General features: G+C 33.9%; 3 protein-coding genes across 3 annotated transcripts; 1 reads left to right on the top strand and 2 right to left on the bottom strand.

Moving 5' to 3' along the window:
• Nucleotides 1–6,903: 6,903 nt before the first annotated feature.
• Nucleotides 6,904–8,288, bottom strand: LOC127085987 (uncharacterized). The gene is made up of 3 exons (XM_051026598.1): nucleotides 8,090–8,288; nucleotides 7,858–7,869; nucleotides 6,904–7,079 (listed from the first exon to the last, which is right to left on the bottom strand). Exons 1-3 carry the CDS (start codon nucleotides 8,239–8,241, stop codon nucleotides 7,016–7,018), a joined length of 228 nt encoding a protein of 75 aa, XP_050882555.1. The 5' UTR covers nucleotides 8,242–8,288; the 3' UTR covers nucleotides 6,904–7,015.
• A 7,862-nt stretch (nucleotides 8,289–16,150) lies between these two features.
• LOC127085986 (inactive protein RESTRICTED TEV MOVEMENT 2) lies at nucleotides 16,151–18,124 on the top strand. The gene is made up of 2 exons (XM_051026597.1): nucleotides 16,151–16,320; nucleotides 16,965–18,124. Exons 1-2 carry the CDS (start codon nucleotides 16,191–16,193, stop codon nucleotides 18,089–18,091), a joined length of 1,257 nt encoding a protein of 418 aa, XP_050882554.1. The 5' UTR covers nucleotides 16,151–16,190; the 3' UTR covers nucleotides 18,092–18,124.
• Nucleotides 18,125–38,364: 20,240 nt separating this feature from the next.
• On the bottom strand, nucleotides 38,365–42,621 carry LOC127085985 (G-type lectin S-receptor-like serine/threonine-protein kinase At4g27290). The gene is made up of 7 exons (XM_051026596.1): nucleotides 41,242–42,621; nucleotides 40,207–40,341; nucleotides 39,815–39,945; nucleotides 39,519–39,732; nucleotides 39,197–39,434; nucleotides 38,969–39,119; nucleotides 38,365–38,895 (listed from the first exon to the last, which is right to left on the bottom strand). The coding sequence occupies exons 1-7, from the start codon at nucleotides 42,617–42,619 to the stop codon at nucleotides 38,590–38,592; spliced, it is 2,553 nt and encodes an 850-aa protein (XP_050882553.1). The 5' UTR covers nucleotides 42,620–42,621; the 3' UTR covers nucleotides 38,365–38,589.
• Between the last annotated feature and the right edge of the window lie 16,947 nt (nucleotides 42,622–59,568).

Genomic DNA, 59,568 nt, shown 5'->3' with positions numbered 1-59,568 from the left:
CATAAGGTTAAGATTGACAAATAGAGAAAGAAATCATGTATACAATCTTGTAAATTTAATAGTCAATTTGATTCTATTTATAAGAAAAAATTGTCTTTCAATTTTAATATTTGTGAAATCATGTTGAGGTTTTTTTACCGAGATAACCCAGTTTTTCGAAAAAATTCCCAAAATACCCCACGTTTTAGAAAAAATCCCAAAATACCCCACTTTTAGGAGGAGGCGCCAATTGAATTGGCGACTCCTCTTAAAACTTAAAGGGAGGCGTCAATTGGATTGTGTGACCAATTGTTCCACAACTCATATAATCATTTGGCTATCATGTTTGGTGTTCGTCGCCGATACGGTAAGGTGATTTATGCGAGAGACAAACCTCAATTGCTGATGCTGTTTTGGAACATCACCACGTTAGATCAACTGAAGAGGGAGCTGGTTCGATGGTTAGACGGGAAAATACCAGAAGGGGAAAAAATCAGAAGTATTGAGAGGCTTGACAATATCTTTGGTTGGGTGCGAATGAAGACTGATAAGGATGCTAGGGAAATGATGTTCGGTCGAGACGACATTAATTTGATTGTTGTAATCAGTTAGAATTATTTATGTTTTCAGATGTTTTGTACTGATGTTTGTTATGAAACTCGTTGTAACAAGAACTTAATGATATATAATGATTGATTGTTACAGAAATACAATGTTACAAAAAGCTTAAGATCTAGATGATGCTCCTTGATTGGGACAGTTGTTTTTGTTGTGTCCTGGTTGACGACAGATACTACATAATCTTATCATTTTATCTGTGGAATCCATCTCTGTTATGATACGTGTGCTGTTTGGCCTTCCTTTCTCCTTTCTACGCATCTCTTTATTGTGCCAAACAATATCTCCTTCATATGGAGGTCAGTAATCCTCCATTGGTAGTACTGAAAAGCTTTGACTATATACATTCATGATGGTGTTGGCCTTGTACACATCAGATAAATGGTTGTAAGCGTCTTGACGAGTATAAGCGCATGCTGCAATGACATGGGAGCAAGGTATGCGGAAGGCCTGAAATTTTTCACAATCGCACCAACTTCTGTGTAGTCTAACAGCGTAGGCTAAATTTGGTCTCCCCTCGTTGTTGCCCATTGTTTCCTGGACGCTGAAATTTTGTCTATGACGGTCAAAGACTGTTATAATGTGTGTGCTAGCTTTGATGCTCTCCTTTTTCATGACCTTCATGCAACACTCACTAAATACTTGCCCAGACATTAACACTGCACTCCATCTTTCACATCTGGTTGCGAACATATAAGCCAACCTATAATAGGTTGATCTTACCAAGGCGGTTATCGGCAGATTTCGAATTCCTTTCGAATTCCTTTGTTGTCATGTGGCCCCATCGACAACCACCGTCAAATGCTCTTGTCCACTGCTCTACTGGTATGTTATTTATCCATTTCCCCGCGTCTTCATTAGACAGTCTAATTTCATCACGAAATATTGAAATGACGGTTGAGTTAAAGCATACCCAACATTCACCACCTTCTTGCGAAGATTCTTATATTTTATAGCACGCATGACGTTTTGTGCAATGTGTCTGATACAGTAGACATGTGTAGAAGGAGGATCATGCCATCCGTTGTCATGGTTGTTGTAGGCACTCTCAATGGCAGTATGTCTATCAGAAATCAAACATAGATTGGCTTGTGGAGCCACATGCGTTCTGAGATGTCGAAGAAAGAAACCCCATCCACCAGCCGTTTCACCTTCAACAAGAGCAAAGGCAATGGGAAAGACATTGTTGTTACCGTCTTGTGCAACCGCCATGAGCAAAGTACCCTTGTATTTTCCGTATAACCAAGTGCCATCAATTTGCAAGATAGGTTTGCAGAAAGCGAAACCTTTGATGCACGGGTCAAATGCCCAAAAGAGACGGTGAAATATTCTATTACCTGTAGCACAAGTTTCGTCTGGCATCATTGCTGGCACTGTCTCCATAATTGCCACAGTTCCTGGGACATATGTTTTTAGTGCCCATAAAACCGTGGCAATTCCTTGAATGAATCCTCCCAGTTGCCGAAAACCTGTTCAACAGCCTTTGTCCTCGCAATCCATGCTTTCTTATAAGATGGAGTATAGTTATATGTTGTTCGGATATGGGATATAATTATACTCACCTTCAGTGATGGGTCTTTATTTACCAATGGCAGAATATCTTGACATATCAAAGCTGTGCTCAGTTTACGGTGATCTTGTTCAACGTTAGTTGCAACGCAACTGTGCGGTGGGTCTATTGAAGCGATCTCCCAAGCGTCATTTTTCTTCTTGTAAGACGCAGTCAAACGAAACTTACAAAGCATGTTACGACATTCGATAACATACCTTCTAGAATCAGTGCGTTTCATAGTAAAGTCAGCAAAGTTGTTCATATGGAATTTTTTGATTGCCAATACACATTCTTCTTTGGTACGAAACATGTCTCCCACCTTTAATTCGCCTACTAGTCTCGGATACAAATTATAGAAGACACTGTCGGATGTTTCATCGTCGTGAAGATCCATATTTGTCATATGTTGAGGCGAATTGTAGGCATGACTAGGAGGTATTGGTGGTGGTTGATCATCATCTTCATCGTCGTTGTTCAGCATGTGATCAACCTGTATCTCGGTCTCCTCTTCTTCTTCATCAACAACGTCGACTTCTACTTCTGCTTCTGGGTTGAGTTCATCTGACTATTGTGCATCATCTGCATCATCTTCACCAGCTTCATCCTGATCGGTTAGTTGAGACTGTTGAGATGGTATACATCATTGTAGAGTAATGTACAACTCGATACAATTGTTGCCTGAATGTTCATGACTAACAAATATGTTTTCAACATCTTCATCGTCTCGGACCTTAAGGGGAAAAAACTTGCATTGACCATTCTAAAAAAATATTGGATTTTGATATGTGATCTTTGACACAATACCTGATCCTATAAAGGATTGTATTCTTTTTTTCAAATGAAAAAAGGTTGCATTTCTCTTGATCGTGATTCTAATGGTATCAGTGTTTCGAAAACAAAAACCATGAAACTCATACTCAAAAGTTTCACCGTTGCAGTGAACGTTGACACTGTATAATGATGAAGATGACATTGTGTAGATGAAAACTATTTTGCAAGTGCAGATGAATGTGAGTGAAGTGTCTTGGATGTTGATAGTAAGACACTTAAATAGATGGTATCAGTTTCTCACATGCTAGCTAGTTCTGAGATGATGTGTCGGGCATTCAAGCTACTCTGTGATGATGTGTCAAGCATGCTAGCTAGTTTTGAGATGATGTGTCAGTCATGCAAGACAGTGTGAGTTGATGTGTCAACCATGCAAGCTATCAAGAAGTGACTCTTCAGCATGCAGGAGACAAGACAGACACGTGTCGGACATGTAAGATAGTCAGAGATGATGTGTCAATCATGCAAGCCATCCACAAGTGTCTTGTTCAGCATGCAGGAGACAAGACTGCCACGTGTCAGACATGCAGATGGTGTCGCCAAATGGTTTGGCGCCTCCACTTAATGCTTGTACATGGTCGCCAATTCAAGTGGCGACCCCATGCAATCAGACCTCGAAACCAAGCATTCAGAACTAGCCTTGCATGCATGGCCCTATGGTGTCGCCAATTTGAATGGCGACCCCTCTTTAGGATTGTACATGGTCGCCAAATGGGGTGGAGACACCATGCAAACATAAATTTTTATGCTCTCTTCCATTTGCCTATAAATACATCCACTCCTTCAACAATTCTTCCACACCAACATTCTCACTACTTCCTCTACAATACTTCTTTTACAATTTCATCTTCAACAACATCTTCCAATTTCATCTACACCAACTCCCCAACAATATGTCTTTACTCACAATGGGCGAAGCACACAGAGGAACAGTTGCAAACATCGCAACATATGTAAGTTTTTTCTTTTGTTAACTTTTTATCTTTCATCTTCACCAACCCCATTTTATTTTGAAATACCAACTTAGTCAAGTGTTATATTGTTTCTATTATAGGATGTATCAAGGTTTCGAACTCGAGTCCACGAATTTGTCCCAATGGACCCGATGATTCAACCTTATGTTGAACTCGCCGGTTTTGGTCATATTAGCAAGATTATGTCTTGGTATATAGATAACAAGTTCATTCTAGCCTTATGCGAAAGATGGAGGCCAGAGACACACACATTTTGGTTTCCAACCGGTGAGTGTACCGTGACGTTAGAAGACGTCTACATGCTTTTAGGACTACGAATTGAAGGCAAAGCTGTTAATGGTAAGACCAACTATGCAAATTCAATTTGCATGAAGCTTTTAGAAACTGATTTGTTAGATGATAATGCTAGAGGTCAAGGTATACTACTCTCACGCCTAAAGTCATATTATAATAGTTTATATTTAGATGAGCATTCTACCGAAGATGCTCGAATAATAAAAATTAGGTGTTACATTATGCTGTTAATAGGATCCTTTTTATTTCCCGAAGGTAGTGGTTCTAGCATGCATATTATGTACTTACCTCTACTTAGACATGTAGATAGAATAGGTAGTTACAGTTGGGGATCCGCTTGTCTAGCCTATCTCTATAGTTCGTTGTGCAAAAATTCCCACAAAGACACATCTACATTTTCTGGATGTGCTGTGTTGCTACAAGCATGGGGTTGGTCAAGACTACCGTCTCTAGCACCGGTCAATAACAACCCTTTCACTTTTCCATATGCAAAAAAGTAAGTTGTTTAAATTGCTATATCTTTACTTACTTCCTTAAAGTTTATTACCTCAAACTAATTTTGTTTAACTTTTTGGTGTAGATGGTCGGCACGTGGTATGAGTTACAACAAATGTCCGAGACACTGTATTACTCAGTATCGCAACCTGTTGGATCACCTTCGACCGACATACGTAAGCAAAATAACTTCATTATTTCGTCATATTATGTTAACTTTTTCTACATTCATTATAATCCTATCTTCTTTAACATTTCAGTTCATTTGGCGTCCATACCTTAATCTGGATCATGAGCATGAGGTCAACGCAGAAGACGCAGCCGTATGGACAACATGCACACCGATAATACGGTTCACAACTGTGGAGATGCACAACACCGATCGTGTGAAGCTGCAGTTCGGTATGGTCCAGAATATCCCAGATCCCCCAGCTAGTCTAGGAGAATGGCATATGCGTAAAGTGAACGACCAATGGAACTTCAACCCTTGGCAAACCTTCGCAAGATCGGAGTGTCGCAAGTGGAAGCACCGTCATGACCATGTCTTAACTGACGCAGTCATGCCAAATGAGGTAAAACCAAGTCGTACTTATATGGTTTGGTACATATCGGTTGGTTTTCAATTCATCGCCGATGATATGTACCTCTACGACCCACGCCAAACAAGTTACACACAAGAAGGATCAACATCTAACCCCCAACAACATTCTCAACTCGGTTTCTCACAACCACCTATCCGTCAAACTTTCCATTCCACAAACACACAAACATACAACCAAAACATGCCATTCACCCAACCCCAATACCAAGAACATACCCCATACCACCACCAACAAATTGACCATTAACCTCAGACCGAACATCGCTTCGCACCCACACCATCACCCTACCAAAGTCGCCTTAGCCAAAACACTAACCGCCCCTCCTCCTACCGTAGCCAAGAAGCCCAAACATCACAAAACCAAAACATCCCACAACCCCATCTCTTCCAAACACCCCAACAACCTTTCCAACCTTTCCTAGACGCATCTTTCACACCCATGTCTCCCTTCAACCGTCCCGGTCGCCCATCCATGAGTCAACCACATCCCAACTTCTCTGGCATGGATCATGAGCTCAGCTACGCCGGTACACCATCATTGAATACTGAAGATTATGCTGACTTGGCTGAATACCTCAACAAATCTTCTCCTGTAGGAGGTAATGACGCTCCTGGCCCCTCAGATGAACAAACACCGGTGCAGAATCGTCAACGTGGGTTAGGGCCTAAGGTTAGGGTAGCTAGGGGATGTGGGACCAGAGGTCGGTTAGGTGATCCCGGTCATCACCATTAGGTTTCTTTGTGTAAACTCCAAATTTTATTAATATCAAGTCGTATTATATCAAATTTATCTTTATGTAAACTCCAAACATTATGTTTCTTTGTCTAAACTCCATTTTGGCAAAATTCACATACACATGTTTTGACTCAAACCCTAATTTTGGGTCAACTACCCAAGAACCTAACTCACTCATTTTTTATGATTTTGAGGTGGGACAAAGTGCATTGCAAAGTTTGAGATGTCTACTTAAATTGTTATGTTGGACAAAATTTCATAATTCAAAAATAAACACATGTCATAATACAAAACATTATAGGCCACATAACAATTGAAATGTCAAAGAGTCCAAGTTCAGGTGCCCATACCTTTCTAAAAAAAAATGCAAATGATGCAAAATTTTAGTCCAAATTCATTGTCTTGAGAAGATCTACCACTTTTATGTTGAAGGTGTTTTGACAGAAACTCTAATTTTGGGTCAAGTTCGCAAGGACCTAACTCACTCATTTTTAATTATTTTGAGGTGGGACCAAGTGCATTGCAAAATTTGAGATGTATACTTCAAATGTTATGTTGGACAAAATTTCATAATTCTAAAAGAAACACATGCGATAATGCAAAACATTATAGGTCAAATAATAGTTGAAAAACTCAGTCGTCCAACTTCAACTGGGAATTTTGGGGTATTTTGGGAATTTTTTCGAAAAATTGGGTTATCTCGGTAAAAAAACCGCAAATATGCTATAAACTAAGAATGTGTAATAAGTATAATTTCTTTTTTATTCATAGATATGAATCAGAATATGAGGTTAGAAGAAAACTACTACTTTATATGAACATAATAGAAAGATGAAAAGTTTATTTTAGATAAAAAAAAAAGTGTTCAAATACAGAGCAAGAGAAGCCCATAAAAAAACAAAATTACAATGCTAAACATCCTATTACCAGCATAGACACTAGTGCTTATCTTCCTTAGGTATGTCTTTTGGAGGAACCTTTGATTGTAGTTCTTTTGTTACCCTGAAAAGATAGCAAAACATATCATTCAAATCATAATCTAATGATCCATTCAAGTAATTCATACCACCAGTCTGCAGCTCATACCAGCAAAAGGAAAATATGAATTTCAACGCCAAATTATCAGCAAAAACCAAGTGTTGTCAACGCACAAAATAGCGGTTTGTTCAAATTCTTTTACGTTACAATGCTACAATGCTTCTATAGCCGATATTCAACAACACTTTATACTAAATAGTGTATCATAGAACATTCAAATTCTGATGCTACATGCTTCTATAGCCGATATTTAACAAACACTTAATAGTTTATACTACTAAATAGTGTATAATAATGATTGTTCAAATTCTGATATGCTTCATAGCAGTTATAGCCGCTTCTTGACAACACTGCCAAAAACAACTTTAGCCGCTTATCAACAAGACGAGACTATTAATCCACAAAAAAACCTCATAATCTCATCATCCTTTTAAGTAAACTTGAGAGGGGCAGAAGGAAAAGACCAAACCTTTTCAACAATACAACATTTCTAGTGGCTACAATCTACATATAACTATTTCACATCACCTAAACCATTTTCGACAAAAACAAGCAATATATGGTATGAGGCACGGACACGACATCAACAATAATTTGAAAAAATGAATAAATTGAAGCAATCAATCACAAATGCCGGTGTCTGTGTTAAGCATGAAGAAAAAACTAAATATAAAACTCTGTTTCTACATTATGATTATAAAAAACAATGTACTCTCTTCATTCAAAATTGATTTTTTTTTACACTTCCATTTGTCTTCATTCGAAATCTATGATCAAATGCATCCTTCATGTTCAAATGAATGGGTTATAAGCAATCACAAAGTTACAACTTTACATACAAAGTTCAAAATAAGAAGACCCAATTGTGAAAACATGAACAAAAACGAAATATAAAGTAACCCTAATAATCAAAATCGAAATTTTACACGCAAGAAGAAGATAGATAAAAAGGTGGTGATGTTGGGGAAACTCACTTTGAAGGATTAGGGGTTTCTTCTTCGAGCCAGTGACGAATTTGTTTAACGTTTTGTTTGAAAATTGAAGCTGATTTTTTGACGTCGCTTCGGAGGAGAAGCACGACGGCGCTAACACCGGCAACCGTGAGCACGAAATTGGTTATCCCCATTGAAGTTCGATTCACCTCTTGATGTGTACTGATGTAGCTTTAATGTGAGAAGAAGATGGGTCACTTAGAAAGCCCAAGCCCATTGGGCCAATATAAAAGGCCCAACTTTATATTGCAGAAAAAGAAAGTCTAATGAAAATTAATTTGACAAAAAATTATCTAATGTTTTATTTTTGTTAGAAAAAGATTTAGGAAAATTAGATTTTGGAGATTCACAAGAAATAAAAAAAATTCAAAAGCTTAAAAGGTTTAGAGAAGTTACCTATTATTTATTAACAATTTTTTTATATTGAAAACCAATTAAACTAATTTAGATTGACAATTATATATCATTTACGATGTAAACGTAATTGAATTTTGTTATTAGAGGTTCGAAGTGTCTATGTAGTTAAAATTGTTTAAAAAGTTGAGTTATGAAACAACATGTTGTATCACAATAGTAAGAAATATAAACAACTGAGATTTATGGTCTAAAAAGAGTAATCTACATTTAAAAAAATGTGATCATTGTTTTTTTTAGAAATATAATAAAAAAGAAGTTGTGCGTGAAATAAAAAAGAAGTTGAAATGCATACACATTATATTTGTAAGTGTGAAACACGGTAAGGGGAGAGTGGTGGACTCAGGAGTTTGTTAGCAAAAGATAATATATGTTAGGGTTTAATGAAATTAGTGAATGATTTTTTACACTATGATGTTGAAGTATATTTATTGAGGATTATTTGGGACGAACAAGAAGGAGAGAAATCGTTTTCTCTAGCTTCTCGACGGATACATGAGAGTAAGGAAATTCCAATTCTTCCTCAAATCTTAGAGGAATAATTTTTCCCTTGAGTGACGTGACCTAAACCTTTATTTCCTGGAATACCTCATATGCCAATTGTGACAAAAATGTGTGAAGTATGGATACTAGTTCAGGCTGGGCAACCTAGGCCTAATCGGGCAACCTAGAGCATGCTCACTCGATAGTCCATCATTTCAAGTGGTTTGCTTTTCCATGGGTTGTTTCTTTAAGGGCTCAATAAAATTATTCTAGTCCATAGTCCCTCAAGCACGAGACCTAGGAAGAACAAAATGGTTAACATAAATTGGACAACAATCTTAGTGATAAAAAAATCCTTTGAGAATGACTCTGGACGAATGCCTCATGCGTCAATGGGAGCGAGTCGATGAAGCGTTTCTTGGGGAAAGTCTCTGAAGCGCTTCTTGGGGTGAGTCCCTCAATCGCTTCTTGGGGCAAGTCCCTCAAGCTCTGCTCGGGATACGTGCAACATTTAATGCTTATGCACATTGAATTTTGTCATGGAAGGCGTAATCGTTGTGAACCATTGATCATATACATGCACACATATTTAATCGTTAATGTTTTTACTTTCCAAGTGTAGGCGCATGATCCGCTGTCGCACACGGATCAAAAACAAGTTTAAAAGTGTAGTAAAACGGAAGCGACACTCGAATATCGTATCACAAGGACTCTTGAATGTTATAACCAAACAAATGAAAAGAAGGGGTTTTTTTAAGGTTTAAAACCTAAATCGAAGATGATTAAAGGTAAAAGCAAAATTGATAAATAAGCTAATCTATTGTATCGATTTCCGACTTATCATCGATTCTTATAATTTCAATTCCCTAGCGGGTTCAATCCCATTCGATTACAACACCCACTGACAAGCGCAAATTGGTATTATATGATGTATGTTCCTAATTTCCGAATTAAGTAAACGGATTTAAGCAGACGCGAAATAGAACGCATCAATCTAATTCTCGTAGCTCAAGTTATGATCTGCATAGTGACGAGGTATCAAATAACTATTTATGCTGAAAATAAAGTACGAAAATAAAATAAAGGAAAAAATAAACTTAAATATTAAAGCACACTAAAATAGTAAAAATAATATAATAAACTATAGATTTGCCTAAGTACAATAGTAGAAGAAGGTGCATCAAAATGCACTGATCATCACACGCCTATGTTAGAGCAATGATGGCATACATGACCTAGGGAATTTTCTTCATATTAGCATGTTTTGCTTCATTCTTCCTCATGCTACTTCTAAAACTCTCATGCTTCTTCTCAAGTAGGAACTTTCCTCTGAAATTTCTCCCAATCAAGACCAACCTGTCTTCCATCATTCTCACACCCAAACTTAAGTATTACATCTTCCCAATTTCCATTTATCTTTTCCTTTTTCGGTAATGGCGGTTATTAGGGATTTAGATTAGAGTTACAACATGATTGAACCCTCAACTTATAGAGAGCTTACGAAGATATAGGGATACTATATGAAAATGCTAGGAGAGCTCATGGAACTGTCGATTACAAGCTTTTTGAAATAAGATGTTTGGAAGTTATGAAAATACCTCCGACTCTAGTAGTGATAATGATTCTTTCTCTTTTTTCCCAAGAAAATCAGGTAGGTTGTTGGCTTCCAGATCTTCCAAAATATTGGGGTCAAAGATTATGATGCAATGTATACCAAGCAAGGAAAATTGGACTCTTTATGTAAGGGCTTGAATTTGTCTAGCTTAAGGGATAATAAGGATTTCATCTTGGAGTCTTTCTCTAAAGACGTAAGGGCTACATGATGCCCTTTAATGATTCAGAAAGCGACTTATTCTACATGTACCTTTTTGTAATCCATGATTTAAGGGTGTTAATACCCTTCACCATGTTTGAATTTGAGGTGCTCAAAACCACCAACACGTCCTTTCTCAAATAAAGCCCAATGGATGAGCCTTTATCAGGGTGTTTGAGATTTTGTATAGGAATTTGGAGGTATCTCCCACTGTGTGTCTATTCTTCTTTTTCTACGACACCAAAACTTCTAACGAGGGTGGTTGGATCACCTTGGGTACCCTATCCGATACGTTTCTCTTATCCCTAATTCAAACAATTATAAAAACTATAAAAATAGGTTGGTGAGAGTGAAAGGGAGAGATGACCAGTTGATGGTAGTGTTAGACGAGAACGACAAGAATCATTTTTGTTTTATTGGACGGAGAACCCTGTGGAAATAAATGGGTTCAATTATGTCCTGAAACCATTTTGGAAGGCCTCACATGCATCTTCTAGTTTGGGCGAGTTACCTTGATGGTTGCCTCATTAAGACGCACAAGACTCCCTCTAAATGACTAGAAGTGTCCCTGGTGGACATTGAATAAGCTAGTAATAGACACCTTACGACGCTTGCTCGCTGAGAGTTGGTAGACCAATTTCCTTGAGAGATCCTGTTAATTGGTTATTGAGGCACATGGGTTTGTAAACCACTTCAACGTGTCGCCTACTTGAAAAGGGTGGACATGAGCTGGCACTTTAAAGAATCAGATGCACCAATGATCAACATCTGAGTGTTGATGCCGACAATGTGCTATTAAGGGTCACCATTCCCTTGAAACTTCACAAATGATGGTTGTTTTAAGTTCTATGATGCTAGTGTGCCTAAAATTTCATGTGAGGGAGGTTGGGGGTTTAGGACCTCGTATTCTATTTGGATATCTTCATGGTGTCACTCCTAGAGGGTTAGGACATTCTCTTCCAAAGTCTGATTGGAGTGGCGTAGCTCCTCCATAGTAGCACACATCTCTGCTAAGGTTTCTTGGACGTCGTGGCTAGCACTGATAGCTACATAGACGCTCCATCGCGTGACCATGCTAAAGAAGGTGGTTGGAGCAGTTGAAAGTTGGACTTACGTGTTGTCTAGGTTAGTTTTACCAAGACCCCATGATGAGTGCCAATTGTACTTGTGAAAACAATAAGGATAGAGTCTGCTCACATGTTTGTTAGCAATAAACTCTGTATGTTTGGGTTTGATAAAATTAGTGAATGACTCTTCAAGCTTTGTGGTTGGAGTATTTATTGAGGGCTCTTTAGACTGCGCAAGAAGGAGAAAAACGAAGTTCCCTAACTTTTTGGCAGATACGTGGGAGTAGGGAAGACACATTTTCCCTTAAATCTTGGAGGAATGATTTTTTCCCTTGATTGATGTGACCTAAAATATTATTTCCTAGACACCTCATAGGCCACATGTGATAAAAACGAATGAAGTATGAATATGATTTTTTACTGGGCGAACCAAGTCCAATAAGGAAAGTCAGAACACACCCACCCGATAATCAGCATTTCAAGTGGTTTGCTTTGTCACAGACTATCTCTAGAGCTGTCAAAATGGGTTACCCGACCTTAAACGAGTCCGCTCTGATGGGCATAGGGCTCTTTTAGGGTCGGGTCAAAATATCCCTGATGTAATATGGGCTAAAAAATTAGTACTCGAGCTTGGCCTCTACGGAATTCGGGCTACCCGACCCTAAACATGCTTCTTTTTTAAAACTATTTATCATACAAAAATTAAAATAAGAAACCATAAGATTTATTATAAATACAATAAAAAATTATATTATTTTAACCATAATATATTTTAAAGTACTATGTTATTTTTTTTATAAATACTATACTATATTTTTAAATACAATACATATCTAAATTGTATATAACAATAATAAAATATTTAAAATAAGAGACACTAATAGAATATGAGGAAATTGTGAATTAAACACAAAAAAATTGAATATTAATTCGATTATATTGATGTATAATATTTAAAAGAGAAAGATTGAATAAAATAGAGATAAAATTTATTGAGGTGAGAAAAATCAATATGTTGTTTTGAAGTAAGACAACATATTAATATAATTTTTTTTAAATTTATATTTATGCAGGTCTAACGCATCTCCATTTTTTTTAATGTTTGGATTCCTAGGAACCGGAGATGCATCTCTATATTTTACCAATCTGCATTTTTTCTTTCCTTTCTTTTTTTAGGCTTGCTTGTAGTACCTATGTGACACTTGTCTGATTTACTTACATGCATTATGGCTGATAGAGATGACATATTGAAGCACAACATGATTTCACATCATGCATCTGTCTGGAGGGAAAATAGTCAGGTTTCACCAGCTCTTTTTCCTACTAGCCTGGTTGATACGGAGGCTTCGACTTTTGGGGCTCATATATCTCTACCTTGTTCTTCCCGTAGAAGACGGGTGTCACTTAGTGAAAACACTGCCTTCATCTTCCTGTAGGCTACAAGTTTGATCTACTCATATAGTAGAGATACCCGAGTCACTTGAGGTACCTCAATAACTAGAGACACCAGTGCCACCCCTGGCATTGGAGATACCCCAGTTTGATGAGGCAACAAAGTTATTTGGAGGAGACCCGTTAGAGTTGTCATTGCTGCCTTTTTATCCGAACCATATTGCCAGACATATCTGGGATAGAGAGATAACATTGTTTGGACTTATTCTTTTAAAACTACGTTTATTATATTACAAGTTTCAGACGATGATTAATTTTTCTGCATGACCATAATCCGCAGAAATTCATTAACCATGGGTGGAAGATGACTGACTTGCATTAGCCTACTGGCAAGTGGTTTTAGGCTGCTTTACATCTATCTAGGATGAAGGACTTATGCAAGACCGATTATGTTACGGTGAACCACAAGGTGCTTAATGCATTTGTAGAGAGATGGAATACTACGACCTCACAATTTTATCTACCACTTGGTGAGATGTCTATCACACTCGACGATGTGTTGTGTCTGCTGCATCTTCTTATTAGAGGAAGCTTTTAGATCATGGGATGATTAGCAGAGATGAGACACTTGAGTTTATGGTAGACTACTTGGGAGTTGACCCAGACGCTGCCTTGAGGGAGTTTGAAGCCACCATAGAGGCTCATGATAGGTTTGATTCATGGAGAAGGTATATACAATGAGTTGGTTAGAGCTAAGCAGACTGCTAGTGATGAGGAGCAGGTGTGGCAGCATAGAGCGTATGCTATGAGAGCATACATGTAATATTTGATTGGCACCACCATTTTTATGAACAAGAGCGCTACTTATGGTGGATGTCCTATACTTAAGATATTCAAGGACTTTGAGCGGATATATGAGTACAACTAGGAGACCACTTGTTTTGTCTATTTCTACTCTAAGTTATCTGAGGGCTGTAGGTGGAAGACAAAGTAGGTGATATACAATATCACACTTTTGATGATAATATTTATTGGAATTTTAGTGTTTGTGTATTATTTTCATTACATTTTTGCAACCCCCTTACTAATGAATCGTGTTTTCCGACCTATACTGAGAATATGTCACATGCTTCTGCATTTGCCCCTCTTAGAGGGAACCAAACGACAGATCCTTTTCGAGTGTGTCTTGATTGCTTGGTAGCAGAGGATATATACGTTAATACCTATGTCGATCAACGTGAGACACAATCATTTGACGACATAGTCTTATACTCAAGATGGTTGGTTTTTGGTTTACGTCTGACATTTCCTCATCTGCCTGAGCATCTCATGCGGAAGTTTGGCCACACCCAAACTATTCCCAGACATCTGGTACCACTCTAATCCTCCCGCTATGACACATAGAGATATGAATGCCATGTTTGATGATTATCTTAGTCATCTGGTACTGGAGGAGGTACGGAGTACCATAGCTGAGAGCGATTGGAGCTATGTAGGCGGGTGCATCAGGTGGTTCTTCAGGGTGTCACTTCCATATATGGTGCAGGTTGATCCAGGAGATCCACCGATGCCAGCTCATCAAAAGATATTAGAGGAGGAGCAAACTAGGTTAGATCATGCTCATGATGTGTTGCCTAGATGTCGCCGTATTGTGGAGCAGGAAGATATTGACAAAGGTATCTTTACTGATGGTTCTGAGATGAGGGAGGTCCTAAATGTCATTATGACGGAGACACGAGAGACATTGATGTACCAAAGATAGCGTCGGAGCACAGAGGTAGAGGAGGCCGAGGAGGTGAAGGAGCTCGAGCTGGCATACGCAATAGTTTATAGTATTTATAGTTTGAATTTATGTTCGATTGTATTTTATTTTTATTTATTTCGACTTCATCGTATATTTCGACTTTATTGTGTATGTCATGATCACTTATTTTGACTTTGAATTTACATATGTCATTATTTGCATATCAGTTGTATGGTTTAATGCTCATCACATAACATAGGCCTTAACATTTATAAATCGTCATTTTCATCTGAGTAACCATAAAACTAACTTAACTTGCCCTGTTTTAACTGGTTACAGAGATGCATATTCGTTAATCCTAAACGGAGATGCATCTTCGAATTAATAAATGTTTAAAATGAGCCTTTTAGAGAGGGATGTATGAGACGTATTTTGAAATATTTCGGAGATGCATCTCATGATTCGTGTTTACAAAATATGTTGGTGTGGCCCAGAGGGATGCATAAGGTGTGTTTTGAAATATCTCAGGATTGCATCTCCAAATCAATTGTAATGTTTTGGCTTAAAACAATGATACGTTCGGAGATGCATCTCTGAAATTTAAGAGATATTTTTTATTTTCTATATAGTATAAAAAATCCGCTAAAATTATCTCACTCCAGACACCTAATAAATGCAAACATTTAACATCCATTGACACTTATTCTAAAGGGAAATGGATTAAACATCAAAAGTCCTAACAATTGAATGACTTTTCTTAGAGAACGAATCTAAATTGAAATAGTTAGATGTATGTTGCCATGGGATGATTCTCACTTGGTCATGGAGGGAAGAACCCCCATAGACTTGAGTTTTTTCCTTAAGCCGCAAACTTGACTTAATTACCAAAGTTGGTTAGCAATAAACTCTTTAACAATAAGCAACCCCTTGGTAGGGCTAGCTTTACAAGTGTACGAGAAAAACAAAGAACAATGGTTTCTCTTTATTTTTGTAAAACAAGTTATACCTCAACTCACCAAGCTAGGAAATACAAAAATCCAAACCAAACTACACAAAAAGGAATAGTCTCTTGAACAAGAAAACTCTATTACAAAGTAAAAATCACATATATATGATCTTATATCCAAAAATTCTTCATTCAAAACTTATAGAACAATTCAAGAAAGGGCTATGGCTATGAGATCAAGAACACCTATTCCTAGAACAAAACCTTCCATTGATCCTGTCTATGAAACTTTCCAACCCATGTCAGATTTAAAGGAAAATGAACAAGCATACTTTCTTCACATTAACCTTCCTGGTGCGTACATATTACCTTATTTATTTTTTATTTTTAAATTTGTTCATTTACTTATTTATTTATTTATTTGTTGAGATAACTACAAGGTCCACTCAAAAATAAAATAAAACCATACTATATAATATAATATTAATTTTTATGAGTACATTATTTTTAAAAATTGACAATTATAAAAAGATAAGGAGAAAGTCATTTAATATTTTAATCCTAGAAAGTAATTAAATATAAAAAAATTGATACCATTCTTTCCTGAATCAAAAAATTAGTCCGATTTCAACATAAATATTTACGGTTTGCACAAATATTATTCTTAAATTATACACATGTAAATTTATGTTAGATTCTCATTCCGATCTAATTTATAAAAGATAATTTTATATATATATATATATATATATATATATATATATATATATATATATATATATATATATATATATATATTATTCAATGTATTTAAAAAACAAATGATATCTTATAAAAAGAATCCAAGATAGTATTCATCGAGATATTGCCATGCACTAACCGATAAAATAGATTTGATTTAGTTTTTTTTTATATTTATATATATTTCAAAATATTAGAGATATTTTGAAATATATAATAATTGATGAATCATATTACTCTCTTTTATGTTCTACAAGGTTTTATAAAGGAGAGAATAAGTATCAAATTTGTGGCACTTTCTCGAACCCTAAGGATTATAGGACAAAGACAAATAATTGGTAGCAACAGATGGAGCCAATTTGATCAATCATATCCTGTACCAGAAAATTGTGAGGTAGAGAAACTTGAAGGTAAATTTGAAAATGGAACTCTCATTGTTGCAATGCCAAAGAAATTCCCATCACTTAAATCATCACAAGTTGAAACTTCCAAAGAAAAATTTGTAGCAAGTCCTAGAACACCTAAGGGAACCAATATTCCTTCAAAAAATGCAACAAATAGAGTAATAGAAGAATCTACTAGAGACAAGAAAGTTCCTTCATCACCAAGTAATCTTGTGAAAGGGTTAAATGATTTGAGTAAGTTAAAGGAACAAAAGGGTACTCAACAAGAAAATTTCACAACTCAAAGTCCTAAGGGGAAATTGAAAGCTTTGGAACCCCATAATGTGGAGTCTTCTAGACCTAAAGTTTTTGATGAGGAAAATAATGTGTTACTAAAAGTAAAAACCAAAGCTATAGGTGCAAAGGGTCAAAAGGGTCAAGAGGAAATTGATCAAAAATCAAAATTTAAAATGGATCCTATAAACCAAATAGATGATGAGAAAATTCAAGATGAAATTAGGAAAAGGGCCATATTAGAAAAAATTAAAAAGCAATTGCGCGACGACGACAGAAAGGACGAAAAGAAAAGTGTTCAAAATAAGCAAACTGACAACGATGAAAACAAGACTTATGAGTCAAGCAAGGTGGATCAGAGATATGTTGATCATAACATGTTTTTAGAAGGAAAAGAAATTAGGGCAAGAAAAGAGTTACCAAAAGGAGAAGAATATTTTGATGCAAAAGAAGCAAAGAAGGAAAGTGTTACTAATACTTTTGACAAAGCAAAGAGGGAAAAGAAGGATTATGAAGTTTATGCAAAAGAGAATGGAATCTTCAAAGAAGTGAGAGATTCAGCTTCTCAAGTTGTTAAGAAAATAGGAGAAGGAAAATTGAATGAGCAAGAAAAGCCTTTAGTTGTAAACATGGGAGCTGCAATTTTAGTAATTGTAGCACTTGCAACTTATGTAACCTACAAGTTTGGCTCTTCTAGCAAAAACTAAAACTTGTTCTATCCAAATTATCACATTAAATTCTTTGTTGAAGTATAATTCAAATGTGTTTCTGTAATATGAGAATTGAAGGTTTCATGAGTTTTCATAAATATGTTAAGATTCTTCTTATCTTAAAATTGAAATAAATGGAATATCAATACACTTTTTTTAGGTAGACAGAAAGGTAAAACAAATAGGGGACACAAAATTAAGTTATAGAACTTTTTATAGAAAAATGCTCATCTATTTAAAATTTTAAAAACTGATTTTTTTCCTACAAGAGTCTAATACTTTTTAATTAGTTAACATGTGTCATAAGAAAACATTTAGTAGAATCCAAATTTTTATTGATGATTACATGATTGACTAATATTAATATTTTTAAACTTGAGTTTCTAATATTTTTTTTTTTTTTAGGTTTTAACTCATTGACCAAAATATATCGTTTGCATTGTATTAATTTATTAATCTTTTTTTTTTTAGTTTCTAATACTAATCTTTTTGTAATTTAAAACATCTTTTTTTTAATTGATTTAAAAAAAATTAAGTACTAATCTAGTGGGGAAAATTTGAGGTTACGAGAGTGTTCTCCTCTCAAGGTCTCAAATTCAAATCTCATTAGGTACAAACAATTTCTATCTTGGACCAAGTTCATACAGAGCAAATTGTTTTGCTCTGCTAAGATTTAAAAAAAAATGTTAGTCATCCATATCTTAATATCTTAAGCATATTAAGAAAATCCTAAAAACAAACATAAAATAAACAACTAACATATTAAAATACGACTTAATATCCCTTTTTGTCCGGCCAGTATTTTTAGGTCGGGGTTCATAGTGGTCCCTTAACTTAAAACACGTCCATTTTGGTCATTCAATTATTCAAACAGAGTCACGTTTGTCCTTGACGTCAAAGCCGTTAGTCAAAGTGAATGGAATACGTTAAAGAGTTGCGATGGAATACTTAAAGGAATTAGGGTTTGATTTATTTTATTTCTTGTATTTTATTTGAGTGAAATGAAGGAAGTACGTTAAAGAGTTGCGAATGCGAACGATTTAGAAGGTATGAATGAAGGCTGAGAATGAAGAAACAAATGTTGAAACGAAAAGTGGAAGACACGTCTACTGGTAGGTCTAATGTTTCTCCTCTTTCTAGTTTAGGGTTGACTGGGTTTTTAACTTTCACCCCTTTCTAATATAGGATTTACCGGGTTTCGAATTTACTAAGTTTAATATGTGGGGTTTAATGTATAATATTTGTTTTAGGGTACATTCTTCGTATTAAGGTCTTTGTTGGTTCTTCGTATTAGGGTTAATCTAAATTCTTGTGTTGTATCAGTGTGATTGTATGATTTTCTACTGGTTTTAGGGATTTGTGTTGGTTTAGACTCAAAATGTGAATTCGTGTTGTACGAATGTGATTGTATGATTTTGATTGTATGAATTTCTGTTGGTTTTACAAATTTATGTTGGTGCTGTTTCTAAATGTAAATATTTGTTGGTTCTTATTAAGTAGTTTTAATAATGGATGATTTTATTCATGTTTTTATCCACCATGGAGGTTCATTTGTAGATGATGAGTTTTCTATTTATGAATGATTAGTTTATGAGATGAGATGTAATGTAGATAGGTGAAGCTATTTTGAGATGCCATATGTATAAAAACTTTAGAAAGAGGTTTCCTGGAAAGAAATTGAAAGAGATAATACGGAAAGCTGCTAAGTCAACATATCCACAATCTTGGAAAAATGAGATGAGAGAAATGAAAGATGTCAAAGAAGAATTCTTTAAGCATATGATGAAGACACCTCCTTGGTTCTGGAGCAATTATTAGCTTAAGATAGACACCAAATGTGATAGCTTGTTGAACAACATGTCATAGGCCTTTAATAGTGTTTAATTGAAGCAAGAGTTAAGCCAATTATGACTATGCTTGAAGAAAACAGAATATACATGATGGAAAGGTGGGCATCAAATAAAATTAGATTTGGAAACTATAGTGATGATGTTATCTTTCCTAATATCAGAAAGAGGTAATATGTTCAATAACACATATCTTGACTATACTACTATTTTACATAATTTGTTTTGGTATTATATTCATTAACACCTATATTTACTCTATGATGATTAAGATTGAGAGGGTTAATGGATACACTAACTTATGGGTTATTAGGTATAATATGAATGTTCATCTATATGTTGTTAACTATAATACTATGTGTTCACTTATTCACTAAAATTCATTGCTCATATTGCATGATGTCTACTGAACATAAATTTGAGTTAGGCACCTTGAAAATTATGGAGATAAATTCTCTGTCAACTTGCAAGACTATGTCTGCTCATGCAGGAAATGACAACTTACAAAATTTCCATGTGTTCATGCCATATCTTTTATGAAAGGAAGTAACTTGAGGATATATGAGTATATTTATGGTATTTTAAAAAAACAAATATTATGAGGTATACAAGCATGTGTTCAACCACCTGTTAATGAGTATAATATATGTGAAAAGACAATTTGTCTTGGTGTGCAACCACCTGTTTTTAGAAAAAGGTCAGGCAAGTCAAAAAAGAAAAGGAACCTGGAGCAATTAGAAATTGATGACAATGCTTGCAAAACAAGGAGGACACATTTACATGTTAAATGCAGCATGTGCAAGAAAAATGGTTATACAAGGCAACTTATAAGGTTCAACATCAATCAAGTCAAGACCAGTCTACTCAGACAACTCAGACTCTACCTTATCCAAGTCAATCACAAGCAAGTCAACCTCAGGCAACTTAGGCAAGTCAGATAAGTGGAATAAGACATTCTAAGGAAAATGGGTCAAGACACACATATGCTAGTGAATCAATACATGCTAAGGAAAGTGTACCAAGTCCTCCACATGGTACTGGATCAAGACATGCTAAGGCAAGTGGACCAAGTCCTGCACAGGCTAGTGGATCAAGACCTACTAAGGCAATTGGACCAAGTCCTGCAAAGTCAGTTAGACCAAGACCTACTATCAAGAAGTTAAGAAAAATAAGACCAACCATAAATGTTAGATCACAAGGTCTTACAACTAGGTTAAGTGCAACAAGGAATTTCTCAAGCCCTACCACTAGACTCAATTCATCTCAAACAAGCAAGAAGACAAATTAGATGCCTTTAGGAACTCTATTTTGGTTTAGGATTACTGTTTTGGTTTATGAATGTTGTAGTGATATCTCTTGGAACTCTGTTAAGTTATATGTATTTTGGAACTATGTTATGTTGTATTGGGTTATCTTTTGGTACTATGTATTGATACTCTGTCTTTTATGGGCTTTCTAATTAACTAATAAAGTTTAATATATGTTTACTGATACACGTTTTTTTTACTAATTATCATTTACTGATTCGATAATGATGCATCCAATTCAACTAAATTGATGTCAAATTGATGTTCAAATCAAACGAGAACCATATTTGCTTTGTCACATTAATGTCAATTTGATATCCCAAAAAATAGTATATCACAAACATGTGGGTAAAGATTAAAACTTGAATTCCATTTCATTCATCTAAAATTTCATTACAAAATAAAATTACACATAATGTAAACTTGAATTCCATTTCTTTCACTTCATGGTGTTCTTGAGAGCCACTTCAAGGTCTTATAACCCTTGCTCTTGTGCACTAATTTTGCCTTTTTATCTTTCAATTTTCCTTTCACATTTAACTAATTTCAGAATTTGATCTTCATTTTCTTTTGCTAACATTTCCAATCTCTTTTTTGGTTTCATGATAAATATGTTCCTATCATCTTTCATTTCATCATAATACCAAAAAATATAATCACATCCATTCTTAGTAGATGCCCACGTAATTTTGCGAATATATTACACACAATCAGCTAAGTGTGGACATCATAAAGACTGTGCCAAATTAATTATTGTAGAACTTGAATCTTATGTAACCTATAAGTTTGGCTCTTTTAGCAAAAACTAAAACTTGTTATATCCAAATTATCAAATTAAATTCTTTGTTGAAGTTAATTCAAATGTGTTTCTGTAAGGTTTCATAAGTTTTCATAAGGAAAAACAAAAAGGGGACAAAAAAATTAAGTTATAGAACTTTTTTAGAAAAATGCTCATCTATTTAAAAATTTAAAAATTGTTTTTTTCAACACGAGCTTAATACCTTTTAATTACTTAATAAGTGTAACAAGAAAACAATTAGCAGAATTGATTAAGATTAATGTTTTTAAGCTTGAGTTTCTAATATATATATATATTTTATGGTTTTAACTCCTTGATCAAAATGTGTCATTTGTGTTGCGGCCCAAAAAACACTTGAGCGAGAAAACGCTCGAAAGCAATGAAGTTCCACCAAAATTTAATTTTATAGAAAAAAACATTGATAAAATCTTTAAAGAACAAAAAGATGGCCATCACAACTAAAATTAGATTCAAAAGTCGATTATGCGTATGGAAGATATTAACACCCTACAATATCCATTTAAAAAACGGTTCCCTCTAGTTAATTTTGCAAAAGAAAGTTGTTAATCTTATTACATCGACTTTCTCCTAATCATCAAACACGAATAAAGTGTATTTACAAAAGGGTCAAATCGTATAACTTACGAATTTGAAACTCATTGGCTAGAATAAATGTACATTTGTTTAGCTGTTTTATTCAAAGCTCAATTGTTAATAACTCATTAAAAACTACTCCCGTGTTCCTTTTTAAGTATCATTTTTTTAAAAAAAAATATTCTTTTTTAAGTGTTATTTCAAAGTTCAAAGTAATATTGATTGTTATTTTGTCAAAACTACCCCCTAGTTATTTATTATGAAGAGAGAAAAAGTCAAATAAATTAATAAAAAGTTCAGGATAAAATAGGAAAAATGATAAAAAGGAAACCATCTAACGATTCCTTCGTGATGAAAATTAATTCTTTGTCAGATTGTTGTCAATTAAAGCCTTTAGAATAACCAAAGTATACAACTTGGGTCTTACCACCTCAAGAATTAAAAACAATACTTAACTTTATTACTCAACTAATATAACCCTTAGATTATATATATATATATATATATATATATATATATATATATATATATATATATATATATATATATATATATATATATATATATATATATATATATATATATATATATATATTAGGTTGAAGGTAGCGATTATTGTGAGCCATTTGGACGATGAAAACACATGCAGAAGAATGAAAAATTTGAGAACGGAGAGAAAAGAAAGGGAAAGATAAAGGTAGAGAATATATATAGTAATGGTGAAAGTTGAAATGTTAACACGGTGAGAGAGGGTTAGAGTTACTAGGTTTACAATATATACATAAATTCGCTAAAAATGATCTAAAGTATATTGAAATCGAATATTTAGAATTCTAAACCTATATCCACTACATACAAATCTATAAGCATACAAGGTTTTGCGTTCATTCTCTTCCTCTTCTTTTGTGTTTCTTCTATTTGTTAGTGCATGGGACACTTTTAGTAAGGAGAGAAATTAAGAGAATAAAGAATAAGGATTGCTATTATTGAATCTATTATAACTGAATTACAATATGCATGTATTTATATACAAAATTGCTCGTACTATAAGTAACAAACCCTAACCCTAACTTGGGCCTGAGTTATAACTTGGATTATATCACAACATGCCCTTTATAATCAAAGTTGTTGAAAATAAACTAATCATAGTCGATCTGAACTATTTCTAATTTCTTTCTCAAAGTTAGGAATCTTTCGATCTTCAGTCTTTTGGTGAAAATATCAGCCAACTGTGTTTCACTCGAGCAATGCCTCACTTCAAGTTCACCCTGGTTTACCTTTTCCCTTAGGAAATGAAACCTAAACTCAATGTGCTTACTCCTTTCATGTAGAAATGGATTCTTTTCAAGACCAATGGTCGATTTGTTGTCAATCTGCAACACCTGAGGTTTCTTTACTCCAACCTCCATCTATTCCAACACATATATGATCCAAATTTTCTGACAAGCAACATATGATCCTGCTATATATTCAGCCTCACATGATGATAATGCCATCATATGTTTCTTTTTGAGTATCATGAGACTGGGGCACCAAATACTTGAAAAAAATAACCAGTTGTGCTTCTTCGATCTTCCTTATCTCTACACTAATCAACATCTTAATAACAATTAATCATAACTTATTTTCTTTTAGAATCTCATTGAAACATAATTCCATAGTTTATCGATCCTTTTATGTATCTTAGGATTCTTCTTGCAGCTTTCATGTGTGATAACCTTAGTTCACTCATGTATCTGTTCAATAATCCGACTGAGAAACCTATATTAGGTCGAATGTTGCACACATATCTCAGAGATCTGAAAATTTGTTTGAACAAAGTAACATCGACTTTGTCTTCCTCTCCACGCTTCTCCAGCTTTAAATTTGGTTCGATGGGCGAGGATGAGGAATCTGAGTCTTCCATTTTGGATCTCTTGAGTATCTCTTTGACATACTTTCTTTGATGTAGCACATATGTTGCGTCGACATTTGAAATTCCATGCCTAGGAAGTACGAAAACTTTCCCATATCTGACATTTCAAATTCCTTCTTCATCAACTCTTTGAATTTCGACAAGTTCTCCAAGCTATTTCCAGTTACTAACAAGTCATCAACCTACAAGTATATGATTGTTATATCTTGAGACACAACTTGAACATAGACACCATACTCAGATTTACATTTGATGAATCCTCATTCGACCAAGTATGAGTCGATCTTCCTGTTCCATGCCCTAGGTGCCTGTTTGAGACCATTGAGGGCTACCTGTATAATTTCCTTGTTTCCTCTTGTATCACAAACCCAAGAGGTTGTGTGACATACACGACTTCATCTAGGGGACCATTAAAAAATGTTGATTTCTATCTAAGTGAAATGTCGACCAACCTTGTTTGTAGGCCAAGGCTACCACCAATCAGACAATCTTCAATCTTGCTACTAGTGTATATACTTCAGAGTAGTCGAGTCCTTCTCTCTAAAGAAATCCTCGAGCTACTAATATTTCCTTGTGTCTTGCAATCGACCCATCAGAATTGTGCTTGAGTTTGAACACCCATTTCACTTTGATAGCTTTTGTGTGTGCTGACAATTTGACTAGCTCCCATGTATTGTTTCTTTCAATCTCTTGTAACTCTTCGACCATATCTTCCTTCCATTGTTTATCTTTGAATGCCTCACTATAGTTGATTGATTTAACACCTACAAGTAAAGCAAAATGAACCAAATCTCCATCTGGTGTGACTTCATCATCACCAACCATTTCACAGTCTTGAAGCCTTGTTGGGAGTACTCTGGTTCTTTGAGGTATTTGGCTTGTGCTAGTCATATCCTCTTCTAATTCTACCATGTCTAGAATATCAGCAACTGCTTCGACTTCGACTTCATCAGTTTCTTCGTCGATGCCATAACTCATCAAAGGCTTGTTAATTGCATCACCATAATTCCAATCCCATGCATACTTTTCATCAATCATGATATCTCGACTCATTACGATCTTCTCATTGATTGGATTGAATAGCCTATATGCTTTAGTTTTGTGATATCCTACCATAATCATAGGTTCACTTTTATCATCAAGCTTCCTTCTTCTTGTATCAAGAACATGCCTGTAGCAAATAGAGCCAAACAACTTCAAATGGCTCCCTGATGATCGTTTTCCACTCCATCATTCTTCATGAACCTTGTTTTTTAACTTCTTGATAGGGAACTTGTTCATAATATAAGCAGTAGTGGTGACAGTTTCACCCCATAAGGATTTTGACAAATTCTTCTACTTCAACATGCATCTCGCCATATCCAATATAGTCATGTTTCTTCTTTATGCTATTCCATTATGCTGAGGCGTCTAAGGAGAAGTTACCTCATGATCGATACCATGTTCTGCATAGAACTCTTCAAACATCTTAGACGTGTATTTTCCATCTCCATCTGTTCAAAAAACCTTGATCTTCTTTTCACTCTAGTTTTCGACAAGCATTCTGAATCTCTTAAAGATTTTAAATACTTCGTCCTTTCACTTGATCACATAGATCCAAAGATTTCGACTATACTCATTGACAAATGAGACAAAATACATGTTTCCACCAATGGTATGATCCTCGAATGGGCCACATACATTTGAATGTACTATTTCTAGTATGCAAGATGACCTCATTGGCATAGTCGAAACAAAAGAGTTTCTGGATTGATTCCCTACTAAGAAACCTTCATGAAGTTTGTCATACATCTCAATACTTGGTATACCAATTACCATATCTTGAGTAATCAGTTGATTAAGTGACCTAAAACTCATATGGTTGAATCTTAAATGCCACAACCAACTGTTCTTGTGGTCAACAACTGTTTTTAAGCCTTGTACCTCAGTCAAATTGATCATGATCTTAAATGTCCTATTCTTCGACAAAGGAGTTTTTAAGACCGGATTATTCTGAGTGTCGAATAGTTCCAAGGCTTCATCCTTCATAACCACTGAGAAACCTTTTTTGACTAGTTATCTAACACTTAGCATATTGCACTTCATTCTAGGTACATATAGTACATCTTTGATCATAGCTTTTTCTATATTGCTCTTTTGAATAACTATGTCGCCAGTACCTTCTACTTGCAATGAGCTATTATCAGCAAGTTTGACCTTGCTCTTCTTTGACTTGTCGAAATCTGTTAACCACATTTTTTAACCAGTTATGTGATTCTAGTAGTCTGTGTCGAAAAAACCAGATCTTAGTGTCAATATGCTCATATGAATATGCAACCATAACTACCATGTCTAATGAATCACCTGAATCTTGGTGTGCAATGTTTTCTCCTTCATTCTTTCCTTTCTTCTACCAATAATTCTTGGCCAAGTGACCCCATTTTTACAGTTATGGCAATGCACATCTTTTTTCTCTTCTTTGTTTTTTTGATAGGAGTTTCCTTATCATCTTTTCGAGGATTCAAAAGCCATATCATCAACCTTATACTTTTGAGGGTTCGACCAAGACTTATTGCTATGATTCTTGTCTCCTTTCTCCTTAAACTTTTTGGAACTACCATGTTTCTTCCATGTCTGAGCATGTAGAGCTTGTATCAAATCTTGATCACCTTTCCTTTTGACAATCCTTATCTCATGTGCCTCCAACGAACCAACCAAATCTTCCAATTTCATTGTTTCAAGATTGTTGGGTTCTTGAATAGATCAAATGATAATGTGATTAAATTGAAAGGTCAACGTATGCATTGCCTTCTAAACTATCATCTTATCAATTAAGGTTTCACCACAACCTTTCATGAGATGGACATGCTTATGCACCTTTGAGACATAGGATGCAATGTTTTATTCTTATCCCATTTGCAGTAATTTATACTGCCTTCGCAACGTATGCAGCTTGATGACTTTAACCTTATCACCTCCTTCGTAATACTTGGCAAGGATATCCTATGCCTCCTTCGTCAATTAGTTGATGGTTATAGTGTAGAGTTGATGAAGGTGATAAAGTATTATGGATGATGATGATGATGATATGTTGAAGACGAAGAATGATGATTGTTGTTGATGCTTCAAACAAAACTCAATGGTTGAAAAGTCTTGTTGGTGAGAGAAGCAAAAAAACGTTTTCTCAGAAAGAAGGAAGTTATGGCCTATGTTATTTGTTTGTTGAAGATGAAAGTTGTGTTTTGGTTTCTATATTTTCATATCTTCATTCTATTTTGTTATGGTGCTCTTGTATATTTGAAGATATGAAGAAGGTTGTTATTGTTTTTTGAGATATCATTTTATGCCTCCCTGCTATTCTCTTTATCTGCATTGTTCTTTTATATTGTAAAAACTAGGATTTTTTATGTGCCTCAAAATTCTGTTTTTTGGGGTAGCGGATGAAGTAGTGGAGTAGTGTGAGGTTGAAGGGGAAAATGTGTGTACGTTGATATATTTTAGGGAAATTTCAAATACCATGTTGTACTACTTTTATTCTTTTGTGTGCAATTGGTGAAAAAGTAAAAATATAAATGATATAAATGATAGAAATAATAAAAATAAATTAAATATTTATACTTAAAAGAGTTCCTCAAAAGGAAAATATTAGTGATGCGAATTAAATTTAAAAGACTAAATCAAATCCCACTTTTTTAGATATTTTAATTTCTTATTAAATAATAAAAATGCAATAAAATAAAATAACACAAAATCCACATTTTTTTGAAATATTTTTATCTTTCCCTACTATATTATTTTTAAACTAATATAATAGGGAAAGTTTGAGGTTATGAGAGTATTCTCATCTCAAGGTCTCAAATTAAAATCACGTTAGATACAAACAATTTCTGTCTTATACCAAGTTCATATAGAGCAAAACGTTTTGCCCTGCCAAGATTTCAAAAAAAAAAAATAGATGTTAGTCATCCTTATCTTAATATCTTAAGCATCTTAAGAAAATTATATAAAGAAATAAAATAAAATAAACAACTAATATATTAAAATATAGCTTAATATCTCTTTTCGTCCCATATCTTTTGGTCGGGGTTCATATTGATCCCATAACTGAAAAAACGTCTATTTTGGTCTCTCAAATATTCAAACAGAGTCACGTTTGTCCTTGATGTCAAATGCATTAGTCAAAGTCAATAGAAGAGGCCGAATTTAGGTGGATTAGTATTTGGTGAGGTTGATAAATATTGTTGAGATGGAATATTTAAAGGGGTTTAGGGTTTGATTTATTTTATTTCTTGTATTTTATTTCTTGTATTTTATTTGAGTGAAACGATGGAAGTACGTTGGAGATTTGCGAGTGCGAATGATTTAGAAGGTAGGAACGAAGGCTAATAACAAAGAAACAAAGGCTGAAACGAAAAGGAAGACACATATATTGATATGTTTAATATTTTGCCTCTTTCTAATTTAGGGTTGACTAGGTTTTAAAATTTCATCCCTTTCTAATATAGGGTTTAATGTTTTGATTTTAATGTGTTTAATATGAGGGGTTTAATGTATATTATTCATTTTAGTGTACACTCTTCGTATTACAGTCATTATTGGTTCTTCGTATCAGGGTCCATCTACATTCTTATGTTGTATCAGTGTGATTGTATGACTTTCTGTTGGTTTTAAGGATTTATGTGGGTTTAGATTCTAAATATGAATTTATGTTGTACGAATGTTATTGTATGATTTTAATTATATGAATTTGTGTTGGTTTTACAAATTTGTGTTGGTGTTGTTTCTAAATGTAAATATTTCTTGGTTCTTATTAAGTAGTTTTTCTTTTAGGTAAATAATGGATGACTTTGTTCATGTTTTTATCCACCATGGAGGTTCATTTGTAGATGATGAGTTTTCTAGTTATGAAGGAATATTTTCTAGTCTGAGATGTGATGTAGATAAGTGGAGTTATTTTGAGATGCCATATGTACAACAAATTTAGGAAGAAGTTTCCTGGAAATAAATTGAAAGAGATATTACGGAAATCTAATAAGTTAACATATCCATAAGCTTGGGAAATAGAGATGAAATAAATGAAAGATGTCAATAAAAAAGCCTTTAAGAATATGATGAAGACACCTCCTTTGTTATGGAGCAAGTCTTAGTTTAAGACAGACACCAAGTGTGATGGCTTGTTGAACAACATGTTAGAGGCATTTAATAGTGTTTAATCGAAGTAAGAGTTAAGCCAATTATGACTATGCTTGAAGAAAACAAGATATACATGATGGAAAGGTGGACATCAAATAAAATGAGATTTGGAAACTATAATGATGATGCTATGTTGCATAATATCAGAAAGAGGTAATATATTTAATAACACCTATCTTGTTTATATTGTTGTTTTATATAATTTGTTTTGGTATTATATTCACTGACACCTATATGTATTGCATGATGATTAGGATTGAGAGAGTTTATAGATACACTAACTTATGGATTGTTAGGTACAATACTATATGTTCATCTATCTGTTGTTAGCTATAATACCATGTGTTCACTTATTCATTGATATTCATTGTTCATCTTGCAGGATGTTTGTTGAACATATTTTTGAAGTTAGGCACATTGAAAATTCTAAAGATAAACTCTCTATCAACTTGAAAGACCATGTCTGCTCATGCAGGAAATGACAACTTACAACATGTTCATGCCATATCTTCCACAAAGAGAAAGAACTTGAGGATAGAGAAGTATACTTATTATATTTACAAAATAAACAAATATCAGGAGGTATACAAGCATGTTATTTATCATGTTAATAGGTCTAATATATTGGAAAGGACAAGTTATCCTAATGTGTAGCCACGTGTCTTTAGAAAAATGCCAGGCATGCCAAAAAAGAAAAAGAACCTGGAGCAAGGAGAAATTGATGAATATGATTGCAAATGAGGATCACATGTTTACATGTTAAATCCAGTAGGTACGAGAAAAGTGGTTATATTAAGGAAACTTATAAGGTTCCACCTCAAGAAAGTCAGGACTAGTCTACTCAGGCTCTACCTCATCCAAGTCAATCACAGACAAGTCAACCTCAAGCAAATCAAACAAGTCAAGCAAGTGGAACAAGACCTGCTAAGGAAAATGGACCAAGACATGCACATGCTAGTGGATCAAGACATGCTAAGGCAAGTGGACCAAGTCCTCCACAGGCTAGTGGATCAAGACATGCTAAGGAAAGTGGACCAAGTCCCGCACATGCTAGTGGATCAAGACCTGCTAAGGCAATTAGACCAAGTCCTGCAAAGTCAGTTGGACCAAGACCTACTATCAAGAAGTTAAGCATAGTGAGACCAACCAGAAGTGTTCAATCACCTGATCGTACAATCAGGTTGCAAAAAGGAATTTCTCAGGCCCAACCACTAGACTCAGTTATATCAAACAAGCAAGAAGACAAATTAGATTCCTTTAGGAACTCTGTTTTGGTTTAGGATTGTTGGTTTGGGTTATGAATATTGTAATGATGTCTTTTGGAACTCTATTAAGTTAGATGTCTTTTGGGACTATGTTATGATGTATTGAGCTATCTTTTTTATGTATTGGGGTTATCTTTTTGTATTATGTATTGGTACTCTGTCCTTTATGGGCTTTCTAATTAATGACTAAAGTTTAATGATATATGTTTACTGATTCAATAACTACGCATCCAATAAAATAACAATGCATCCAATTCAACTAAATTAATGTCAAATTGATGTTCAAATCAAACTAGAAGCATATTTGCTTTGTCACATTAATATCAATTTGATCTCCCCAAAAAATAGTATATCACAAACATGTATTAATAGGTAAAGATTAAAACTTGAATTCCATTTCATTCATCTAAAATTTAATTACAAAATAAACTCACACATAACATAAACTTGAATTCCATTTCATTCATCTAAAATTACATTATCAATTTGTACATTAAAACACTTATAACTAAGAAACATAATTTTTTCCATAAAATTTTCCACTTCATTATGTTCTTGAGAGCCACTTCAAGGTCTTCCAAGTCTTTCTTTTGTGCATCAATTTTTCCTTTCTATCTTTTAAATCTTCCTTCAAATTGAACTAATTTAAAAATTTGATATTCATTTTCTTTTTCTAACATTTCCAACCTCTCATTTTTTTCTTCATGATAAATATGTCCTTATCATCTTTCACTTTATCATAATATAAAGAAAAATAATCACATCCATTCTTAGTAGACCTTCGTGTGAACTTACAAATATATTACACAGAATCAACTAAGTGTGGACATCAGAAATCTTGTGCCAAATTAAAATGGAAAGATTAGAAGATAAATCATACCTTATAGTGTGGACATTCAAAAGTTGCTTTCCAAAATTCTTAATTGTTGTTTCCCTTTTAAGCACATCCAAACTTGCACATAAATACCTAGGACTTCATTGCTTTCTAAAAGAAGATGAATAAACCTTGTATTCAAAAATGTTATTGTTTTATCCATCATTACCAAAATCTTTTGGAAACAGGTATGAATTTGAAGACATTTTTCTTTAATTTTGTTATGGAAATAGAGATGCCCTAATTCATACTATAAACCCTAATTCGTAAGGTTGTAGAAGACGTACTTGATGGGGGTTGAAGAAGAAGAAGAACAATGAAACCTAAATCGTATGAATTAAGAAGAAGAACTTCGGTTGCACAAGGTGTATTTGATGGGGTTGAAAAAGAAGAAGGAATGAACCCTAATTCGTAAGTTGAATAAGAAGAACATTTGGGGATTTCAAAATAAGCTTCCAATGTTTATAAGCTGCCACGTCTTGCTAACTAGGAAAAAAAGTTTTAAAAAATTAATATCATTTAAGGAAATTGACTCTGAAGGATAAACTTGAAACAATTAGTAAAGTTGAGGGACCAAACTCGTCATTTTTAAAATTAAGGAACCAATATGAACCCCGATCTAAAGACGTGGGACGAAAAAGATTATTAAACTTCAAAATATTAATTAATATTTTAACTAAAAATATTTTAACTTGGTTAATTATAAACTCTTCGTCAAAAACATTGTTTTTTCGTGTTTGAACATAAGCTTTTGGAATATCTCTTAAAAATGCGAAGTTGGATAAAGTTGGGTCCATTGATTTTTGGTCTCGTTTAATAGTTGGCTTTTGTTAGTCCACTAAGATATTGAATAGGTAAATGGACTTAAAAGCTCAATGGTAACATGTAGGGGAAATTTAAATCTATCTTCAACATGCTTAGAGATCTTTTAATTTTAATTCTTTTTAGAAGGATAATTTTAAAACATTTTTTATATACATTATTCAGAAGATTATATATATTTAATCTATATCATATTTTTGAAACTCATTAAACTTGTTCAAAACTTACTTAAACACATTCAAAAGCATAACTTTTTTTTACAAAATTAAATTTTCAACACACAATCTCATATTTACTCTATTATGATATTTCAACACTAGGCAACGTGAAAAATCTAGATTATATACTACTGAAGAGTCTACTAGTGGCCATAAACAAGGAGTCAGTGATCCTATAGCTCTAGAAGAAACAACTTCGAGGGAAAGAAATCCCACTTATCCACCATATCTGAAGTTCTAAAGTTCTAGAGACAAGTTTACTAGCCATAATTCAGAGTACCCCCCACGAAGGGAGACAAAGAGGCATTCAAAGACGTAGATCTCATCCTCTCATATCCCATACGGATTCTCCTAAATGCCTTGTGGTCGGCCTAGACCAAGAAATGTACAATATTCTTTCTCAAGGGAGACTGAGGAGTAAGAAGAAGAGGTGGCATTCCAAAATGATTTCACGACAAAAATCAACGTGTACCTATTCTGTTGGGAACTCTAGAAATCGTTTGGGATGGGTACCTATGATTAGGGGTGACAATTAGATCCATTAAGACAAAATCCATCAAATTCATTCACTATTTAAAAACTAAATTAATGGACTAAACTAAATCCATCCATTTATATGCATGGATTGATTCAATCCATCAAACGTATTTTAATGATCCAATGTATTTTTTTTTATCTCCAATAGATCTATTTAAAAAAATATATTTTTTTTTGAAAAAAAATGATTTTTTTAAAATATTAAAAAATCATTTTTTTTGGAAAAACAAAAGAATATTTTTTTCTTCGAAAAAAATCAATTTTTTTGAACAATACAAAAAACCGAATTTTCCCAAAAATTAAAAAATTGTTTTTTTTAGAAAATACCAAAAGTCGATTTTATTTTTGAAAAAGTCATTTTTTTTACAAAAATACAAAAATTAATTTTTTCTAGAAAAAAAACTATTTATTTAAAGAAATTTTTATTCTTGAAAATACAAAAAAAAATGTTTTTTTCTCGAAAAATACAAAAAAAAAAAGATTTTTACATAAAATATAAAAAAATTATTTTTTCCCGAAAAAAAAAACTAATTTTTTTATGGAAAAACAATTAAAATACAAAAATTCAATATTTTTCTGAAAAATAAAAATAAAAATCGAAAAAATAAGTGATTTTTTTCCAAAAGTAAAATCAAAATTTTCAAAAATAAAAAAATCGACTGTTTTCAAAAATAAAAAAAATCGATTATTTTCAAAAATAAAAAAATAAATTTTTGTGAATAAAAAACCGATATTTTATTTAAAAAAAAAGAGGATGGATGAATATCCATCCACTAAAAATATGATAATAAATGGATTGGACGAATTTTATTCTTAATATGGACTAATGAATTGTTTTGATCCATCCATTAACAATCCAATCCATATCCCTCAGATTCATCCATTTTGCCACCCCTATGTGAAACACTGCATTCTTCTTTGCACCTTTCAATGTAGCTGGTTAAGTTAAAAAGAACTTGGTTCAAACATTATATTTTTTTCTTTCCCGTATGGCTTAACCATTAAGGAATAAAATATGTATTATACACACAATATTAATACAAATATTTATGTATATGACAAGATATTGAAAGAAAACAACATATATCAAAAAAAAATATTTGAATCAAAAAAACATATTTTTCTAATGTTGATTATTACTTTTACTAAAAACAATCCAAAATAGGGTAATTTCTAGAGCAAAGTGGAAAATAGAAAGTAAATAAAATATTTATATCATTCATGGGTCATGACTAAGGTGTGTGAGTCTTCTTTGTATTTATCAAGTTTCTGTGCTCCGTCATTTGTTTGGTTTAGATCGTTTTCATACGATACTTTTAGGATTTAAGGTTTGGTAAAAAAATTATTCTTTAGTCTATCTTGAAACTCACAAATGTGATGGGGTATAGTTCTTAGTTTTTAATGCATTACTATTCTATTTAATTTCATTCCCTTATATAAAAAAAATGTCTTAAAACAAAACTTAAATCATAATGAATTGAATGATACTTTTACTCATTTCACATGTATTAACAAATAAGGGGTGACAATTGGGTCCATTAAGACAAAATCCATTCAATACATTCACCAAAAAATTTATCCAATCCCTATAGTACATAAAAACTAAGTTAATGAATTGAACTAAATCTATATCTATATTCATGGATTGATCTAATTCATCCAACACATTTTTATGATACAATTGATTTTTTTTATATCCATTAGATCTATTTAAAAAAAAAACGATTTTTTCAAATATTATAAAATCATTTTTTTGGAAAATACAAAAGTAGATTTTTTTCGAAAAATACAAAAAAACTGGTTTTTCCCAAAAACAAAAAAATCATTTTTTTTAAAATAACAAAAGTCGATTTTATTTTCTAAAAAGTCATTTTTTACGAAAATACAAAAATTAAGTTTTTTTGGAAAAAAACAATTTATTTAAAGATTTTTTTTTCTAGAAAATACAAAAAAATGTTTTTTTTTCTTCTAAAAAATACATATAAAAAAAAGATTTTTTTTCATAAAATACAAAACCCGGAAATAAAAAAAAAAAATTCTGGATAAAATTTAAAATACAAAAATTTAATTTTTTTCCTGAAAAATAAAAGTGGGATTTTTTCGATTTTTTTTTTTTTTTTTTGATTTTTTTTTTTTTTTTCTAAACATAAAATCAATTATTTTCAAAAATGAAAAAAACCAGTTTTTTTTGGAAAAATATGGATTTATGAATATCCATCAACTAAAAATATGATAACGGATGGATTACATGAATTTTATTCTTAATGGATTGATTGAATTTTATATTTTAAAGAAATTTTTAGTAGATTGTTAATTGATTAATGAATTGTTTTGATCCATCCATTAACAATCCAATTCATATCCATCAAATCCATCAATTTTATCATCCCTAAGTGAAATATCGTATTCTTCTTTGCACCTTTCAATATAGCTGATTAAGTTAAAAGAGCTTGGTTTAAACATGTTATTTTTTCCTTTCCCGTATGGCTTAACTATTCCACTATATATAAAAGAGATAATATTAAAAGGAATAAAATATATATTATTCACACAAAATTAATACAAACATTTATGTATATGACAAGATAATGAAAGAAAATCATAACATATATGATGTCACACATTTGAATCAAGAAAACACATTTTTCTAATGTTATTATTACTTTTATTGAAAAGAATCCAAAATAGGGTAATTTCTAGGGCAAAGTGGAAAATAGAAAGTAAATAAAATATCCATATCATTGATGGGTCATGGTTAAGGTGTGTGAGTTTTTGTATTTATCAAGTTTTTGTGTCCCATCATGTGTTTGGTTTAAACCGTTTTCATATGATGCTTTTAGGATTTAAGATTTGGTAAAAAAGAATGTTCTTTAGTCTATCTTGGAACTCATAAATGTGATAGGGGTATGATTCTTAGTTTTTAATGCATTACTATTCTATTTAATTTCATTCCTTTATATAGAAAAAATGTTTTAAAACAAAACTCAAATCCTAATAAATTGAATAATACTTTTACTCATAAAACCTAAGTTAATAGATTAAACTAAATCCATCCAACCCATTTTAATGATCCAATGATTTTTTTTTCATTAGATCTTTTTAAAGAATAATTAACAAAAAATAAACTTTTTCTAATTTTTTTATTATTATTTTTGAAAAAAAAAATAGATTTATTTCAAATATTAAAAAATAATCTTTTTCAAAAATATTAATTTTTTTTTTTGGAAAATACTAATGTAGATGTTTTTATTTTCCGAAAAAAATCATTTTTTTTTAAAATACAACAAATCGATTTTTCCCAAAAATTAAAAAAATAGTTTTTTGAAAAATACTAAAAGTTGATTTTATTTTCGAAAAAGTCAATTTTTTAATGATAATCCAAAAAAAAAAATCGAAAAAAATACCGAATTTTTTCTCTCGAAAAATACAAAAAAGAAAGACTTTTTCCCAAAAATTAAAAAAAAAAAATTATTTCCGGAAAGAAAATTAAAGTAAAAAAAACAAATTTTTTCTGAAAAATAAAAAAATAATTTTTTCGATTTTTTTTTAATAGTTTAGTGGATTGTTAATGTACTAATGAATTATTATGATCCATCCGTTAACAATTCAATCCATATCCATTCAATCCATCCATTTTGTCAACTCTACCTATGGCAAGAATCACTGACCCTGATGAACATATACAATTGATTGATGTGATCCTTAATTTTCAAGGAGCGAGAGGATCAAATAAATGTAAGTTATTTATTCTTATGCTGAAGAATAGAGCCATGTACTAATTCAGGGGTCTCAAGATTGAATCCATTCACTCCTAAGGTGAGTTTGGTAGAATATTCTTGACACATTTCATAGCTTCGCAGAAACAACCCAAATCCATGGAAAGTATGGGTTCTATAATCCCAGAGAAAAAGGAAGCATTAACATCTTAAGAGATTTAACAAGGAGGCCATACCAATGAAAGGCATGGATGCCAAAGTGAAAAACTACATGCTCAATACCGGGTTACAGCCGGGCTCCTAAGAACATTCAACAATCTATTAGCCCGGGCTAAAAAGTACATACTAGATGAGGAAAATATAGTAGCTAGCACAACTATTTGTAGAGGAAGATATGAAAAGGGAGAACTAAACAAAAAAAAGTATGCGAGGAAAGGAAGGGGCCACCATCGGTCAACTATTGAGACTATACCCCACTGAACACTTCAAGAGAGTACATCCTGCAAGATTATGTCAATGGAAAGTTAAAGGAAGAACAAGTAGAAACACTAAAATTATTCACAAATGTTAGTGATGGATACTTTCATTTTCAAAGGTGCAACAACCACACCACTAATTAATGCATACATATTAAATATGCAATTGAATATCTATCAAAGAAAGGAAAAATCTCAAGGCTCACTCATCTCGATAAAAACAAGTCCAAAGAAAAAAAAGGTAGAATACGACAATCTTGAGGGTGGAAATGAGATCACACAAGTAACCAAGAGAAAGAAACAGTCAGATGAAGAAGGAGGTAATAATTTTCCCATGACCTATACGACCACAAGGTGGTCGTTTAAGAAATGAGTTCCCATTCTAATGTGTGTCGAGGAAGTTTTCCATAATCCAAAAGCATCACCGCCTGATGGGCTGAGGAAATCCAAAGAGTATGACTTGACTGAACAACTAAACCAAATTACTCTTGGTTTGAAAACACTAGACACGATGGGAGTGGTATCCACTAGGAGGGTGCTTCTTAACATTATATAAATAGAAAATTGAGAGAGGTGATGCTTCATGACCAAAATATGAAAGCATTGATTAAGAGAATATTTTTCTACCAAATTATAAAATTAGGGTTGTATAAATTAGAAAGAGGAGGAACAATATAAAACTATATAATAATATTGAAAAACATTATTTTCATCATAAGATTATAAAATACTTATAAGTTGATGCATACTCATTTTAAGATAACTACATTAACAACACAATAATGATGATACAAACAAATGAATAGGATATGCATGAAAGATTTCCCTTTAGAATAAACTAAATGAGTAATTATCACTTTAACCTTCATTATACTATCAAAATGGAATGCCTAAATGTTAATCAAGTACTATATGAATGTCCATGTGACATAGAAGTGAATAAAATAAAATTTTCATCTAACATCCAATGAAGAAATAGTAACTTCATTGATTGAAAAAGAAATTGAATTTTTCACATTAGGTTGTCCCTCATTAGAGACCCCTCCTATTAAGAAGTTAGGTTCCTTTGGTTGAGTTACAGCAATTTCATTTGTCAACATTGCAAGCACGGATGTCATATTAGGTCTATTATTTGGATGGCGTTGTAGACATAAAAGACCAACTTGTATGCAACGTAAAGCTTCAGATAGAATATATGAGTTATCTAAACAATCATCAATTAATTCTTTTGAGTTTCCCTCTTTCCACAACCTCCAAGCCTACAAAAATTCAAACAATACATTGTTATCTACAATATCATTAAATGAATTAAAAATTGTTTGTGTTACTCACATGTCCAACGAGACTATGGTTGCTGCTTGTATAGATAAGTCCTTTATTTTTCTTTCCACTTACAATCTCTAGTAATAATATGCCAAAGCTAAATACATCAGATTTTACGGAGAATAGCCCATCAATGACATACTCAGGAGCCATATAACCACTGAAATATCCACAAAAGAGTTAGTTCGAATTGTGAAAAAATTGAAACGACTTTAACATATTAATGAAAATACTTACTATGTTCCAACAACTCTGTTTGTATTCCCCTCAATTTGATCATCCCCACAAATTTTTGCCAAGCCAAAATCTGAAATTTTTGGATTCATGTCATTGTCCAACAGAATATTACTTGGTTTTAGATCTCTATGTATGACTCTCAATCTAGAATCTTGATGAAGATAAAGAAGTCCCCGTGTGATTCCACATATGATGTTAAAGCGTTTAGACCAATCTAAAAGTTTCTTTTGAGTTGGATCTGTCAAGAATATCAATTTTATTGATTAGTGTTTTATTTCTACTAATATATAATAATGATCAAGCTTATGATAGATATACTAACCAAAAAGAAATGAATCTAAACTTTTGTTAGGCATATATTCATAGATAAGCATTATCTCCTTTCCTTGAATACAACAACCAAGAACTTTGACCAGATTTCGATGTTGAAGTTTTGAACATAATATAACTTCATTTTGAAATTCTTTTGTTCCTTGTTTCGAATTTCTTGAAAGCCTTTTGACTGCAATTTCTCGTTTGTTTGAGACAAGTTTACCCTAGATTTATAGTTAGAAAAAAGTTAGGAAGTGAGACTCATGAGTCTTCTCGTATATTATAATCAATTTATTGCACATTTACCTTATACACTGGCCCAAAACCACCTTCTCCAAGTTTGTTATCATCCGAGAAGTTATCGGTGGCTTCTATCATCGTAGAAAGATTGAACAAAGGAAGCTCAAAATCTTGTTGGTTTTCATCTTTATCTTCATCTAAATACAATATTTATAAAAGTAGTAGAATAAAAATTTTGATGTAATTTTTTGTGTGTGACAATTATCATATGCATAGTGCATGGTGGTATTTATTAAATGGAAAGTCCTAGCAGATGTATTAGATGCAACTTTTTAGTGGGTTTAATTTGATTAACATTTTATGATCAATTAATAGAGACCAATAATAGATGATGGAAATTTCTTAGCAAATATAAGACCTATCTTTTTCATACAAAAAAAGCAAGATGGAAAATTTACCTCTTTGCTTTCTTTTTCTCGTGAAAATGTAGAAGACTATGATCACGAGTAGCAAAACAATGACCAATGGAATAGCGATTGCAATTGCCAAAGTATGACTTTTCTTATTCTCACTCGAAACTTCTCCCTTTGAATCTTGAGAAGAAATAAATACTTATCAAATCTCAAATAAAATGGTGAGTATTTTTTAGATAACGATGAATATGAACAATAAGATGGACACCCTAATCCTTCAGTTTAATAAAACAATCACATTTAATATATATAGATTTAATATATATATATATATATATATATATATATATATATATATATATATATATATATATATATATATATATATATATATATATATATATATATATATATATATATATATATATATATATATATATATATATATATATATATATATATATATATATATATAATTTAAATAAATTAATATATTTTTATTAAAGATATAAATATCCAACTGCTTATACAATTTACAATTTATTTTAGCCTCTAAATTTTTCTAATTAAATTAACATTCTTAAATATAAAAAAGATTTAAATAATTTTTGGATTCTTCAAATTTGGGTGTTTTTATTTTTCGTCTAAAATCTTTTTAATTTTTAAAATTAAAATCAGTTTAAAGTTACTGTAGATTTTTCTTAGAATTTTTTATTTTTAAAGTTACTGCAGATTTTTCTTAGAATTTTTTTTTGTAGATATTAATTTTAAAAATAAAAATAAAAAATAAAAATTATTAAAAAAAAATACAATGATAAAAATAAAAAACTTACTAACAAAAAGACCATTTTGTTGAGAATGTATAAGTGTGATTAGTGTGGGTAAATACTTCCACAATGGTTGGAAATACTGTGACTTGAATATTAGTGAAAGAATTCACACACCTTTCACCTTAAAATTTTGAATAAATATGTAATGTGTTTATCACAAAGATGTTGCTCTAAAAAAATCTCTTAACATTCCGAGTTGAAAAACTCCTCCTGGAAATAAATAAATATTGAAGTAGAAGATATAATTTACCTGATGTGGAGGCATCCATTCGAACATACAGATCTGGATTAATTGATGAAACCTGTTTCAAACCAATAAGATCACCAAACCATATACAACAACCACTACCATCTCCATTAACATCCAAGTTTGAATATGCCGTACAAGAACAATCTTCCAAGCATTTTCTCTTACAATCCTCAATTTTCATTCTAGCATCAACCCAAGTATGTTTTGTTTCCGGCAATTTCAATCTAGAAATCTTTTTAAAACCATCATTCACCCTGCATTTAAATAATGCAGGGTGAATTTTGCGAACACATCCCTGTGTCCAATTATACCTGTCCCAATTCTCTTTCAATTTGGGCTCGAATCCATCTAAACATTCACACATTGGAGATTTACTAGGAATACAATTTCCATAGGATCCACAAAGATTATAAGCATCACATTCATCTCTTGGCACAGACGCAAAAGTCTTCCAATCTTTGTCTTCTGGAATCCATATAACACGTTCACGAAGACCACTTGTTTGGTTCAAATAAATTATTGAAACCTTACTCTTGCTCACAAGACTATATGTGTAGTAAACTTCGTTTGAATTATTCACAAATTTTTGTTCGATAATTGGATTCGCACTTAACTCGGGTGATCCACTAAATCCAACACCATTCCAAGGACCACTCCTATAGAACTCAACTGATTCTTTTTTCAGAACAATTTCTGGATTACTACTAAGGACCATATCCCAAGTTAAGTCTCCCGAAGATGGATCATCCCAATTTCTCCACGAAGTTAATCGACGATTAAGACCAGTTTTTAGGTCCCAACCAAGCTTCATTTCTGGCAACAAAGTATCACAGGGAAAGTCAAAACCTTGCCATAGAAAATTATTCTTGTCTTGGATGACAAAGTTTCCATTATCTAATAGTTGAGCCACATGAGAAGATGTAGTAGACAAAGATTGTGTTGTGATGTTTGTTGACCAAACAAGAGTTTGATTGTTGTTGGCAAGTAGTACTAGGTTGCCTTCTTTGTTTATGATCAACATGGTTGAATTGGAATTGTTGTCTTTTATTGGATTATCACGGTTTGCAACCCAAACTATTCTTCTATTTGGGATGTTTTTGAACCATATTCCAACATAGTGATTTATGGAACTACCTGGTCTGAAAAATCCTAACTCAAATGTTCCATCTTTGGAAACCAAGGTATTGCCATAATCAAGAGATTGAAATTGAGTGATTGTATCAATTGCGGTGGATAATTGAGAGAAGAACAAGAAGAATACTATATTGAAAATAATAACAGATTTTTTGATATGGAGAATATTGGTCATTTTGGAGTGATTGAATTTTATGCTAACACTGTTTGTGTTTATGGGTGATTGTTCAAATTCATAGAACATATGAGAACCACAACATATTTTTTTAAATAAAAGAAAATTATCTGAATATATATATATATATATATATATATATATATATATATATATATATATATATATATATATATATATATATATATATATATATATATATATATATATATATATATATATATATCAAAGAGTATGCAAAAATGATGGTCAACTTATCTTTAAATTATTTGCATTACTTAATTTATTTTTTATTTTTGAAAATGTAAGATACTTTGAATCTAAGAAAATATATAGTGTCTAAAGTATTTTTCTTTTTAATTAAAAGATATCAAAGAATAATACCACATTAGAAAATGTGCGAATGATAGTAATGAGTTAATTTTAAGATAAAGATTTTTTAAGTTCCCCATGTTATCATATTGGATAACAATCATGATTCCATACGATTCAATTTGAAAAAATATATAAATTCTAATCTTATATGAGAAAGCTCTCAAGAATACTCCGAAATTATTTTTAAAAATACCACCATAAATTGATATTTTAAGATACTACTAAATTTATTTAGGAAAATAACACAGGGTAAATCCCAACTGCGTCAACTAAATTTTACCCCGAATAACATGGAGTAAATCACAAAATAGTTCAGCCTTTTAGACAATTACATCCACATTTGAGATAACAAAAAATTATGACCAGCAACAACTCTCACATGCCTGCAAGATTGGTACTTGAAGCAACATGCGATAAACATGAAAGAAGGAAAAACATGATAAAACTAGACGGAGAAACGCGGCGACGATCTGTGTGACTGCGAGATGAAGATTGTTCAAGGTGAGAAGGTTAAGCTATGGATAAATTGGTGTTTTTGTAGACACTAGTAAGAGACTCGTGCGTTCGCACGAGTCAAGCAAAGTCAACAAAATATGAAATAAATAAAAATTATATAATTGTGTTTAAGAAATGTATATTATAAAAAATATTTAAAGTGATGGTTAAGAAATGTAAATAAAAGATATACAAATTAAGTAGTATCAGTCCAATACTACAGTAGTTTTTCGGCATTGGTATCACCGCGCGTCCGACCTGGTGGCGGTTGCGATTTCCATTGTTCTCAACGGCGTGAAGTGTGGTGTAGGGAGATTCTGGTTCTATCCTGATTGTCTGAGCAAGAATTGAATCATTCCAAGATGTTCCCTCTAATCTTGGTTTAAATTCCTAACCCTAGGGTTAGGGACTCTCTAGGGGTTTTGACTCTTTCTGGTTCTTTTGCTTTTTTGAGCTTTTCTTGCATGTGCTCTGTCGGTTTCTCATGGCGCCGCCGACATTCTTTGAGTTTGATCTCTCAAACTCGATTATGCAAGAAGAGGATAAGCTAAATTCCGTCTCCAACAAATTCAAAATTTTTGAAGAACTTATCCAAACTTCAGGTGGAATTGAAGACGTTATATCCAAAATTCCATAGAATGCGACTTTTTCGTACAAACATATAGTTACGGGGGAATCCTCACATCAATTGGGATCTCAAAGAGATGTAGAAATCGTTATGCAAGAATATGAAGAGGGTTCCAATGTTATCAGGGTTTAGGAAAAGTGGATTCGAGGTTATGAATACCCTGAATTCATCTTGTTTGAATTGGAGAAAAGAAGAATCGGAAAACCTTGGGAAAAAGGGGTCATAATCAAGATGTTGGGGCGAAAAATTGGATATAGGGCTTTGTAAAACCGTCTTCAACTTATATGGGCAAACATAGGGGTTCTGAAAATTACCGATCTTGGGCAAGAATTTTATCTATTACGTTTGTAAGACCCCAATTTTGACCCTATGGTCCCTCATGCTATCTCATCATATGCATTGACTTTGTGATCACACCTTGGCATCCTCCTTACCCCTCATTCATTAGGATTGTATTGGGAGAGATCACCAAGCACAATTGATTGTATCGTACTTTGTTTTTCATTATTTACTAACCAAAATACCAAAAATATGTCTATGTATATCTTTGTTTCTTTTGTAGGTAGTGTGTGTGTCCACTCATGCTCCATCAAGCTCATATCTAGGGTTTGAGAACATCAATGCAATGAGGCTAATCAAGATATGGTTCACATTGAATCTAGACATCATATATGGATCCCCATGATCTTCACATATCATTTTTGATCAAGAAATCATCAAGAGTTTGAAGCTTGTTTACCTTGGAATCCCTAATTCATCTGGGTATCTTGTGTGACTTCCTCAGCAAGTTTCTTCACCATTTGATCAAATATATCAAGGTATACTTCATATTACATCATCTTATGCATATATGATCCTCCATGAGTCCAATAGATCAAGAGAATTTCAAGTTTGCAAGTTGGTTCATAGTGGTTTACCAGAGAAAGTCAACTGGTCAAAACTGGGGTTCCCTAGACCCTATCTCCTAAAATTTTTGTCATATGAAAATTACTAAAATATCTAAGTTACTCCTAATGACATTCCAAACAACTTTCATGTTGAGGTCAAGATCTAGTTTTGCTTGGAAAGTCATTTTTTATGGTGAAAGATTATAGGTCATTTTGTCTGAATCCTAGTTAGGAGGTCAACTTCCAAGTACCATAAATTGCTCAATTTTTATGAGATGAAAGCCATTAAAGTTTCATGATCAAATTAAAGGTGTCTTCTCCAACTTTTATTCTTGGAATAAATTCAAATTTAACTTGCAAGTGCATGTGCCAAGAGAAAATATTACAGGTCACTTTGGGCCATTACCATTGAACAAGTGATTTTCCTCAACTTCTAAAATGCATAACTCCTTCATGCCAAATCCAAATGAGGTCAAAATTGTTACCAAATTCAAGAGGTTTGAAATATCTACAACTTTGATGAAGAAACTTTTTCCATTTGAAGCCCATAGCAAAAGTTATTCAAGGTGGAAGAAGTGAACATTTGACTTGGTACTTAGAAAATTTTCAAATATGTTTGATTTCCAAAACTTCCACCTCAAAATTCATCATGATTCAAGTCTCCTTTTGTTTTGAGATTGAAACTTCAAGAATCCAAGTCTTTTCTTGACCCAATTCAACTTTTACAAGCTTCTGAAGTCAAGCCAAGGCAAATTGGAAGCAAGATAAAGCAAGATTCAAGCTCCCTCAAAGGTGATTTTCCATAATTTTCATCTCTTCGATTCTCTCTCAATTCTTCACCATCCTTTATGATTTTTGGTTGGCTGAAGTCCTACCAATGTAGGCAACAAGATTGAGTTGCTTTGAGGTCAAATTGAAGCAACTCAGTTCATAATCCTCAAAATTTAAATCCCTGTATCTTTTTATATACTTGGAATTGGAGAAAATTGAGGCCAGATTCGTGATCCTGAGCATTTTCACTTTGAAATAATGTCCTTGTTTTACATTTTCCATTGAGGTGAAGTTGGACCAGTTCGGTGGAGGTCACCGGAGAAGATGACTGGAGCCCTAACTCCGGTGGTGTGTTGTCACACTTCCTGGCCATCTGATCATGTTTGAATGTTCTAATATGGACCTTTGGTTTGAATTACCATGCGTACAACACACTGACTGATGACCACCATGGAACGCACTGGCCATCAGATTTGCCACCTCAATTAATGAAGGAGATCTGATGGCCCTTATTTTTTCTTATTTTATTTTAATTTCTGATTCTACGTTTAATCCTTTTATTTTGTTTAATTCATATCAATTTCATTTTTAATCCAAAAAATATGGGTCTTTCACCAAAAATCTTTAAATATTTTTCTCTTTCATATTCTGAATTAAAATCATTTTTTGGATTAATTTTGATATTTTTTTATGAATTAAATTTTTTTGTGCATATTTTTAATTGTTTAAAAATACTTATGACTTTTCAAAAATCATGATTTTTTTGTCTAAGGTCCTTTGACATTGTTTGACCTAGGATAAATCTCTTGGCCATTTATTTGGTGTTTTGAAGAGATTTTAGGTTTTGACCAAATTAAATTATATTTTAATTCATTTTTAATTGATTAAATGTTTAAAAATTATGTTGAGTCATTTTTATGGTCTTGTGATGTATGTCTTTCTGTTTGGGCCTTGGTCAAGGTTAATTTGAGTTTTGTTGGATCAAAACCATTGGATTTAGGGGATTGATGAAATGTACATTTCATCTCCCAAAATGAATGAATGATTTTGATTTGATAAAATCCTCCCTTGGTCAATTTGTGTTTCTATCTTCATCCCCATTCTTTCCCATTCCCTCATTTTGACCAATGAAATCTCTAACGTCTCAAGGCTAATTGGTTCATCAATGACCTTGTATCAAATGAATCAATACAAGTATGATTGAGATAAGTCTCTCCCTCTTGATCTTTTATTTTAGTGTGTGGTATGTTTTAGGAGTTTGGTTCTTCATACCAAATATCTAACATGCATTAACACCTATATTTTTATTGTCCGACCTCAGATAGTTGTGACTTCTATATAAGTCCAATTACGATTACTTAACATAGAGTAAAATTTGACCCTAATGGCATAACATTCTAGTAAGTGAGATTTTATGTCTCTCATTATTCATGGTATTGTATGGAGACTTGACCTTTTTTCCTTTCATGAGAGTTAGTGGCATACTTGTTGAATTATTCGAGTTGGAGCCCTTCTCATGGAAGATGTCTTGGTTTAAGGATTCATATTTGTGAATGGATGGTTGAGTGTTCTCCAAAGAATGACTTAATCAATTAAAAACACCACTAACACTTGACTAACCTTTGACTAACATTAAACTAATTCTTATTAATATTGGTTTACTTTCAAGTCATTTACTTTATGCAACTTAAATTTCAGTCATTCATCATTCATTGTCATTTACATTTCATTTAACTTGTTTATGTTTATGTCATTTTTACTTTGCTCATTTGAGCCATATCTTATGATTGTATATATTGTTTGTGTACTTTAATTTTTATTTGTGGTCTTAGGACCTTAAGACCTCTAATAATAACAAAAACCCTAAAAAAACATCTGGTGGACTGTTGATCTTGATTTGAGCTCTTGGACTTCGGATTAGGCGACATTCCTTATGCAAAAAGGACTTGGTCAATGCCAATATTTTTTAGATTGAACTATTGTGAAGTGAGCCTTCATCTGATGCAAGCCTTGGATCTTGTTTGAATTCATCTGCTACTCTGTCTTTGTGCTAATTGTTATTTTGACCCCGTGTCTGATGCTTTGTTGTGAGTTGATCAAAGAATGTTTCATCTGATACATGACAAGACAAAGAAGACTGCTAGCTTTTGGGATTACTTGCTTGGATGTGGCTATATTTATTTGATGTCTTGATCTTCATAATGTCTGGATATTGCTAATTACTCATTGATTATTATTTGATTCAAAGTCCAAAGAAAAAGTGAGTTTTCTATATGATATTCTTGTTTGTTGGATTACATCCCATTAGTCATATCTTTTCAACTCTTAACTTTTAAATTTGTGCTTAGGATAGCCTTTTCATCTCTTCCCACCTTCTTAAATTTCAAAATCTCTCCCCCTTTTCAAAAACTTTCTTTGCTTGTGATTTTAAACTTAGACCTTATTTTAATGATTAGAAACTTTGGCCTTATGCCATTGAATTTTTAAAACTTTTTCTTAAATCAAATTTGTAAATAAACTTAATCATATTGACTTAAAATTTCAAAAGACAAAAAGGACTAACAACCCCATTCAAATATTTTGGCCCTTTGTGCCTTTTCATTTAAACTTTTGTTAAAAGCAATTCACCAACTTTGAAATTTTTACCACGAACTACGAGGTTTTGATCCCTCATTTTATGTTGGTACGTAGGCACAAGTCCGAAGGTCTTGCCAAACACAAAAATATAATCAATGAATTATTTTCTCATCCCCTCACTCTATCTTTCTCAAACATCATTTACACCAAAAACACATGCACACATAAAAAAGGGCTCCCTAGGAGTACCTAGGACACTTTGGGTGCTAACACCTTCCCTCTATGTAACCAATCCCCTTACCTGTAATCTCTGGCATTTTATTAGTTTTGATTTGAAAACTTCTTATCTTTGGGTTTTGTTCGTACTTTTCCTTTTTCCTTTGGAAACAATAAAAATACGGTGGCGACTCTGGTTTTATTGACGTTAAGTCTATCCATAGCTTGATGGTCATGAATTTACCGCTACAACATTCATAAATCAGGAAGATAAAGAGATCGTGCTTCTTGAAGGCCCTCGGTTAATTTATGACACTAGCTTACAATGCACGAGTGAAGCCCTAATTTTTGGCCGATTAAAGACACAATCAATCAACTTGCTGTGTGGGTTCGAATTCAGGGCTTCCTATTGAGTACTATGATCAGTGTGTGCTTACTTTTATTGGTAATAGGATTGGTAAAGCCATAAAAGTTTATAAAAATACGTTGTCCAGAGAAAGGGGGAAGTACTCTAGATTGTGCATTCAAGTGGATCTTACTAAACCTCTTTTGGCGATGTTTGCAATTAAAGGTCGTCATTTTAAAGTTGAATATGAAGGTTTGCACCTGATTTTCCTTCATTGTGGAAAGTATGGTCACACATATGAAGGATGTTAGTCTCAGAAAGGGAAAAGCACTATCAAAGATGGAGGGCTAAAGGTCAATCCTCCTAAAAATTATTCTCTAGAGAAGCAAGTTGGCAAGCAGGGGAGTGCAATAGGACCCTAGAACATTGTCCAGAAGACCAAGAGGGGAAGAGGAACTAAGCAAGATAACCTTAGTGTTGATCTTACAGAGAAAAGGAGAAAGGATTTGTCTCTCAAGAAAGGCTCTAGATTTCAAGCTCTGGTTAAAGAAGATCAACCTGAGGAACACGATCCCACAAATGAGACTTCTGTCAATATTCAGTAGGAAACCAATGTGGTTGTTGGAAACAATATTAGCAGTAACAAGGTTTTGAGTTGGAACACCTTGGAGAATACTAAAACCTCAAAAGGTCATATTAAACACTCCAATAAGAGAAGTTAGGTGGGGAAATCCAAAAAAGACAAGAATTATGATAAACATCTGGTTGTCGCCTAAAAAAGAATTACCAAGTGCAAGGAAAAAGATCAAGCTTGGGTTAAAACCAAGGAGGAATTGGATAGGTTATTGGAGGAAGAGTCAGTTAAAGATATTCTTAAAGAGATTCAAAACATTATCTCCCAAGTTGTCATTTCCAATCTCAACAATGAAAACTAACATGGCCAAAAAACCAACTTGCAGCAACTGAGTCCTAAATTTGATCCTTATCCTACTAATAGTGTTATGCTATCCAACGTCAGTGATGAAAACGTGATTCTTTCATACCAAAGTTACTAATGATGATGGTAAAATATGCTACTTATCCGCTGTTTATGCCAGTCCTTTGAAAGATAGAAAAATGGAGCTTTGGAATGAGCTTGCTTCCATTGCTAACAACATCATATTAACAGTTATGATATGGTTCTTTGCAATGCTGTTTGGAGAAACTCCTACTCGAAGCTCATGTTAAGGTTCTGCATAGGATGGGATTTTTTGACCATCATCCTGTGCTTCTTACTTTGGTTGATAATGATCTTAGAAGGGTGCCGAAATCCATCAAATTCGAGTGTGTCTGGCTTATTGAAGACTCATTTGATAATTTATTGAAATCTTCCTGGAATATTAATAACCCCTTGTTGCGTAACTTAGAGTCTTTTAAAGTTAATGCTTTATAGTGGAATCTTCACACCCTTGGTAGTATTAGAAAACAGAAAAACCATATCATCAACAGGCTGCAAGGCAAGATGGGAGGGATCATGAGGGGTTGCTTTCCCTGGAGAAGAAGCTTCAACTTAAGCTTAGTAAAATTTTGTATCAAGAAGAACTCACTTAGTTCCAAAGGGGTAAAGTCAATTGGTTGGTGGACGGGGACCGTAACACTCATTTCTACCATACTAGAGTTATGCAAAGGAGGCGCAGAAAAGTGATCAACATGCTTAAAGACCTCAATATAATTAGATTGAAGATAGGGAAACCATAAAAGATATGTTCAAAGTCATTTCAAAAATCTTTTTACTTCTGAGATAAGTATTGCAGTCTGGTTGGATACGAAGCACAAATTTCATATTCTTAATATTAGTGTCTTAAATTCATTAGAAGTTGAGTTGCACACTACAGAGATTAAAAAAAGTCTTGTTTGACATAGAGGCTTGGAAATCTCCTGGCCCTGATGGTTTTTCTGCAGGTTTCTATCAGCACACTTGGGAGCATACTAATGAGAATATCTCTACTTTCATTCATCAAATTTGGAAGAAAGATATTGTGTTGGCTGATATCAATCTCACTGATATTTGTCTCATTCCTGATATTTGTCTCATTCCTAAACAGGAGAACCCTCAAGAGGATCTCTTCTAGGCGAGGTCTTTGTATCGTCCCTAACAAGAAAAATACCTCGTGGACCAATACTACACAACCATCGACTCCAAGGATCTAAAAGGTCCCTAGATTCATCGATCAAACTTGAAAATATTATCGCAGTAACGAAGGCTCGTCGAACAATAACATCTCCAATAGAATCTACTCTAGGATGGGTCTTCGTATCGTCCCAAACGATGAAGATACCTTGCGGGCCAATACTACACAACCATTATCTTAAAATCCTATGGATTTCCTTAGACTCTGGTAGATATCCTATCTCACAAAGTGCCAATGATCAAAGATTACCAATAGTATCAAAGGACCATAGTTGATATCAAGTAGCAACAATACAATGAGGTAAATAAGATATAAGAAAACAAAAAGTCAAAGCTAACATTCATCGCAAATCGAACTAAATTAAGCTTGACCCTCTCTTTCTTGGAGCATAGGTCCCTAGCAGAGTCGTCAGCTATCGTACCTCAAAAAATACGATCCTTCATAAAGCATATTGTGCGCTCGCGGAAAATAGTCTGAGCATAGTCTCCATCGAACTTTATTTATTCCAATGAAGGAAAATGAAAACATCGATAAAACATTTAAAAGAGTAAAATTGTCTTTGTAACACCCCGATAATAATAAAATAATTATTTAAATTGAGTTAATAATATATTTATTAATTTAATTAAATAATTGGAAATTTTATTATTATTATTATTGGATTATTATTATTATTGGAAAATATATATATGTTGGAATTAAGGAAAAGAGCCATTTTGGAGTAAAAAGGTTTTGACGTGAAAAACAGAGAAGTGATCGTGAAAGAGGAGAAAGGGGCAAAGAGGAAGAACCAGAGAGCAAAGGTTGGAGAAGAGCTTGGAGCTTAGAGATTTTGCCGGATTAACTCAGGTAAGGGGGGTTTATCGTCGATTAATGGGTATTATGGGATAATATGTAATGGGTAGTGATAAGCCGTTATTTGACCCTAATTGGGATTGGTGAATGCTGGAATTACGTTGGTTAACGCTGTTGCAGAGTGGAAAAATTGGCTTTTTAATGTTGTGTACATAATTGAGAGTTGGCCTATGTTGGCGTATGATGTAATAGGGATTATATCCCGCTGTTTTGAGCAGTATAGGTATTAGTAGAGAGTGCTAATACTATGTTTAATTGATCTACATGATAATGATGTGTTGATACATGTGTTGATGATGTATGGTGGCATGCATAATGATGTGAATGTATATATATTGTGCCTGTATTGTGAATGGACTGTTGTATGGCTTAGAGTGTGAGCTTATATCCATTGTGCATTGTTGTTGATGCTGCATTGCTAGATGATTAGCGTGCATAGCATAGCCTTTGGGGCTGTAGCTAATTCCCATGGTGAGGAATTAGTGAGTGAACCATTGTGGGTTTGTTGTTGATGTTTGCATGCTAGATGATTAGTGTGCATAGTCTAGCCTTCGGGGCTGTAGCTAATTCCCATGGTGAGGAATTAGTGAGTGAGTCACTAGGTCTCAAATGAGTGGGACTAGTGAGCTTAGTAGCCGTATCTGGAGGGATCGGTGAGCTTGAACTATATGTTCAAGAATAGTCGGTACCGCATGTGTCGAGTCTCATTGTATAATGTATGTATGGCGTATAATATGAATGGATGTATTCCAATATTATACGTGGGTTTGTGTTGTTGTAGAGTATGATTTGAGATTATACTTGTGTGTGATGGAATGTTGAGTATGATGTGAGCTGATGTGCTGTTACTGATTGTATGTTGTGATTAGGGTGATTAATGTGTTAAATTACTTAACAGGACATTACATTCTATAATGCTTATTATATCGATTGAGGAACTCACCCTTACAACTATTTTTCAGGTAACGAGAAATGAGTTGAGTAGAAGCAAATGCTTGGAGTCTAGTGTAGTCTCCTTAGTGGGTCATGCTCTGATAGATGTAACATCGGGAGGGAACCTTTTTAAATTTTGTTAAAGATTGTTAAACCAATTTACATGTAGTATGTTACATGTTTTGATTGATTTGATTTATATCCGCTGCGATTTATGCAAATGTTTAATTGATTAAATAAAGAGCATGACAGTTATTTTGGAACATGAAGTGAATGATTGTGTGACACCCTTAACTGCATAATTACTCTGATATATGTTTATTATTTTAATTAAATATTTGGGGTATTTTAGAAGGGTGTTACATTAGTGGTATCAGAGCATAGTCGGTCGAGTCGAGTCGTAATTATTCTGTTTTCCCTGTACGGGATAGGTGTTGTGTAACCCTATCAGTACTTATTGTTTTAGCTTGTTGGGTTTTCAGAATAGAGATGGCTGGAAGAGGTAGAGATGATGCTGCAATTGCTGAGGCTCTGGGTATGCTAGCTGGAGTACTTGGAGGAAATCCGAATGTTGTGGGAATGGGAGCTGCTCGTCAACTGAGTGAGTTCCAGAAGAACAATCCTCCAATGTTCAAGGGAGCATACGATCCAGATGGCGCTCAGAAGTGGTTGAAGGAGATCGAGAGGATCTTCCGAGTGACTGAGTGTGCCGATAACCAGAAGGTCAGGTTCGGTACGCATATGCTGTCAGAGGAAGCAGATGATTGGTGGGTTGCTACCCGCACTGAGTTGGAATCTGCTGGGAATACTGAGATCACTTGGGCTGTATTCAGGGAGAGATTCCTGAGGAAGTACTTTCCAGAGGATGTTAGAGGAAAGAAAGAGATAGAGTTTTTGGAATTGAAGCAGGGCAATCGGTCTGTTACTGAGTATGCTGCTAAGTTCACAGAGCTGTCGAAGTATTACACTCCCTATAATGAGGCTGCTGGAGAATTTTCGAAATGTGTGAAGTTGAGAACGGGTTGCGTCCCGAGATCAAACAGGCTATTGGATATCAGCGGATCAGAGTGTTTTCTGACTTGGTTGACTGTTGCAGGATTTTTGAACAGGATTCCAAAGCCAGAGCAGAGAGCTATCAACAGAGAGTTGATAGGAAAGGCAAGAATCAGAATGATCGTGGAAAACCGTATGCAGCTGGCAAAGGTTTCCAAAAGCAGAGTGGGATGAAGAGGCCTAGTGGGGGAGACTCTAGTGCCCCTGCTAAGTGTTATAGATGTGGTCGGGCTGGACATCGTGTCCATGAGTGTACCAGTACTGAGATGAAGTGTTTCAAGTGTGGAAAAGGTGGTCATTTGGCTGCAGAGTGTCGGTTGAAGACTGTAACTTGTTTCAACTGTGGAGAGTTGGGTCATATCAGTCCACAGTGTCCTAAGCCGAAGAAAGAGAATCAGTCAGGAGGCAAGGTCTTTGCTTTATCGGGTTCTGAGACTTCTGCAGATGATCGTCTGATCCGAGGTACGTGTTATATTAATGGCTTTCCTCTTGTAGCTATTATTGACACCGGTGCTACTCATTCCTTTATATCTTTGGATTGTGCTGTGAAACTTAAGTTAGAGATATCTGATATGCTTGGAAGTATGGTGATTGATACTCCTGCGAAGGGTTCAGTGACTACTACTTCAGTTTGTTTGAATTGTCCTTTGAGTATTTTTGGTAGAGACTTTGGGATAGACCTTGTGTGTCTTCCACTAGTGCAGATTGATGTTATCTTGGGTATGAACTGGTTGGTGTTTAACCGAGTTTCTATCAACTGTTTTGAGAAGACTGTGATATTTCCTGAGGTGGAGGAAGGAAAGAGTTTGTTCCTATCAGCCAGGCAGGTGAATGAGGAAGTAGCGGATGGGGGCAGAGTTGTTTATGCTGTTAGCGACCTTGGAGGCTAAAGATAAACTAGTGATTGGCGATCTAGCCGTGGTGTGCGATTTCCCTGATGTGTTTCCGGAAGAAGTGAATGAATTGCCGCCAGAGCGTGAAGTTGAGTTCTCGATTGATTTGGTACCTGGTACTAGGCCAATATCGATGGCTCCGTACCGTATGTCTGCTGTTGAGTTAGCTGAATTGAAGAGTCAGTTGGAAGATCTGTTGGATAAGAAATTTATTCGTCCGAGTGTGTCACCGTGGGGTGCACCAGTGTTATTGGTTAAGAAGAAAGAAGGTACTATGAGGTTGTGTGTGGACTATAGGCAACTGAATAAAGTGACGATCAAGAATCGGTATCCTTTGCCGAGAATTGATGATTTGATGGATCAGTTGGTTGGTGCGAGTGTGTTCAGCAAGATAGATTTGAGATCTGGGTATCATCAGATACGTGTGAAAACTGAGGATATTCAGAAGACTGCTTTCAGAACAAGGTATGGACATTATGAGTATTCTGTAATGCCTTTTGGTGTGACTAATGCGCCTGGAGTATTCATGGAGTATATGAATAGGATTTTCCATCCGTACCTAGACCAGTTTGTTGTGGTGTTTATTGATGACATTTTGGTGTATTCGAAATCTGAAGAAGAACATGCTGAGCATTTGAGAGTGGTTTTAGAAGTCCTACGAGAAAAGAAGTTATTTGCTAAACTCTCTAAATGTGAATTTTGGTTAGGAGAAGTTAGTTTTCTTGGTCATGTGATTTCAAGAGGTGGTGTTGCTGTTGATCCTTCTAAGATAGAAGCGGTATCTAAGTGGGAAGCTCCGAAGTCTGTTGCTGAGATTCGAAGTTTCCTTGGTTTGGCTGGTTATTATAGGAAGTTTATTGAGGGATTTTCTAAGTTGGCGTTACCGTTGACGATGTTGACTAGAAAGGGGCAAGCGTTTGTTTGGGACTCAAAATGTGAAGAAGGTTTCCAAGAGTTAAAGAGAAGGTTGACTACTGCTCCTATTCTGATATTACCGAGTTCGTCGGAACCATTTGAGGTTTACTGTGATGCTTCATTGTTGGGTTTGGGTGGTGTGTTGATGCAGAATAAGCAGGTTATAGCTTATGCTTCGAGACAGCTGAGGGTTCATGAGAGGAACTATCCGACGCACGATTTAGAGTTGGCAGCTGTGGTATTTGTTCTGAAGTTATGGAGGCATTACTTGTATGGGTCAAGATTTGAGGTTTTCAGTGACCATAAAAGTTTAAAGTATTTGTTCGATCAGAAAGAACTGAATATGAGACAGAGGAGATGGTTAGAATTTCTGAAGGATTATGACTTTGGTTTGAATTACCATCCGGGTAAAGCAAATGTAGTAGCTGATGCATTGAGTCGGAAATCATTGCATATGTCTATGTTAATGGTTAAGGAATTGGATTTAATTGAGCAGTTTAGAGACTTGAGCTTGGTGTGTGAGAGTACTCACAATAGTGTTAAATTGGGAATGTTGAAGTTAACGAGTGGTATTTTGGATGAGATTAGAGAGGGTCAGAAGTCCGATATGCTTTTGGTTGATAAGTTGACTTTAGTGAATCAAGGCCAAGGTGGTGAATTCAGAGTTGATGAAAATGGTGTTTTGAAATTTGGTAATCGGGTGTGCATTCCGGATGTTACCGAACTTAAGAAGAGTATTCTGGAAGAAGGACATCGTAGTGGCTTGAGTATTCATCCTAGAGCTACGAAGATGTATCATGATTTGAAAAAGTTATTTTGGTGGCCGGGAATGAAAAGAGAAATTGCGAGTTTTGTTTATTCCTGTTTGACTTGTCAGAAGTCAAAGATTGAGCATCAGAAGCCGTCTGGGCTAATGCAACCGTTGGCTATTCCAGAGTGGAAGTGGGATAGTATCAGTATGGACTTTGTTTCTGGTTTGCCGAGGACAAATAAGAATTTTGAAGCCATTTGGGTGATTGTGGATAGATTGACGAAGTCGGCTCATTTCATTCCGATTAGAATGGATTATCCGTTAGAGAGATTAGCTGAGTTGTATATTGAGAAGATTGTAAGCTTGCATGGTATTCCGTCGAGTATTGTTTCGGACAGAGATCCTAGATTTACATCGAAGTTCTGGGAAGGTTTGCAGAGGGCTTTGGGAACTAAGCTGAGATTGAGTTCTGCATATCATCCGCAGACTGATGGTCAGACTGAGAGGACGATTCAGTCACTAGAGGATCTTTTAAGGGCTTGTGTTTTGGAGAAGGGAGGTGCTTGGGATTGTTATTTGCCTTTGATTGAGTTTACCTACAACAATAGTTTTCATTCGAGCATTGGTATGGCACCGTTTGAAGCTTTGTATGGTAGGAGATGTCGGACACCGTTATGTTGGTATGAGTCCGGCGAGAGTGCTGTGGTTGGACCAGAGATTGTTCAACAGACTACAGAAAAGATTAAGATGATTCAGGAGAAGATGAGAATTGCTCAGAGTCGTCAGAAGAGTTATCATGATAAGAGGAGGAAGTCACTTGAGTTCCAAGAGGGAGATCATGTGTTTCTTCGCGTCACTCCGATAACTGGTGTTGGTCGAGCTTTGAAGTCGAAGAAGTTGACACCTCGATTTATTGGTCCTTATCAGATTTTGGAGAGGATAGGGGAGGTAGCCTATCGTGTCGCTTTACCGCCGTCGCTTGCGAATTTGCATGAGGTTTTTCATGTGTCTCAGTTGAGGAGGTACATTCATGATCCGTCGCATGTAGTCCAAGTAGATGATGTACAGGTGAGAGATAACCTGACTGTTGAAACATCACCTATGAGGATCGAGGGTCGAGAGTTGAAGCAGTTGCGGGGTAAAGAGATTGCCTTGGTGAAGGTAGCTTGGGGAGGACCAGCAGGTGGCAATGTGACTTGGGAACTGGAGAGTAAGATGAAGGAGTCTTACCCAGAGTTGTTCGCTTGAGGTATGTTTTCGAGGACGAAAACTCTTTTAGTGGGGGAGAGTTGTAACACCCCGATAATAATAAAATAATTATTTAAATTGAGTTAATAATATATTTATTAATTTAATTAAATAATTGGAAATTTTATTATTATTATTATTGGATTATTATTATTATTGGAAAATATATATATGTTGGAATTAAGGAAAAGAGCCATTTTGGAGTAAAAAGGTTTTGACGTGAAAAACAGAGAAGTGATCGTGAAAGAGGAGAAAGGGGCAAAGAGGAAGAACCAGAGAGCAAAGGTTGGAGAAGAGCTTGGAGCTTAGAGATTTTGTCGGATTAACTCAGGTAAGGGGGGTTTATCGTTGATTAATGGGTATTATGGGATAATATGTAATGGGTAGTGATAAGCCGTTATTTGACCCTAATTGGGATTGGTGAATGCTGGAATTATGTTGGTTAACGCTGTTGCAGAGTGGAAAAATTGGCTTTTTAATGTTGTGTACATAATTGAGAGTTGGCCTATGTTGGCGTATGATGTAATAGGGATTATATCCCGCTGTTTTGAGCAGTATAGGTATTAGTAGAGAGTGCTAATACTATGTTTAATTGATCTACATGATAATGATGTGTTGATACATGTGTTGATGATGTATGGTGGCATGCATAATGATGTGAATGTATATATATTGTGCCTGTATTGTGAATGGACTGTTGTATGGCTTAGAGTGTGAGCTTATGTCCATTGTGCATTGTTGTTGATGCTGCATTGCTAGATGATTAGCGTGCATAGCATAGCCTTTGGGGCTGTAGCTAATTCCCATGGTGAGGAATTAGTGAGTGAACCATTGTGGGTTTGTTGTTGATGTTTGCATGCTAGATGATTAGTGTGCATAGTCTAGCCTTCGGGGCTGTAGCTAATTCCCATGGTGAGGAATTAGTGAGTGAGTCACTAGGTCTCAAATGAGTGGGACTAGTGAGCTTAGTAGCCGTATCTGGAGGGATCGGTGAGCTTGAACTATATGTTCAAGAATAGTCGGTACCGCATGTGTCGAGTCTCATTGCATAATGTATGTATGGCGTATAATATGAATGAATGTATTCCAATATTATACGTGGGTTTGTGTTGTTGTAGAGTATGATTTGAGATTATACTTGTGTGTGATGGAATGTTGAGTATGATGTGAGCTGATGTGCTGTTACTGATTGTATGTTGTGATTAGGGTGATTAATGTGTTAAATTACTTAACAGGACATTACATTCTATAATGTTTATTATATCGATTGAGGAACTCACCCTTACAACTATTTTTCAGGTAACGAGAAATGAGTTGAGTAGAAGCAAATGCTTGGAGTCTAGTGTAGTCTCCTTAGTGGGTCATGCTCTGATAGATGTAACATCGGGAGGGAACCTTTTTAAATTTTGTTAAAGATTGTTAAACCAATTTACATGTAGTATGTTACATGTTTTGATTGATTTGATTTATATCCGCTGCGATTTATGCAAATGTTTAATTGATTAAATAAAGAGCATGACAGTTATTTTGGAACATGAAGTGAATGATTGTGTGACACCCTTAACTGCATAATTACTCTGATATATGTTTATTATTTTAATTAAATATTTGGGGTATTTTAGAAGGGTGTTACAGTCTTCGCAACCAAATTCGGGTTTGGGAGTCAATTACGCAAGGAAAAGGTATTAACATCCCTCACGTCCGTTGTACTCAACATGAACCTTTTAGTCAAACTTGCGATTAAATGTTAGCTTACACCAATTGTTTTCTTCGAGTGAATGAAGAATGCAAAAGGTAAAGAAAAAGGGTCGCAAAAAGGTTTTTATTAGGGTGTTTGGAAGATTGTGGGTCTCACTCCTACATATCCTTAGGTATAATGAATAACTCAAAGCTTCGTAGTTTGG

Source organism: Lathyrus oleraceus, chromosome 5, assembly GCF_024323335.1.
Source record: "Lathyrus oleraceus cultivar Zhongwan6 chromosome 5, CAAS_Psat_ZW6_1.0, whole genome shotgun sequence".
Taxonomy (NCBI): domain Eukaryota; kingdom Viridiplantae; phylum Streptophyta; class Magnoliopsida; order Fabales; family Fabaceae; genus Lathyrus; species Lathyrus oleraceus.
This window is presented reverse-complemented; position numbering and strand designations above follow the sequence as displayed.

Excerpts from the sequence above, each read along its gene's own strand:
- LOC127085987 (XM_051026598.1), bottom strand. The coding sequence starts at position 8,241 with ATGGGGATAACCAATTTCGTGCTCACGGTTGCCGGTGTTAGCGCCGTC.
- LOC127085986 (XM_051026597.1), top strand. The coding sequence starts at position 16,191 with ATGGCTATGAGATCAAGAACACCTATTCCTAGAACAAAACCTTCCATT. Across the intron at positions 16,321-16,964 it reads TCTTCACATTAACCTTCCTG|GTTTTATAAAGGAGAGAATA; the intron begins GTGCGTACATAT and ends ATGTTCTACAAG.
- LOC127085985 (XM_051026596.1), bottom strand. The coding sequence starts at position 42,619 with ATGTTCTATGAATTTGAACAATCACCCATAAACACAAACAGTGTTAGC. Across the intron at positions 40,342-41,241 it reads AATGGATGCCTCCACATCAG|ATTCAAAGGGAGAAGTTTCG; the intron begins GTAAATTATATC and ends TTTCTTCTCAAG. Across the intron at positions 38,896-38,968 it reads ACCATAGTCTCGTTGGACAT|GCTTGGAGGTTGTGGAAAGA; the intron begins GTGAGTAACACA and ends GAATTTTTGTAG.